The sequence below is a fragment of the Crocodylus siamensis genome, unplaced genomic scaffold, assembly GCF_052110815.1.
Source record: "Crocodylus siamensis isolate JL-2025a unplaced genomic scaffold, ASM5211081v1 HiC_scaffold_177, whole genome shotgun sequence".
Classification (NCBI taxonomy): Eukaryota; Metazoa; Chordata; order Crocodylia; family Crocodylidae; genus Crocodylus; species Crocodylus siamensis.
This window is the reverse complement of record NW_028324587.1, coordinates 21082-90931: the sequence shown is the minus strand read 5'-3', so window position 1 is coordinate 90931 and position 69850 is coordinate 21082. Positions and strand designations below refer to the sequence as shown.

The window sequence follows — 69850 nt, the reverse complement described above, 5'->3', positions numbered from 1 at the left end:
GCACATCAGGCCCTTTTTTAACCATGTGAGTGAGCAGCACTCTTCATTCAGGGCCATTTCAGAGGTGGGAGATGCACTCACTGCCCCTTGTTCCAGCCCAAACGGGAAGATGTTAAGTTCTGTGGAAGAGATGAGTTTTCAGGAGGAGAAGCAAGTGAAGAGAACGGGATGGCAGATGGGCCCTTGTAGACAAGGAGGGACGCTTGGGAGACTGGGCAAGGCTGTGGCTGGGGTCCTGGGGCTCTGTAGGGCTCTGGGGCTGTTCTCTGCTGTGTTGATTCTCCTGAGTCGGAGGCAGAGCTGGGCAGAGACAAGCGACCGCAGGGGCCGGGGGATGTGGTTTTGCTGGGATTCAGAATGAGGCCCCTAGTGCCCGCATGCTCAGGGAACGAGGCTCGCTGCTGCTCCCCGAGCTCTGCTGAGTGCCCTGGCTCCCAGGCAGCCCACCTGGAGCAGGAGCTGCCAGAGCCCACCTCCCTGGCACACCACCTGGCAGGCTGGAGGCCAAAGGCTCCTGGGAGGAGCTGTGCCAGGCCCATGAGAGAAAGGCTTGGTTGTGACCACACTGGGGTTTCTCGGCCACAGGACAATGACAGTCTTCGTGCTGTGGCTTTTGCCCTCTTCGGCGCCCTGGCAGGCTGCATGAAGAGGAGGCAAGCCTTTTATAAAAGCCAGGTGAGGCAGAGCCTGGGAGCACTCCTGATTCACCTGGAGGACCCCAACCCGCAGGTGGCCAAGGTAAGAATCGGTGACACTGGTTTCCTCAGCCCCACCAGGTCTCCTCAGTCCAGCCCCAGGGGCACTCTGCCCTTCCTGCGTCCGGTGCTGCCCATCCCCTTCCCACTGAGGCGGCTTCATCCAGGCACCTCCTTGAGCTCAGGGCTGCCTCCCAGGTCCAGGGCAGGTTGCACACCTGACCCCCCTGTGCATGCCGGAAATCTCCCTGCCTGGCTTTACTGAGGGGGAGACGGGTGCTGGCTGCAGGTGCCATTTGAAAGGCAGAAGTCCTCCCTTTGCTCACAGCCACTCCTTTGTGCCTAGTGCCAGTCACCTCCTGGCCAGGCCGTCCTGTTCCTCGCCTGGGTGCAGTCCTGGGTCAAGAGGCAACCCTTGGGCTCAGCTCAGCAGTCAGCAGGGAATACAGACCTGGTGTGACTGTGTTTTTCAGGAGTGCAGAACAACACTGGGCCTGTGCTGCCCTTACCTGGCTTTAAGGAGGGTCCAGGCAGCCCTGGCCTACCACATCCAGGCATCAGAGCAGGGGAAACAGGACCAGCTGCTGCGGGACGTCTGCAGGCATTTGGTGAGTGAGTTTGTGAGTGGCAGGAGGTGAGTGAGGGCAGGGCTCGTAGGACGGAGGGAGGGAACTGGGACACAGTGGAAATAACTGCCAGGGTCGGGTCTAGGACCAGGAGGCACGGGACAGGCCATGATTGCTCTTTCTAGTCCCTTGGAGCTCCCGTTTCCTCCTGATCAGTACCAGCATGTGGTGTGAGAGCACTTCTCATCAGAGGAGGCTCACGTGTCCTTGGTTCCCTCCAGGCCAAAGAAAAACCGGCTCTTTTGGAGGGTCTCTGCCAGGCAGCCCAGGGACACTACATGAGCCCGTGGCCAGAAGTCCGGATGGCAGCCATCCAATTTACAGGTGAGAGAGGATGCCTGGTCCCTTTTCATTCTCCCCTCTGCCCCCAAGAGGAGTGGTAAAGCTGTTGCTGAGCAGGATCAGGCCGTTAATCATCCCGTGCCTCAGGTTCCCCTAAAAGGATTTGGAAAGGATGATGCGCCAGTGTTGCAAGGCTGGTGTTGAGGGATTCAACCAGACAGAAAGGCTGGGGGTTGTGGCAGACAAGCCCTGTGCCATGATTCAGTAGTCCTGAGCAGTGGAGACATGTCTGGGACATGGTCACCCAGCTTGGCTCACAGTTGCTTAGCACCACTTCATGGGGAAGGCAGATAGGAAGGGGCATGGGCCTCCTGGGCCACTGAGTGCAGGGACCTGGTCCTGGGAGCAGCCCTGTCAGAGAGATGCTTGCATGACCTTATTAAGCCCATCTTGAAACTCCTTGGGCTTCTCTTCCTCCTGGGAAGGAGGCTGCGTCCCCCGCCATGTCCACTCCAGCTTGCCGGGGAAGGCTGGGTCCCTTCTTGGCCTGCCCTTGTGCTTAGGGTGCAGGGAGGCTCCTGGTGCCCTTTCCACCCCGAGTCCAGCCCAGGGAAAGAGGCAGGTTTCTGTGGATTACCAAAGATGTTGGGAGCAGCTCGTGTGTAGACTGCCCTTCTCTTCCTGGCTCCCAGCCCTTTACTCAGATAATGAGACCCAGCAGTGAATGTGTTGGCCACAACCCACCTGTGATGGCAAACACAGCACAGGGGAGCCAAAGACCTGCCTCTGGGCTGAGTTTTCCTTGTGCCCTGACTATGGGAAGCTGATCTGTTCTCCCTGTTGTGTGTTTAGGCATCCTTATGGAGTATGCTGCCCCCAGGAGTGCCACACAGATAAAGGTTGCGCACCTGCTGAGCTGTAAGTCAGAAATCCAGCCCCTGCACTTCCCTCCTGGAGCCCAGAAAGAGCTGAGAAGCTGCAGGGACCGACCCCTCCCTGTGCTTTGGAGCCCAGTTCATCCGCTCTGCCCTGAGGATAGCCTAAGAGAGCCTCGCCCTGAGCAGGCAGCTCACATTCCCCTGGAGCAGCAGGGTGCAGCAGGGAGGAGCTGAATCCGTGCATCTCCTGCCTGTCCTGCCCAGGCCCCTCCCCAGCCACACCTGCCCAGGCTCTGGCCTCCCTTGGCTTCCTGGGGTCCCTGAGGTTGGGGAAAGTTGTAGCCAGTGCCACTGGGTGCCACTGCCAATCCTCCCCTGGCAGCCTGTCTGTCAGGTCCCTTCATCAGGTGCAGACTAACATGAACCAGGCCTGTTCGACACCAGGTCTGAGTGCCCAGTCACGTCCCCTTGGCAATGGCAGCTCTTGGGAAGGTTTCTGGTGAGAAAGGCAGGAGAATCTTGTCCGTGGGAGCTGCTGAGAATCTCAACCTTCCTCCATGGGCAGCAAAGCTGCTCAGTGCCCAGCAGAATCGGCATCTCCCCTCAGCTGGGAATGCAGGAAGCTCCCAATGGAGCAGCCACAGCCACCTCTGTGTGGGAGTTTCTGTAGCTTGGGACCCAGAGAGACCACAAGTCTGGGGCTGTTTGAGATGCTGGTGATGAGATGATGGGAGCAACACTGCATCCATTGTGCACTGCCCACCTGCACATCACGCCAGAGCCCCGTTCCCCAGGGATGACCTTGCTCTGGCTCTGCCAGCATGTGTGGCCAGTGTTCCCCAGAGGTGCAAGTGCTTATTCACTAATGTCTCCCTCTCTCCTTCCAGCTCTGCACACTCTGAGACAGGACGCGTCACAGGAGGTCCAAGATGTGGCCACTCAGGTCTTTGAGACCATTTCTAAAAGTCCCTGGGGCAGCACGCTGCAAGAGGAGGGAGACGTGGGCGTACCCTGCCCCATATCGCTTCTTTACTTTGTTTTGGGTGCCTAAGGCCCCGCTCCATTTAAAAGCGAGCGCCTGTACTTGTAGGCATTTGATAATAAATTGTGTTCTGCGTTCTTCTGGCTCTTGTTGCTTCTCTCCTGAACACAGCAGAGAGAGAGAAGGTGAAGCCTTGTAGCTTCAGGAGTGTATCTGCTTGGTTTGGGCTTTATGGTTAGGTTTGGGTACTTTGCCTTTTGGTGGGGTTGTGTGGGCAGTGAGCTGGGCATAGGTGTTACCACATGTCAACCAGGAGGTGGGGCTCTGCCAGGCAGACAGGCTAGGAACAGATGTTTGGGGAGGTTAGGGAGAGGATAGATTGGGTTAAAAATGGCCGCCTGATCTAACTGAACTTCTGTACAGTTCCGAGTGCAGCCCTGGGGTTTGGAAAGCCCAGCCACTGGCCCCAGCCCTGGGGCTGCTCTTTTCCTAGCCCCCACCCCCCGACACCAGGTTAGTTTTAGCCCCCTAACCCATGCCCCCTACACCACTGCTCGTGGACCATCCAGCCACCCTAGACTACCAAACCCTAGATAGTGGCAGTGGGGCAGAGAGCCCAGCCCACAGTAACAGCCCACCTCTGCCCTGCAGACAAAGCTATGGTGCATGTGCCCCCTGGGCCTCTCCCAAGGTTTGCGAAGTGGTGGGAGTCCCCCTGGCCCCCTGGACAAGCCTCCCGGGCTCTGAGCATCCCACAGCTCTATTCATCACTTTGGGTCCTGCACTTCAAGAAAGATGTGGATAAATTAGAAAGAGTTCAGCAAAGAGCAACTAAAATGATTAGAAGTCTGAGAAATATGACTAACTCGGAAAGGCTGAAAGAACTAGGATAGTTTAGTGTGGAGAAGAGAAGACTGAGGTAGGATTTGACAATGGTCCTTTAATACCTGAAGGATGGTTATGAAGATAATGGATTTAGACTATTCTCTGTGGCTGCAGGAGAAAGGACTAGGAGCAATCATCCCCTTAAAATTCATGTGCAGTGATGGGGAAGCTCCCACACAGATGATGCCTGTCAACTTTCCCAGGGTTAGAGTCTTTCAGGTTAGATAGAGACTATGCAGCAATGACAACTCTGGTGATTTCATTGCAAGTCTTGTGATATTTGGTGATTTTTTAAAGCCCCAGTTGCCGGCATCATATGATTAGGTGAATATCTCAGGGAGCAGGCTGCTGGCTCTAGTTCAGAAACCTGAGGATCTACTAGCCCGCCCGCTCCTGCACCTTTGCACACTGAGGTGTGTGTACACAGGCGGTGAAAGGCATTCGGGAGCTCAATTGCTTCCTTTCAGCCACATATGTGTATGCGTGCACGCACACACATACTTGCATACACACACACTGAGATGTACAAATGCACGCTTGGCATGGCGAGCTCAAATGTGAATGCAGGCAGGCTGGTAGCTCTGCAGCCTGGTACGGGGCAGCCAGCACAGACCAGAGTCGAAGCAGCAAGAAGTTTGCGTCCTTCAGAAGTGCTTCACCTGGGCTGGGAAACCAGTGCCCGAGCTCGCGCTCCAGCTTGCAGAGTTAGTCATGATGAAGGCTCTGATCTTTTGGACCATTTGTTCCCTGTTGGGAAAGTTCTGGCTTTTGCTTCCTTTCAGCCAGAGGCTTTGCTGACCTTGATTGTTCTGCTGTAGCAGGATTAGCCTAGCAAACCTGGGCCCCACAGAATGGGTGGCAGGCACTTGACTTGCTTGGATGGACACCCAGATAGTTAGCTCCTCTCCAGGCTGGTTTTTAAGCTCTCTGCAGACAGGGCTATTTGCTAGCTGGTTATTTCCATGCGGCCCCTGGAGTGCCCTGCACTCTACGGATTCATAAAGAGATGCCTTGATCCCTGCCTTCTGGAGCTCCCGTGGGCTTCATCCCAAGCCGGTCAAAGTCAATGAAAGAAAGCAACTGATTTCATTAGGCTTTAGATCTGAGCCCAGGAAAGCAGGGAAATGCAAGGAAAGGGGCAAGAGAGCACACTAGGAGTGGGAGAGGCTTTCAGACTGGGGAACATTTGGGACTGCACCCTGCTCACATGGGCTCCTCCAATACCCATGTTACCACGACTTGGTGATGCAGCAGTGCCCGAGGCAGGATCGCTGTGCTAACCCTGCTGACACGCTTGGCAGGGGGCTGAATGGCAGCGTCAGTCAGGGCAGAATTTGCTTGGTCTGAGACCCAGCTCCACTTCCTTATCACACATTGTGAGTATGTTTCTTTGTTGCTTTGGCTGCATCTTAGAGACACATTTGCAAGCCACCTCCTTCTCATGCCCTTGGTGATACGACAGCAATGTGCTCAACTCAAATAACCTGGTGATCAGGACGGAGAGCTGGATCCAGACCTTGTACCTGGATTCCCTTCACACATGTAGCGGTCTTGACCCTGGCACGACCCTACTGACACAGAGGCAGCTGGGGGTTAGGCATGAGATAGGAGGCAGGAACTGTTGTGTGGTAGTCCTGACTCTGCCAGAAACTCTCTGTGATGTTAAGCTAGTCAAAAACCTCCTCTCAGCCCCAGTTTCCGTGTCTGTAAAATGGGTTTACTGCTAAGTGGCCACCATACAGGGGTTGATTTAGGCCAAATTGTTCCAAAGCACTCACCGATTCTGAGGGCCAGACTATTTAAAGGCCTAATTTTTTCACACATGCAAAGAGTCTCCAATGCAGCTGAACTTGAGCGGGGAGGGGGTTGGGGAGAAGCTCTGGCTGATCAACCTGTCTGAAAACTGTGGGCACGTTGAATGTCTAGAACCGAGACACCTGGGATTACTGGCTGCTTTTGAACATGTTGCCTTGCTAAGACTGGCTTTCAGCTCAATGCCAGCTCTAGAAACAACCCCCCATATTTAGCAATGCTCCAGCGTATGTCCTGGCTACTTCTGTATAGATGGAAGGCAAAGGAATTCAAATGGTATTGGGGATACAAAAGAAAAAAACAGCGACCTGCTCCAGATTTCAGGGAAACCTTCTCCATCCCAAATGCTCTTGTTTCTTTTAGGAGATGCCTGTAACAGACCAATTAAAAAAAAGTACATGACTAAGTTTTCAAAAACAAGTAGGGATTATTGGGTGCCCAGCTTGAGAGGTTGAAAACAAGCTGATTTTCAGCATGTGCTCAGTAAGTGCCCTCTGAAAAGTAGGCCTCTCTAAAATGGCTCAGGTGTTGGGACCCAAAATCACCAACTACTTTTCAAAATACAGGCCACTGCACCTAGAGGACCAGTGGAGGCATACTGTGTCAGTAATGCGTCTCTGAAGAAGACAGACAAACACCAGGGCCAAGATCGGCAACGCTGACTGCAATCCAGAATCTCAGGTGGAACAAATAAGCCGAGGGAAAACTTTGCATTGTGTGTTTGCATGAGGGTAACCACAAGACGGGAGCCAAAAGGCATGGAAACTTTTGTCTCTGAGCACTGTTCAGAGCCTAGAGGCTCCTGCCAGCATTATTCTCGGTTGATGTGTGGAGGCAGAGCCGACTTTTCTGCGCACCTTCACAAGGGACAACTGACTTCTGTGGCTGCGAAGCCGAGGCTGGAGAAATCTCTGAGCCCAGGGAAGTCACCAGAATACACCTGGGCAGCGAATTAGCTGCCTTCATGCAGACACTCCCAGGCCAGAGTCCATTTTCAGCCTGTCCGGTGAGTCCTCTGAGTAACTCTCTCTATCATCACCCTGTATTCAGCATTAGAGACATGCTCCTCTCAGCAAGAGAAGCTCATTGGTCTCAGCCCTGGCCTAATGCCAATCCAGAGCCAAACCCTGATCCTCAGCTCATCTCCAGTTAGCCGCCTGTAAAGTAAGAAAATCTCTAGTCCTTGCTCATGAGCCCACTGCTACATACTGCAGCCATGCTTGGGGCAGCCTGTGACACCTGTGTCGAAGCTGGAAGCCCTGGGTTGTGGCATGGAGCCTGCATTTTAGTAACAGCTCCTGTGTTCCCCTAGGCTGTCTGCCTGCAGAGAGAGCGCCACTTCTGCTTCTCAGAAACGCAGAGGTTTTTCTACAAACTTGGAGAACATCCTCAAGTGGGAAACTGAAGATGAGATCCCACCGGGCACACTGTCCAATGTCCACTATAAACAGTACGTAGGGTTTGTGTCTTCCTTGGTGACTTGCTTGACTAGGTTGTGAGACCAATGCTTCCTGAGAAAAAAGGGCTGAGCTAGAAAAGCAGACTTGGCTGGTAATTGCTGCTTGCTCTGCTGGCACCAAAAAGGCTGTTTGGAACAGGGCCCAAGCAAAGAGCAAGGTCTTGGAGTTCATCTCAGCTGGAAGGTGACCTTAGGTGAAGAAGGGTCACTAAGCTGCTCTGGAGACAAAAGGACTGACATGGGCAATGGGCTGGGAGCTAGCAGCCTGGGGTTTCAGTCCCAGTCCCTGTCTGCCACTCACCTGTGTCCCTTCTCTCTGTATCTCAGTTACCTTATTGGTAAAATGCAAATAATACTAGTGACCTGCCTTCAACAAGTGATTTGAGCTACAGAGATGGGGAATGGATTGTAACAAGTAAAACTTTGTTTCAGGAGGGGAGACAGTTGGCAAACCTGGGCAAAAGCATGATTTCAGCAATATCCAGAAACTTGGCTTTGTGACACTGCAGTCCTTTTTCAGCCAGTCCTAATGGGCACATATCGTCTGCCCAGAAGGGTTTAACGATGCACTCAGGAGGGATGTTTGAGAGCCAGATTTGAAACAGGGCAGATAATTCTACGCCAGCTGCGCACACGGGGACTTTGCATTATTGTCAGAGTTTTCCTGCAAGCCTGCTTTCTGCTCCCAGAGGAGAGCTCACGTTTCTGCCCCCTGGAACTGGATATGCCATGCCTTCTCCAGCCCAGCAAGGGAGACTCCCTTGGCCTAACACAGCTAGCAGAGAACGCCGGGGGGAGTGGTTCTTTGGCAGAAGACTCCTTCAAGGGGCATCTGTTGCTTCCCATAAGCCTTGAGAGTCCCAAGGATTCACAGGACCCAAGTATGTGCTCTTTCCTTTGCTTGAGATGCATTTCCTCAAGTTAGCTGCATGGGGGCTTTCCTTGGTGCTGCTGAACAGCTGGGGTTGCAGAATCAGGCCCAGGATGGATCCTGCCATTGGCTGAGAGACTCTGCTCATTGCTTTATGTCCTGGGTAGACGGATTTGATCAGAAGCCCAGTAGGAATCTTCTCCAATGGCTTCTGTGCATTTGCACAAGTGGCAACAACAAATTTCAACACGACAACTTGGGGCAAAATTAGAAACAGGGCCCAGGAGTCCTGGCTCCTTAGGAAACCTTAGGATCTTGACCTGGTGGGATTATGGAGAGACCCCAGGAGGGTGTTGGTTCCTGCTATACAGCCGTCCTTTCCTGGAAGCGCTCCAAAACAATCTCCCGCCTGCCCATGTTCTGGGATGAGAACCACGCGCTGCTCCTTCGCTAATGTCATTGCCCTGTACGCAAAAAAAACAGCAACCCCTGGGCTCTGAGAACTACAGCTACTTTACTTGGGTTATATTTCAGGTTCTGCCATCCCAAAAGCAGAGGCAGACAGAGCTATGAGGGACCTAAAAGCTAGGGACAGACATTCAAAAAGCCTGTACCGGAATTGATTCAATCTTTGCAGGTTAACCTAACCTGGCTAGGCTAGGCTGAATCAGGATGCAACTGCATAGACATCCCCTCCGGACTGAGAAAGTGCAAGCCCATGCCTGCAGTGGCTCAGGCTAGAAGCTGGAGGGTGTTCGAGCAGCCTCCCGTTACTCCCACAGGGCTGAGCTGAGGCGGGGGTGGCCAGGCCAAGGCAGGACGCTCTGACTAGGGAGGAGTCCCACACACGCCTCTCTTTGGACCAGCCCAGCAGGGAATTGATAACATAGTGTTCCCCCCTCCGCCCCCGCCCCCGCCCCCGCCACTCAGTGTTTATCAGCCCATTCAGAAAACAACAGAGGAACATTACCAGCCACCTGTTGGCTCTGCCTTTGTCCCGTCTGCCACAACGTGGACCGTAGCCAGCATGTGGTCTGCTAGCTAGTGCTGAGAAGTGTCTGTGTAAGGCAGAGGGGACGGGGGATCGCTGCTTAGCAGAGAGTGGTGGGGCGAGCAGGGGGAAGCTGCAAACAAGGAGAAGAGGGGAGGGGCCAGCCCTGCTGTGGGGCAGAGAGCCCTGTCCAGCCCAGACAGCATGCCGGGATGCTGGGAGAGTCCGGTTTGACTTAAACCAGCAAAGGGTCTGGGACCTGTTTCTGATCACTTGCACTGGTTTATGTGTAATGTCTGTCCCTAGCCTTAATGCAGACTGGGGCCAGTCCATGGGCTCTGTTGAGAAGCTCCTCAACCTGGCAATCTACAGGGGATGCTCCCTACTCTGGGACCAGTTTTTGCTGACACTTCCTGTAAGGGGGTGCAAAACAGTCTGTCGAGTGTCACTTCCAGCTGGGATCAGGACTCCCCAGCTCCCATCAGCTCGCCCAGCTTCTGCATGGATTACCAGAACCCAGCAAACCTGCTGCTTATGCTTGTGGGCATAGATTTGGGTCCCAGCTGTGTCCTGGGCAGGTGCAAACATCCAGGGAGACCTCTACAGTGCTCATAGTCCTTGTACAGCTAAGGGGACAATGAAGGTTTTCTGTTTTCTTTTGTTTTGGAAACATAGACAGTTCAAAAAAAGAAATTTACTTGCAGATCAGTCTGAAGCATTTTTTTCTGGCTTGTCTCACTGAAGTGAAAACCAAGAAAATATTGTTTTGGTGCACATGAAAGAATCTCTTTTCCAGGCATTTTTAGCTTTCTTTTTAAAAATAAAAATCAGCAAATATTGTAAATGAAATGCCAAATTGTTTTGTTTAAAAAATGTGGAAGCAACCTGTTTCTAAAAAGCACTTTACTTGCTGCAAACATTTAGTTTCCTTTTTTTTAACTCTTGGCCCAAGTCAGCACCAATAGCAAAGCCTTTCAGTGTGATGCAACTGCAATTTCTGGTGAATGAAGTATTCAGTTGGAAAAACACTGCTCAGTTCAATACCTTTGCCTCAACAGAGTATGTGAGCTACCTGTATTTACTGTTGCCTTTGTGCTACTGATGATTTGTAAAAGCAAAAGGCTCCACTGTAGGTAGAAGATATAAGCAAAGTTACTGGCCCTCATCAGAATCTGCAAAAAGGACTTTTAAAAGACCCAGGAGTTATGTCCCAAAGCTGCATACTGATTCATTCATAGATGGTTAAAAACCACTTTCAGTCTGGAATCTATGTCCTCCTCGTCCTGGATTGGCTACTGACTTTGCGGGGAGTCATTTCCTTCCTGGGCCTCAGCTTCTCCATCTGTATAACGGCAGAGCTAGAAATGACACTTCACAGGCAGAGTACACGCATGCTTATAAAACTCGGTTCTTAAATATTTAGGAACTATATACGGTGGATTGAAGTATGTGGCAGATTGAAAGCATTCACTGTGTCTTCTCTAAGGTATGTGGAGAAAAAATGGCTTCCCAAAACCGAGTGCCAGAACATCTCCCAGCCCTTTAGTAACTTCACACGTGAAACAGAAAACTTCACTGAGCACTACTACGGCAGAGTGCGGGCCATGGCGCTGAATGGCTACTCCTTGGACTGGGTCTGCTCCCTGAGAGTTAAACCCAAACAGCATAGTAAGTAGCTCTGTGGATCCATTGATGCTTGCAGGCTCCGTCCTGCCACCATTTGCACTGACATCCGTGTCGCAAGCCCAGATTTGTCTACAGGAACGAGGCTGCCAGCTTTTCAACCCTGAAGGGGACTCTGCTGCTGGGGATGGGGGGAAGGAGGGCACTGGGAGCGTGAGAAGGTGCTGGGGCCTGCCCTGAAACTTCTGGCCAGAGTGATGCTGGAGAAAGGACATTTGTGGCCTGCTCTGAAGGAATAAAGCAGTGGTTCCCAAACTAGAGATCACAATCCCAAATGAGTCCTGAAATGCTATTGGAAAAATCAGGCTATACCACATGACGTGGTTGTAAACCTAGGATTGGGGTCGCATACCCAGAAAGTTTGGGAAGAGTTGGGAGAGGGGAACTATGAGGGACAACAAAGAAGGGCTTGATGGGGAGCCAGCAGCAGCCAGTGATCTGTCCGTGGGGGCTGAGAGATATCAGAGCTCTTGGTGGTTAGCATCAGCAGCCAGACTTATGCTACACGCTTCACGTGCCAAACCCCAGAGTGCACCTCTGTCACCGATGTGCAGCTTAACCTTGGGCAAGTGCCTCAATGTCTCCATGCCTCAGTTCTCCTTTTCGTAACATTGGGAGAATAATGACTGTCTGGTTCATGGAGCCATTTCAACACAATGCTTGTGAAGAAGACTGAGAGCCTTCCACAAACATTATAAAAGAGCCCGTGATAGCCTTCATTATTAAAATGTTCCTTTCACTGAAGCACAGCACAGATGAATTTACACTATATCTCAAGGCCATTCACTTGACTTTTTAAGGCTTGGGGTATCAAAGAGCTAATGGAGGCTGCTTTCAAAGTATATGGTCAGGGGCTGAATTCAACCTGACTGTCACTGCTGGGTGTAACAGCTGCACTTCATTAACCAGAAACATAAAATGCAGTCAAGCTCCTTTGTGGGACAGACCACAGGCAAGGCTGGTTTAGGAGTTAGCTACATGGACCAAAGTGTGCAAGCCATACAGGGGTCTCAAGTCCATCTGGGATATCTAGATGGTACAACATTTTAGCCCAAAATAGTGATACTCACAAAATACATGTGCCAGTAACTCATCACCTTCAGTCTCATTAAATTATTTTTCCTGCTTTATCATTTCTAGGTAATACTGGGGCACCAGAAATGAAGTCTATTCCTAATGTTCGAGCCATAAAGTTTCTCATTCAGCCTCCCTACACATCACTCAGAGATGAAGATGACCACCAGCTAACTGCTGAGGACACCTGTAGCCTTGTAAATTCAAACAAGCACTGAACGTAGCTAACCTCATCACCAGAAGCCAACAACCTACAACCCAAAACACACTGAATGGATCCAGGCCATGCCATTGATGTAAAAATCTCGGCTCGTTTCTTTGGAGGCTCATGAATATTAATGATCCTTCAGGCATACATTGTTGGTGATACAAAAGGTATATATTTGCAAATAGGGTCAGAGAGAGAAGACAAAAGACCAAACTCTCTCTGCCCGCGGGGAACATTCCTCAGCAGGCTTTTATCCCCTCTCTCCTGAGCACGTGTACAGAAGCAGGAACTCTTACAACTCATTTCCGGTTCATACAAACATATATGAAATGACGTCACGTCATACATCGCATGTGTATTATAATTAACTACTTAAGTATGCGGGGCGGATAGGCTTATATGTATTAGTTAATTGCGCTTGCTCAGAAAGTACTTTAGGTTACAAGAAGTTCAAATTCAAGGACAAGATAGCAATTATTCTTATCTACCCTGAGAAATGTAGGGGGCATGAAAGGAAGTGTGACTTAGTGTAACAAAGAGATAGTAAATTTGCAGAACAAAGAGAGAGTGATACCTTAATACAAAGAGCCCTTAGTAGCTTTTTTTTTTTCCTTCAATCTCCAACCCCCCTTCTTCCACCAAGGAGACAGGGAGAGCTAGCAGCTGTGCTGTTCTAACAACACTATTGATAATGCATTTTTAATAATATTTCTAACACCATGACCTGACGATCTCCACCCCAGTGTTGCACAAAGGCGGTTCGTTTCCCTGGAGGCAACGCAGAGATCACAGACACACAGACATCAGTCGGCACAAAAGGATGTATTTGTTTGCAAACAAAGGTCAGAGAGTGGAGCTTTGAAGCTCAGATCACCTCTGGCAAACTATTTGGGTTTGCAAGAGGAATTTATCTTCTCTCTCCTGGGCACGTGTGCAGACACAGGAATTCTTGCAGCTTACTTCCGTTTCATACAAACATACATGTAACTACATCATCACATACATCGCATGTCTAGTATAATTAGCTATTTGAGTATACGGAGCAGAGAGGTAAATATGCAACAGCTCATTAAGCATGCTCAATGCTACAAGAGTTCAAAAGTTTATACCCCAAGGCCATGCAGTTGAATTTTAGCCTAAACTGGTTTTTGTAATCAGCATGTGAAAGTCTAAGGAGGATGGGGGAGAGGAGCCTTGGACAGTATTTCTTTCTTATCAGGAGTAAGATGCAAGCTGTGCATTTCTAACACCAGAGCGCTGAGGAAATTAGCTGAGGTCATTGCGGGACCCCTGGCATGGCTTTACGAGCACTTGTCGTGCTCTGGCGTGGTGCCAGAGGACTGGAAAAGGGCCAAAGTGGTTCCCATTTTCAAAAAAGGGAGGGAGGAGGACACATGAAACCATAGCCCTTTTAGTCTTACCTTGGTTCTGGGTAAGCTTTTGAAAAGAGTTATCCTGGTGCATGTCCGCGAGGGACCAGCAGGGGAGATTATGCTTAGGGGCAACCAACACAGGTTCATTAGAGGCAGGTCCTGTCGGACCAACCTGGTGGCCTTCTACAGCCAGGTCACCAAATCCTTAGACGCAGGTGCATTAGTGGACTTTGGGAAGGCCTTTGACACTGTCTCTCACCCTATTCTCATTAAAAAACAAGAGGCCTGTGGTGTCGACACCCACACAGTCAATTGGGTTGCCAACTGGCTGGAGGACTGCACCCAGAAAGTGGTGGTGGATGGGTCATTTTCGACCTGGAGGGATGTGGGCAGTGGGGTCCCCCAGCACTTGGTCCTCGGGCCCGCACTGTTCAACATCTTCATCAGTGACTTGGACGAGGGGGTAAAAAGCACCCTGTTCAAATTTGCTGATGACACTAAGATGTGGGGGGATGTGGGCACACTGGAAGGGAGGAATAGGCTACTATCAGACCTAGACAGGTTACAAGGGTGGGCGGACAAGAATAGGATGGGATTCAACACTGACAAGTGCAAGGTGATGCACCTGGGGAGGAAGGACCAGCACGATACCTACAGGCTGGGGAACTCCCTCCTCGTCAGTGCAGAGCCAGAAAGGGATCTTGGAGTCATCATTGATGCCAAGATGAACATGGGTCGGCAGTGTGGGCATGCAGTTAGGAGGGCCAACCGCACCTTGTCAGGCATCCACAGATAAATCTCAAGCCGGTCCAAGGAGGTGACCCTCCCCCTCTAGGCGGCACTGGTCAGGCCGCAGCTGGAGAACTGCATCCAGTTCTGGGTGCCGCACTTCAGGAGGGATGTGGACAACATGGAGAGGGTCCAGAGGAGGCCACTCGCATGATCGGGGGCAGCAGGGCAGGCCCTACGAGGAGAGGCTCTGGGACCTAAACCTGTTCAGCCTCCACAAGAGAAGACTGAGGGGGGATCTAGTGGCCTGTTACAAAGTAGAGGGGACCAGCAGGCACTGGGGGAGTCCCAGTTCCCCCAAGCACTCCCAGGAGGGACTAGAAATAACGGTCACAAGCTGGCAGAGGGTCGATTCAGACTAGATATCAGGAAGTGCTACTTCACGGTCAGAGCGGCTAGGAACTGGAACCAGCTTCCAAGAGAAGTGGTGCTGGCTCCTACCCTGGGGGGTTTTAAGACAAGGCTAGATGAACACCTTGCTGGGGTCGTTTGACCCCAGTACTTTTTCCAGCCATGGCAGGGGATAGGACTTGATGATCTGCTCAGGTCCCTTCCAACCCTACCAACTGTGAAACTATGACAAGACACACAAAACCTGCCAACATTACCTCCAGTATGCAGATATCTTCACAATACAATACGTATCTTGTGCCCTGGTGGAAAACACGTGGAGACACCAAGCAACAACTGCACACCAGAATGAGCGCACTCCAAAAATCTATCCAAGACAACAGCAGAATACCACCTGTCTCCAACCTCTCAGGCCTCATCTTCAAAGGGAATTTACAAGCCACTTTTCACAGATGAGCCTATGAACTGCACTTCGTCAACCTCCCAGGTACAGACACTCATGGACCCGATACAGACAGTGGAATTCTGACACTACAACCTGCCGGACATCTGACTCCCCAGGTACCTCTCCACTTTTACCTGCGCTGCTACATCCCTCTTCCCCCCCATCCCAACCTGTCCCTCACCCTCTGACACCTCCATTTCCATTTTCACTGACTGGCTTTCTTGCCTGTATTGCATGCCAGCCTCTGGCTTCTTCACTACTCCTTCAATCCAGGAACAAAACACACATCGACTGCAGGTGCTTCCTCAGCTTGACAAAGGGTTTTTCAACCTGAAAGCTGGCATCCCAAGCAGCTAAGCTGAGCTCACCTGGAGCCTCACAATTCCACTGCAACCAGCAAGCCTCAGGCCTGTCAAAGACATGCCAGGTCTGGGCTTTCCCCACCCAGGACTCTGTGTGTGCATGTAGTAGCTGGAGGTTATGGCACCTCCTACCCACCTTTCACCAGGGGCATCCTCAGTCCTGGCATTTCCTGGGTCTGCTGTGCCGCCGGCAGTCCCACCACGCCTCCCGACCCTGGCAGAGTGCAGTTTTAGTGGTCATGCCTAGGACCTGGGGCCTCCTTCTTCCCCATAGCCCCAGTCCATACCTCCAAGTTGATCCTGGCGCGGCAGCTCAGCAGGGACATGTTCTTCCCCTGCTCACTGGTGATGCACTGAGTGCCCACTCCAACTCTGAAAGTGGGCCATTAACTGTTTTTTGAAAAATGAAAAAAGAAAATAGGTGTGGACGGAGTGAGTGCACTCCATCTGCACCTGAAGCTTGGGGAGTCTCAGCAGTGAGAGGTTCACCTTCAGAGACACCATTTGCTCCACCAAACCAGGATCCAAGCAAGTGCAGTGTGGTGGCACTACATCCCTATGCTGAACACCCTCTTGCTTGGAACACTGGTCAGTAGACAGGACAGGTGTTCCTGAGCAACCGTGGCCAGATTTGGCCGCATCTGGCTGCAGCTTGCCCAGTAGGCCAAGGGGTTGCACAGCAGTGGCTCCACATCCTTGGTGAGATAGGCAGCCACCAAGGTCTGAGTGCTACCTCAATGAGAGTGGGGTCTGGTGCCTCTGGACCCTACCATGGACACCAGGTCATTGGCCCATATTGGCAGTGCCTGTGGTGGAGGAAGAGACTGGCTCTTGGATGGTGTGCTAGTATGGGACAGTGGATCCCCCTCTTCCACGTCCCCCTGCCTCCACCGTTCTGCCTCCCTGACCCCTTCACCAGCACCTCCGTCCACTGATTCAGGCTTTGGCTGCTACATATGCTGTCCTTCACCCTCAGGTCACACATGGCAGCCAGCATGTGGACCATACTGGTGCGCAAGGGTTCAAGCCATTTCCTGATGCCCTCCTTCAGCCGCCTCACCAGTGCCTGGACATCTGGTGACAGTGGCTTGCCCCGGCCAGGAACATTGATACCCTGGAAGCTCTCCATTTGGCTCCTTACTATGGGGATCACCTGGCTAAGGAGGACATCGGTAGCACTGAGGGTCTCAGCGGCCTTGATGAAGGGCTTGAGGACCACCAAGATCTGGGAGATGGTATCCCACTCAGCTCTGTTAAGAGGGCTGCTGATCCCAATCTCCCCAAGCAGGGCCATCTCATGGATGGCCTTCTGTTACTCCACCAGCCTCTCAAGCATCAGGTCTGTGGAGTTCCACCAAGTCTCCACAATCCGCATGATTTTCAGCTGCTGGATGTTCAGCTCTGCTTGTTTGTCCTGCAGCATTTTGTCCCCCTTGATTTTCCAGTGGAAGTAGCCTGCCACCTTCCTACATTTGGAAATGAGCTTCCCGGTGGTGCTGGCAGCTCTGTCTCCCTTCAAGGCATCCCTGACAATGAGGTGGAACATGTGATACACAGCGGATGCCAACAAAGTTGGCGTCATGGACTGCCTTGACCATCTTGGTCCCGTTGTCAGTGACCATGAACCCATGGGTGAGCTTTCCCTGCCCAACGAGCCACTCCTGCACCAAGTGGCCCCATGATCTCTGTTGCCGTGTGGGACTGATCCATCACCTTGGCTTGAAGGAGAGCCCACTGATGGCTTGACTGGTCGCACCAGTGCCCTGTGAGGGAGAGGTAGGCGTGATCTCCATCTTGGCTGTTCCAGATGTTTGAGGTGAAGTGTAAGGCCACCTGCAGACCTGCCTTGTGCAGCTCCTCCCTCAAGTACTCCCTGCATGCTTCATACAGGGAGGGTACCACCATCCTGATAAAGGTGATGTATGTGGCCACTTGGTATGACAGGGGTACAAGCACCATGAGCTGCCTGATCTCTGGCTGCTCAACTAAGGAGAAGGACTGGCCAGCCAGAGCAAGCATCTCCCCAGAGCTCTGGGTAATCTTGCTTGCCCTTGCAATGTGCCCTGCTTTCTGTCCACCTTTCCCCCACTGTTCCAGGGTGACCTGCCTCTGCTATGTATTACAGAATAATTTTTAAATCTGTATTAAAACAAACCCTTGATAGCAAACACCTGTCTGCATAACTGATTTGTCCTTCTTTTGTTGAGTCAGAATATTTTAAAAGATCTATCAGATAAACAATCCAAATAATTTAAGATGATCTGTGGAGTTACTCTTTATATGCTGTTGACTTAAAAGGTCTTCTGTGTCATCAATCACTACAGCAGAGTACCAAGCAGCTGAAGGTGGAGAAGTATGACTCCCATTTTCTGCGCGGGCAGTTGAGATACTCAGATTAAAGAGAGCCCTGGGGAAGCAGCTTCTTCTTGTAGGGCTGCGGCAGCTCCGTGCTGAGAACAGGACTTAAGCCTGACAGACCCGCTCTCAGTGTGGAGCTGCTGTGTCAGATTCAGCAAGACCAGAAAGCACCAGGAAAGCTGATTCCCTGGGTCTCTCTGGCCTCACTGCAGCTGACATGATGGAGGACCTGGTCTCTGCCCAGCTACATGTTCCTGTCCCTGGCTCCTAGTCCTCCCCTGCTTACCCAGGCTCTAGTGGCAAGTCACAGCTGTGCAGGTGAAGGACAGTCAGAGAAGGGTTTTTGCCTTAAGGTTTGACTGCTTCATTAAGCTGAACAACAGTAAGCTGATTAGCATTTGTTTGGCTTTCAGTGTAAGGAGTAACAAGGCCCTGCCTAGGGACAGCAGTTACACTTTCACTGGTTTAAGGGATCAGAAACTGGTTCAAACCTGCAACACAGCGAAAGTTCAGTGCACAGAAACCAGTTTCAAAATGGCTCAAAGTGGTTTAAGATAAACCTGGTTGAATGTAGTATTAGACTTAACTGATTGAGGGCAAACCAATTGATGAAACCTCTGTCCTAGACCCCTGAGTCCCAGGCAATCAGGCTTAGCCCTAAAACCTTTAATCTTCTATAATGAATCCAAAACTGTTGTGGATATTTCATTTTCAGTTTATACCCAAGATTTTTTTTCAAATAAGGGCAAATAAATCCAAGTGCAATTCAGATCATCTAGGTACTTGATTGCAGGGATAATTGTCTATTTAGATAGCTACACTGTGTTTGCAAGGAAATATGCATCCAAAAATAGATTTCATTATTATTTTGTAGTACCTCCCCATAGAGAGCAACTGGTGCCAATTTGTCTCAGAAGACAGTTAATTAGAAAGACCACAAGTAGTACAGTTTGAATTTTCCAGAACACCTGGGTTAGTAGCCTTAACTCTAAATAAGAATTAGAGGATCATAGATTCATGGGGCTTTAAATTAACTTAGCCTACAGCTCATTTGAATAGCTACATATCGATGTAAAATAAGGTTTTTAAAAAGCTCCTTGTCTTATATTTGCATACAAGGAAACCTCATTAAATACACTGCTGCCAAAAACAGCATGTGCTCAGTAAGGGAAACCAACTATGAAGCTGCTTTAAATTCAGCCAATGCTCAGCATGACTATAAAACACATGACCCATATTGGGCAAACATACTGATGGGGACCTGCCACAAGGAAAGGTTAGCGCAGCCAATATGAATAAGATATACAGTAGTGTCCATTGAGCTCAGTCCCCCTCAGCACTGACCCTTTTTTTTTTAAAGTCATGATGAGCCACTACCTTGAGTACATTTTGACTTCCTCGTCACTCTCATGGCTGAGCTGTGCCTTTCTTTCCTATTTCCGATGATTCCTGTTTCTTCACCAGCCTTAAATATGTGGCAAACATTACCAGGGCCCCAAACAGTTCACCTGGGATCCCTCTGTCACCCCCACTCTCAGCCTGTCATGTGATTAGTGTGGCCTTCCCTTCTACGGCCACGTCCAGACAAGCACGGCCCTGTGGTATGTGGCACCGCAGACATGCCCGTGGCACCACATGCCACCCATTCAGCTGTTCTCTGTGCTGCAAGGTAGCAGTGCGGGGGGGTATAGGTGATGCATAGGGAGGGCATGGGGGGCATGTGTCAGCAATCAGCTGCTGGGCCCCCCCGATCAGCAATTGGCTGCTGCCCCCCCCCCCCCCCCCCCCCCCCCCCAGTACCAAGAGTTACCAGTTGCCCATGGCAGGGAGTGTGGGGGGTGAGGTTGACCCCAGGAGATCCCAGCGTCAAAAACAAACCCACAAAAAAAAGTAGAGTGGTGCACATAGGGGTAGCACACACCACCCAAAACCAGAGCCTGGCTGGCTGGAGCCACACCTTGCCTGCCAACCAGTCTCCGAGCAGCAGGATCACCATTGCTGCAACCCCAGGAGGCCCCCAGGTAAGGCTGCTGGAGCCACACCTGGGGTAACCTGCTGTCCACCAGAGGACAAATGTCCATGCTTGTGTGGATGTGGCATATCAGGTAAAGCTGGGCCAGGTTGCCTTGTGCATCATCTGCCTATACATTTTTAGAGGATCCCGGGACACATGACAAGAATACCTGGCTCCAGTTGGTGGTGGGAGCAGGGAAGAATTAGCACATACCGGATCCTTTGTTGGGGGTATGTGGAGTACACACATATACTGCACAGTGCTGAATTGTGGGGTCATCATGGCCTGACACACTGTTGACTCTGCTGGGGCCCAACCCAATGAACTATATAGTAAATCATGAGCCTTTTGGCTTTGGACTAATATCATGCATAGTTTGTATTATGCATAAGTAGTGCTTAAAAGTGTGTTTGTACAGTTCTGTGCTAAAACCTGCGCAGTGTCAAAAAAAGTCAAATGCAACACTTCTGGATGGACCAAGTCTATAAGTACCCATAGTAATTTGCCTTTATACAAATTGTTAGAGGTATGGTTATTTCTAAGTCAGCATTTTTCAAATTTGCCCTCATTTCCATGTGCTCAGGGAGAGCAGGGTCTGACAGTAAGGGAGTGGGGCGGGGAGTGTGGGGGAAACTTCATAGGAAAGGAGTTGTGGGGGGCAAAGAGCAAGGAGGCCACCTGACACCCTCAGATTTATTTTCCCTATTGTAGCAGTGAGAGGGGGATAAATTCAAGGCAAATCTCCAATAATTAAATTCTGTACGTGGACAATTATAACAATTTTATCAATGTTCCATATATAGACTCTAATTGCAAGTAAATATGGTAGCAGAGTGGCTAGGGTGTTTGTTCAAGCAGGGCAGAAAGCTATCTTCTGAATCAATACTACCACTTCCTGTGCAGGCTAAGATGGAGTTTCCCAGGCTGTGGCAGGGGGTGGGATTATAAGAGTTCCCAGCCTGCCCAGAGAAGAAACAAAGACAGGAAGACAGAATTATTTTATCTTTGCCACTCCTAAATTAGGCCTGCTCTTGAATCTGCAAATAAAATGGCAGGCAGGTCCAAAAGGACCACACTCTTCCTTTCCAAATTTGTACAGTAGCCTACAGTATCACTGGAACTGGTCATATACACAAACTATTCAGACTGGCGCATCAGCTTGGCTTGGGGATTATTTTTTTTCTCCCATCACTTAGCCATGAGAGTACATTCTGGTCAGACTCCCAGAGCATCAGCGGAGTACAGATACACTTCAATAAAGGATGCAGTAAACAAATAACCTATAAGCATTTTTGGTGTGGTACTTTGACAACTCCTCATCAAAACCAGGAAGCAACAGAGTATAAGAAAAACAAAACAACAGGAAACTGTTATTTTTACTGTTATTTTTGTAAACATCCTCAACTCATTCTACTCCATGCATATTGAACTCATCCATAGTGACAGTAAGGCTGAAGTTGTCTGACAAATTTAATCACTCTGTCCATGAATCTTTAGGAGCAGTTTGCATCTTCTTACATTTACTTGAACATTCTTCACCGAACACTTTTTTTTCTGTTTGTGAATAGTTCTTTGCTGATAGATTATTCATGAGCACTTCACTACTTGCATGAAATATTTAAGCTATACTCAATTTGATTGGAAATGTAGGCCACATGGGGTGTGTTTACACATGCTTTTATATACACCCAAATTTAATGCACATTTGCCTAAAGCTCAGTAAGGCAATTTGGGAACATATCTACACATGCACACACTAAGGTGCATTAACGTGGTGTGCAGACCGACTTGGGACTCAAGTTAGTCCCAAGTCAGTTGACAGACACAGCATTAATGCGCCTTAGTGCATCTACATGTGTATTAAAGCACTTTAGATATTTGTGACTAAATTTCATACCTGCTTGTGCTATCACCATTTTAAAGGTGTATTCAGGGTGTGCGCATGTAGACCCATGCCCTTAACGCACCTTAAAATGGCTAATGTGCCTTCAATCAACAGGTGTAGATGCGCCCATAGTGTATATTTCCTTAATTAACTTGGCATATACTTTAGTACCTTTACTGAGGATGCAAAAAGGACCAGGCTTTGAGCCTTCTCAGTGGTACAACACAACTGTAAAGTCACAGGCTCCAGCCCAGAAAAATCCTCTGTAAGGTGGCTTTTTGAGTGATATACTGCTGGGACCTCCATCTCAGCCCCTGGTTTAGGAGGTTTCCCCCGAGAAAGGCAAGAGGTATGGAATCTTTGTCCCAATGCTTAGCAATCCAGTTTCAGAAGAGGAACTGAGGACTGCAAGGTATGTGAAGGGAGAACACAAAGACAGCTCAAAACTACACTTGATCCTCTCTCCTCTGCCGTACTGCACTGCGCTCTGCTGGACAAAAATTCAAGCTCACAGCCTTTGATTTTTCCTTTGCATTGGTAATTCCCATGAAGGGTTTTGACATTCCTTCATCAGAATATTGAAACAAGGGACTATGTGTGAAGCTCCGATGAAGTTGGCGGGGGGGGAAAGAGGAGGGGAAAACAGTGTATTCAAAGTGAACAGAAGCAAGAATTCTTTTTGAGGTATTTACCATTCAGCCTCTATCCGAGTATGCAGTCGTATCAATCATTTCTCTCAACTAGTATAGATTGCATACTCTCTCTTAGGGGAGAATCTCTGTTTCCATCAAAACTGACTATGCTGAAAAGCTAGGCTGTGGATCAAGGAATAGGAGGGAACTAGTAGCACATCAGGAAAGGACATTATACACTTCCATTTAACCACAGGCTTCTCTTTTGATGTTCCAGTGCAGCCATGAAGCAAGGTTATATGGAGGAAAAATGGATCCACACACTAATAATAGCAATCAACCAGTGTGCATATTGGTGTGTAATTTCCAGCTCCAGAGACGAAGGAAGCAAGAGGAAACTGAAGGTTTCAGTAGACAGGTCAGAAACAGAGACAGAGAAGTTGCAGCCTTGTTGCACAAAGCGGTTCGTTTCTCTGGAGGCCCGCAAAAATCACAGACACACAAACATTAGTCGGTACAAAAGGATGTAGTTGTTTGCAGACAAGGTCAGAGTGGGGCATTGATGCCCAAATCAGCTTCTGACAAACTAATTGTGTTTGCAAGAGGAATTTATCTTCTCTCTCCTGAGCACGTGTGCAGACACCGGAACTCTTGCAGCTACTTCCGTTTCATACAAGCACACATGTAGTTACATCATTACATACATCACATGTATAGTATAATTAGCTACTTAAGTGTGCGGGGCGGAGGGGTAAATATGTAACAGCTTATTAACCATGCCCAGAAACTACAACAGTTCGCCGAAAGTTCATACCCCAAGGCCACAGTCTATTGAATTCCAGCTTCTGTAATCAGCATGAGAAAGGCTAAGGGGGAACCGGGGTAGAAAGGAGTCTTGGGCAGTATTTCTTTCTTATCAGGTGCAAGATGCAAGCTGCACATTTCTAACAGCCTCAAGGTAAATGCAGGATGTTTAACTGAAAAGGCAAGCATCTCAGTTATGCAGGAGTTGTTCCCCCATGGAAACAGCATTCACGTGCCCCTGTGAACCACTGGCTCCTAGTTATAGCTTAGTGCCATCCCTCCTCATTGATAATACCTGCTTTGTTGTTGCTAGTTACCGTACAGGTCTGCACCAGGCTCTTTTTGGGGGTGCAGCAGCAGCACTGGGCTCTTCCTAGTTCCTGGAGTGGGCGGCAGCCTGCTTTGGTCTGGTGTGCAGATACTGGGATGAGTAGCAACAAGCCGAGCCCCCAAGGGCCTGGGGTGCAGCACAGCTTGTCCCTCCTCACCCCAGCCCCTGCTACGGTGCCCCCGGAGTGGCCGATGCCAGCTGCCTGCAGCTGCTGGGCTGTGCTGTGTCCCAACCCCCCCAGGGCTCTGCTTGTTTGCACTCCCCCGCTGCAGCGGCCCTGAGAGCCGCCGCCGCCGCCTGCACCAGCCCGGCGCAGCCCGGGGCCGGGGGAGCGGTGCACTGCCGGCCGCCGAGCCGGGAACAAACCCGAGCCCGAGCCGGCATCGCCGCCGGCACCTCTCGCCCCACCCGGGCTCGGAGCCGGGAGGCCGCACCCCAGGCGGCGGCTCCAGCCCGCAGGCCCGCGCGGAGCAGCTGGGTGCAGCAGCCGCCACAGGGAGTGGGGCTAGGCTCTCCCACCGGCCCCCATGGCAGGGCTCGCAGCTGCCGGTGCCCGGGGCGGGGGGCAGCCGGAGCCTCCGGGGCGCAGCGGGGGCCCGCCTGCCCGGGAGCGAGTCTCGTGGCCCCTCCTGCCCTGCCCGGGCAGACCGGGAGCCGCGTGCCCAGGAAGCAGCTCCGCCGCCTCCTCTGGCGCCTGCGCAGCCGCCGCCCGCTCCCCGCCCCCCGCATCCGGCCGCAACCTGCGCCTCAGGTAACCGGCACCCGCAGCCGTCCCCCACCTGTGCTGGTGAACGAGGATTTTACTGTACCTGGTAAAATTGAGTGACATGAAAATCCAGTGTAAATCAGTAAAAACCAAATAACTTCAATCCAAAAAATCAGGGACTTTAGCAGTGCAAATCAGTCAAAACTGAAAACACAGAACACTAGGAATAATGCGCTGTAAATACTCTTTTCCTTAGAGTTCTTCAATCAGCTTTTCTTCAAAAACAGAGAAGTAAGTAAATGAAATTGGATTTAATTGGATAGTTTTAATTGTTTGTAATGAAAACCATAGAAGCTTTAAAATAAAATAATTAAAAACAGGGTCTTACAAACCAGGCTCTTGGCTATTCGGCTATAACTAGACTATCTCTTTGGGAAAGCAATGCTTCGCTTATATTGCTGTTCTGGGTCTTATGCAAGCAGCGAAAAGCAGAGAGATTGAGCTGTAATCCAGCCAAATAATTCCGGATACGTGATGAGCATTGTAAAACTAAGAAGAGCATGCACCATAAAAGAGAAAAGTAATAAGTTAAACACAAGCCCTAACAATAAATAAAAAATACATATGGCACAGCCTAGCATACCAGCTCTATGGCTTTTTGCAGGTGAGCCTCAATAATCAAGACCAAAGTTGGCAACACAGCTTCCAAAGGACTGCTAAATACAAAATCAGTCACTCAGCTGATAGGCTTGTCAGCAGATACACAGTACAGTCCACATTCAAATGCAGATGCAAGGTCTATGGAATCTAAATTCTGAGATCAAAAGATGAAAAGAAGATTTCTAGATCACAGTACTAAACACTGAGAAATTATTGAATTCGACTCCAAACTGGAAATAACTTCTCGGCTAGTTAGGTAACAGGTGGCATAATGTAGTGCGCAGAGGGAGTTGGAAGTCCTAAATAAAACCGTAGGAAAATCATTTGTAATGTATTTAATTTTCAGGAGAGTGTGCTTCCATCTAAAAATCCATAGTCTATGCAACCTTTTATATCGGGAGTTCTATGGTAATAGTAACCGTAGTTAATGTACACTAAATTTTTGTTAAAAAGGAAGTAATCCCATAATTGAACTTGTGTAGAAACTATGCCAGGTAACTGCAGTTTGGGAATCTTTTATCCCTAGAATGATAAACTTGATATAGCATCATTACAACAGGAAGGCTGCTTCTCTTTCAGTCTGTGAATGGTCAGGCATCAGGAGTGAGAATGAAACCAGTCAGCAACAGAATGTCGTTTGGCTAAGGTTGATGCATGCTGTTGGGCTTTGGGACACATATTTACTGGGTGTGAGAGCTTAACATCTAATTCACTGACAGTGGGTAATATGACTCATGCTGTATGACTGACTTGGATACTGCCTAGTGGAAAGCCTGTTGCAGAATTTAAATGGCTCCACTCCTCAGATGGCATACAAGATAGCAAGAGTGACTGCAGTTCCATTTTACTTCAGATAACAGTAGACAGATGGCCTGGTGGGTCATATAGAGAGAAGTTGCATTAGACATGGCATTAGTATCTGGTGGGTTTGCAATACTGGAAAACAGTAAATCTGCTGTGTCTGCTAATTAACTTTTGTAGCGACTGTTGTTTGGAATATTGTGAAACACCCGTGAGAGAACCTGCTGGGCAATCTAGAAGGAAATAAATGCTAGAGGGGCAAAATAGCTACATTTAGCTCACGCATTCTTAAAATCTAGTCTAAATAATGTTTGCTGGGAGTCTACAGAGAGCGGATAAGATAAATAATACTATTGATTTCTTATTTCCATCTGCTTAATTTAAGAAGCTACAAATGCATCAAATACCTTGCTAATGCTTTCCAGATAATGGAGTGATATAGTTAATATCATAATACCGTGTAATCGTGATGGGAGGAGAGGTGACTAAGAAACGTGTCCATGTAGGAAGACTTGATCTATACTATATCTGAGAACCTCTCCTTCATCCTAAGTACACTACCTAGTTCATCACTGCTTGTTAAAAGAATATAGTGCATATGTGCGTGTGCAGTCTATACATGGGTTACTAAGACTTGAGCTACAGTCAGGTTACTGAAATAAAACCTAGGCTTGTATGGAATTTCATTCTTGTAGGAGCTGACTGCCCATGCAGTGTTACTGAATAGCAATAGAATTTTATTTATAAGAAAATAATTGCATTGCTTGTAGGTTTATGCCTAACCTTCATCAGGTTTCTTTTCAAGCAGTTTCTCTTGAACTTTCTGATTCTCAAGCCTTCAGGAGATGAGACTGAATTTTAAAATCTTCAGCCCCTCCTTCGTGTATTACAAATCTTTCTGACATTCTGTAAAGGGAAATGTAGGTCTGGGAAGGTACAAATTGTAAAATTCCTTCATTGCACTCTGTATTATAGTAGTTACACAAATCCCTTGTTGTTACCAATGTAGTTTAGTAATCAACTAATTGATTTACTTGCTTGACAAGCCAGACAGTTGTTGTCATCAGTTTTAGAAAGGAAGTTTTGTTTGCTTTAAGATCTCTGTCAAGGAAGGTACAGTTTGCTCAGCAGGGAGCTTCACAGTGTGTTTGGTTTTTATTTCCTGAGTCCCCTTGTCATTTTATTCTCTGTTCCTGATTTCAGTAGCAGATTGCTATAATGCATGATTCTACCGTTACGTGTTCTTTCTGTTATTTTGGTCTTATGTGCAACTTCTCTCTTTTGCACTTTTAATAAAATCTTTTACTGTATTTAGTAAATATCTGGAAGACTCTATAGGTTGCAGAAAAGTGAACATTCTTAAAAACAAATATTTATGTCTGTGTGGGAGCACGCCTACAGAAATGGTAAAGATTTTGGTTTAATGTCATTAACGGGCTGCTCTGAACTTTGAAATCAGTCTTTCTAGCTTTACATGATCCTGGCTTTTCTGGGCCATTTACTATAGGTTAGAAGTACTAGCAATAATGTACATACTCCTAATTGTGGATTCAAATCAAGAATCCGTGGGTCTGAGGTTGATGACGGCAAAAAAGAGAAGTTGATTTTGCTCATGGCACTTCTCCTGGATTTGACATGCTGTCAAGATCATATCCACAATTCCTTGAGATGGTCTAAAGCTGCTTTGAGATTCTGGAAGTATTTCTTCCTCAGTTGGGAGAAGGCGGCTAGCAAAGATACAGGCGATGACTTTCCCATCAGTGGCCACCAAAGAGATGCCTCAGTGGTTTCTGCAATCAGCTCTGTCCCCCTTCTTGAAGATGCAACAATCAAGCCATCCCTTAGGTTGGCTGGGATTTCTTCCTTGTTCCAAATTTTAAGGATGAGGACACGAAGCTGACACATAAGTTGTTCTCCTCCTCCTCTGAAAATCTCCGCAGGTCTTCCATCAGCACTGGCTGCCTGGTTATTCTTCATTTTTCCAATGGCAATCCTGACCCCTGCCAGGGTAGGCAGCAAACCGAGGTCTTCTCTGATTGCTTTTTGCAGAAAGTTATTTATCTTATCGTCATCAACAGTTGAGTCATGATTCAGAAGGTGCTGGAAATGTTCTTTCCAGCGAGGATTGATAGATTCTCTGTCTTTCAGGAGTGTTGTTCCATCCTTTGATCTTAGAGGATTAAGGCCTTGAGTGCTAGGGCCGTAGACAGCTTTGGTAGCACTGAAGAAGCCAAGAGTGTCACGGATGTCAGCAAAATGTTGGATTGCTTTTGATTTCTGAATCCACCACTCACTCTTCAGCTCTCATGTTCTCCTCTGCGCCTTTGATTTTGCTAATGCTCCTTAAGCAGTTTTTGGCCGGTGTCTAGAATTGCAGAAACTTGGTACTAAAGTTAGTCAAGTCCCATCAGCCCTGCCATGTGTCCCTGTGTTCACCAGGGGGAGCTCGAGCCTCCAGCCACATGGCTGCCAGCACTTGGCAGCCATGCTGAAGCCAGAGCCAGCTGCTAGCTCTGCAGTGGGGTGGTGGTGGTGAGCAGGGGGTGCTCTGCCAAGCGCAGGGGGTGCACGTACACCTGCATGCACCCCCATGTGTCGCCAATGCCCGTGGGGTTCCTGTACAACTGGGGCAAGGGGCTGCCTGTGCTCCTGCCTCCCCCACAGCGGGCGTCTCTGGGGAGGCTCCCCAGGGCTGGAACCTGCTTGCCGCTGCTGCGCTCTGAGCGTGCCCCGACTGCAGGTGTCCTGGGCAGCGCGCCAGGAACTGTTTGTGCAGGCTGAGGGGCCACTACACCCTGCTTCTGCTCATCCTCCTTTAGCCCCAGGCACACCTGTGCTCCTGGTTCAGGACCTTGAAATATGAGGGTGGGGGGGCAAGCTCAGGCTGTCCCACAACCTCCACCGCTGCCTGAAGGGCTACCTGTCACAGTGCTACATGTTCCTGCCTCTCTGCTGAGGAGTACATTGCTGCTGGCATTGACGAATTCCTCTGCATGTGAGAGGCCCGTGCCCACCCAGCTGTGGGGACATGGGATGCTGAATAAAGTTCTGAACTGTGTCCCACCTGTCTGCATGCTGTGGGGTGGGGGGGCAAACGCCAAAGCCAGGGGACTGCAGGCAGGTCAGGTGGGAAGCAGGGGCTGGGACCAGAGGCAGGGCAGGGGCAGGGACTGAGAAGGCCTTTTTCCGTGTGTGGGACTTACCACGTGTCCAGGGCTGGCAGGGCTGGTGGCTTGGTGCAGGCCTCCTTATCAAAGACAGTGTCCAGCTATACCCACTGTCCAGAGTCCACAGTTTGTGGCAGGATGGTGGTGGCCAGGGGCCAGGGAGGAGCTAGCCCTGCTGGCAGCCGGTGTTGGTATGCCTGGCCACTCCTCATGCTAGGGTCTGGGGCTGCACCAAGGCTGAGGCAGCCATTGGGCAGGGAATCCCAAGCTGCCAGTGGATGCAGCAGCCAGGGAGGAGGACGGGGTGGGATGCTGAAGGCCCAGGGTCCCCTCCTCCTATGACGTGTCACTGGGGGTATCAGGGTGGCGTGGGGGCTTGGCCAGACTGCCTCTGCTGGTGGCACTTGCGGTGGTGCAGCCTGTCAACTGGGGTCCCAAACTGTGGGTCAGCTGCCATATAAAGGGCATGGCCTTTTGGGCATGACCAGACCAATAATTGAAGTCAATCATGGCCATCCACTCTGTCCACAAGATCTTTACCTTTCTATGGCATTATTGCACCGACTGAGAGTGCCCTCACTCCCACATCCCACCCAACAGGGCCTTGTGAATGTGGGTGTTCGAGTGTCTGCCCCACACGAACTTCTTCTGCACATCTGCCTGGCCCCAGAGCACCACAAGGTCATGCACCTCCTCCTGGGCACAGTTGGGGGCCCTGGGGGTTGGCATGGGCATGCGCATGTGGGCGGAGCCAGGGCTTGATGGAGAGGAGGACAAGTACATGTCCCTGTGTGGTCAGCCCTGGACAGGTGCCAACAGCACCCAGCACAGGGACATGGCCAGGGACTGGGAGCTGCACAGCAGAGGCACTTCGCCACAGGATCTGCAAGCACAGGAAACAGCTGGAGGTGAGCAGCAGCAGGGAGCAAGTGCTGGCCCTACTGGCAGAGACAGCCAGGCAGCAGCCCTAGGGAGATGTCAGGGCTGGGCAATGGGTGCAGCAAACACCACTCATCCATGGCCAAGCAGCAGCTCTGGAGTGGGGCAGGCCAGGCAGAGGCAAGCTGTGTCCTGTCCAAGGGGACACACGGGGCCTGCTGAGCTCCTGCACAGGCTCCTGGTGTGTGTGGCCCAGGGCACAAAACGGCTGCTTGCTTTGATAGCCTGCAGCTAGGGGCTACCAGAGAGCAGCCCAGCCCTGGGGGAGGAGAGGCACCAGCCAGGAGCCCCGGGACTGGGATCAGGTTGGCCTCCGACGGCCGGGCAGACCCAGCACTAAAGTTAGTGCCCAGTTGCATCTACACGTGCATTAATGCGCTTTCATTAATTGTGCCTAAATTTGATACCTGCAAGTGCATATCAAATTTAGGTGCAATTAGCTTAAATTTGTCATTTTTAATGTGCATTAAAAGCATACATGTGCAGACGCATACCCTTAATGTACATTAAATTCGGCTAATACGCATTCATTCATCTCATGTAGATGCACCCTCTATCTATGATGAGTACAGTTGGTTCAGGACTAAATGATTGATCAAGGAGGAAAGCTGAGTTGGCATTTCTTTTAGTTTCTATGGATCTGTTTCCCTATAAGCTTTTTGCAAAAAGTTGTAGTAATGAGGATGTCTACTTTTTATTTTTATTTTTTTAGAGAAGATACCAAATACCTTTTAGACAGTAAGAATCCATACTTGTTTGCTACAGAGCCTTGTGCGCTAGTATGTATGCCAAGGATGAGGTCTGGTTTGTTTTGGAAGCTTAATTACATGTTGTGTGACAGATTCTGACCTCAAATACACCTTTACACATCTAGAATCACTTGTCAGAAGTCAGTTAAGTTGCTTGGCACTTACACTGCTGTAACTGAGATCAGAATCTCTTTTTCTTGAGGGGGTCTAGGACATCTCTCCTGAAGTCTTAATGAATCTTCTTGCCTGTCCCATAATAATGAAGGTCCTGTATGCAAACACTTTGTAGCTGGAAGGTAGGTATGTGGAATTTAATCTGGCCAGTCTTGCTTTTGTAGGTTAAGAAGAAAGGGAGGGCACTGAAAGCAATGGCTTGGTTTTTCATAGATTTCATAGACATTAGGGCTGGAAGGGACCTCGGGAGATCATCGAGTCCAGCCCCCTACCCAAAGGGCAGGAAGTCAACTGGGGTCGTAGGATCCCAGCAAGATAAGCATCCAATTTACTCTTGAAGGTGTTCAATGTAGGTGCTTGAACCACCTCCGCTGGCAGACTGTTCCAGACCTTGGGGGCTCGGACAGTAAAGAAATTCTTCCTTATGTCCAGCCTGAAACGGTCTTGCAGGAGTTTGTGACCGTTCGACCTCGTCATCCCTTGGGGCGCTCTGGTGAACAGATGTTCCCCCAGATCCTGGTGGTCACCCCTGATAAACTTATAGGTGGCCATCAGATCACCCCTGAGCCTGCGCTTTTCCAGGCTAAAGAGTCCCGTGGCTCTCAGCCTGTCATCCTAAGATCTGTTTTCCTGACCTCTGATCATGCGCGTGGCTCTCCTCTGGACTCTCTCAAGCTTCTCCACATCTTTTTTGAATTGTGGAGCCCAAAACTGGACGCAGTACTCCATCTGCGGCCTCACCAAGGCCGAGTACAAGGGGAGAATGACGTCCCAGGATTTGCTCGAGAAGCATCTATGGATGCACGCCAGCATTTTGGTCGCTTTACTAGCCGCAGCATCGCATTGCAGGCTCATGTTCATCTTGTAGTCAATGATGACCGCCAAGTCTCTTTCTTCTGTAGTGCTAACCAACGTAGCACTGCCGAGCCTAGAAGGGTGCTGCAGGTTTTTCCTCCCAAGGTGGAGAACCTTGCATTTATCGGTGTTAAACACCATGAGGTTCTCGTCTGCCCTTTTGCTGAGCTTGTCCAGGTCAGCCTGGATCACCCGCCTATCTTCTGGCGTGGATGCTTTGCCCCATAGTTTGGTGTCATCGGCGAACTTGGCCAGTCCACTCCTGACTCCAATGTCCACATCGTTAATGAAGATGTTGAACAGTATGGGCCCCAGGACAGAGCCTTGAGGGACCCCACTGGTCACAGGGCACCATGATGAGTGACTGCCATCAATCACAACCCTCTGGGTCCGACCACGAAGCCAATTTCCCAGGCAGCGGATCGTGGTGGAGCCAAGGCCACAACTGGGCAGTTTGGCCAAGAGGTGATCATGGGATACCAGATCAAAAGCTTTTTGTTTTGCTTTTGAAAAGGCTTTTAACATTTCAATGAACATTTTAACATGCTCTATGCATTATTGATGCAGATGAGAGAGTTTGCACTTTTTATTAAAGTCAGACTGCATCCCCAGCCCAATGAAAGAAATAGAAGTTGTTTACTTTTTAGTTGCCCCAATTATTCTTGGCACGTAGCATTAATGATGCTGATTTCCCACAAGAGATAGTAAAACTCACCTTCTAAAATATCTTGGTTCTAATTTTTCAGTGTTATACTATCTTCCATGCTTTCAATTTCTTCTTTGAATCTACTTGAAAGAAAACTTCTACTATATGTATTGAACAAGAAGCATCTTCATGTAGCAAGATGTTAAAAAATAATTATACTGTCTCTTACGTACCAGCTACATCAAAGGGAACTCAGTTTTTCTCAGCTAAAGACTATTGTGGGAATTGTATTCATACTATTCAGTTAGGAAGCTAGAAGTGAAGTAAAAAAACCCTACATTTAAAATATGCGTATAGAAAGAATGTGTTCTTGATATTCCAAATCCTACATTTTATACCTGCCAAACAGAAGAATGAGCAATTTGGCAGTGCTGAGGTAATATTACATGTAACTGTTACATCATCCTTCCTTTGTCTCAGCTTGGATCTATACTGAAATAGATGCCAGATTTCTGTTTTTCCAGGATTCATAAGGGAGTATTACCCAGGTAAATCTTTGGGTTACAGTATATAAAGCCTGATAAGCAGGCGTTAATGATTCCTAGACAACTTTTGAAGCCAGGGTGCCATAGAACCTCTTAGTAAAATGAAGATGTAATACACAAAAAACATTGTTAATAACACAAAATATGGCAAATAGGATTTGAAATAGTCTGGATAATTTTACTTTTATTATTAAACAATAACTAATGATATTCTTCAGGCACACTTTCCCACTTGGGGGTTTTTCTTTTCAATATACATTCAAATATAAAGTTTCTCAATCACATCTATACCTTTGTATTTTAGTATACACACAAGAAATGCATGTTCCTCTATGATCTTCACTCTCAGTCTTGATGGTGTAGCTATTGTGTGTACTGTGTATCACCTGGATTCTTCAAGTTGAAAATACGGGCAGTGTTTTACTTCTTTTTCAAATACTTCAGAACTCTGTTGGCAAATTAATAGCTCAGGAAGTCTCCAGAACTAATAGGATTCCAGCAGTAGGGTTAATAGTTGACTAAGCCTCAGTCATTGATGAAGTGACAATCTGTAGTCTGTATCCAAAGCAGCATAGGTATGAGAGCAGTATAGAAAATATCTATTTGCTGACTTTCTGAAAAGTGCCACTTCTCCCCCTAAGTCCAGCCAAGTCTAGGAATGAACAAACCCTAGCCGTATCAGTCCTGCTTATTCTTTCTGAAACAGTATCCCAGGTGAAAGCAATTAGATAACAGCATATGGTAAACTCCATAGACTGTATAATACAGCTGTGCAAAATTTTGCCAGCTGTTTTGACTCATTTCAAGCTCGAAACAGCAAAATTGAAATGAAATGAAGGGCTTTGAAACAGCCTCAAAATAAAACAAGGGCAGTCAGAACATTTAGAAAGTTTTGAAATGTTTCAAGTTTCAAAGCTGAAGCTGGGCTTGCCTGCCTGGAAACAGAAAGTAAGGAGAGGGAGGGGGAAGGACTGCTCTGACATTGACTGTGTAGCTGGCCAGTGACTGTGATCCTTCCCTGCGGTCCCTTCGGATCCCAGTGCTCTGGGGGAAGGATGGAAAAACAGCATAAAAGTCAGCATTGTTTGAACTGGTCTGCTTTCTGCCTGGGTTCAGTTGCTGAGCTATCTTCCAGAAGCTCAGGAGCGTTAGACAACAAAGGCTACTACTACCATTGCTTTGATTTCCTACTTGCTACCCTAGCAAGTGGGATTCTGCAATACCTTTTGCTTTCTTTCTAGACCCTTTTATTTTATTGTTATAGTCACTGATTTATTCTTTTTAATTTCATAATTATATTGGATATTATACTGTAGAATTTATATAAGAAGGCATTTATATCTTTTTATTTTTATACATTTCTGTCTTGGATATTATAATATAGAATGTGTATAGGAATGCACATACAGGTATATATTTTATACATTTATATCTTGCAGCATAATATAATATAGAATTTATATTGGAAAACACATATACATTTACATATTTTTATAAAGACAAGACACAATGAAACACACCATGAAGCATGCTGGAAAGGCAGCTGGCGAGCCTTCAGGGAGGGGCGGAAGAAGGGGTAGAGCGAGAGGTGTAAGTTCCCCCCGCAAACTGAGACACAGCCTCTTTGCTACAACTAGCAGGGATGAAGCTTCCAGTTCTACAGGCAGCAAGGAGAGGGGAGCAGTGCCAGTGCCACTGCCTGTGCCTGAGTCTGCATCCCCTCCAAGAGCACCAGCCATAACCACCCCGCCTACAACCACCATGACAACAAGCAGCAGCACCAGCACCAGCACCAGCATGACAGTCACCTCGACCCCCATTTCACTTCCCATGCTGAGGCTTCCAGTGCCAGAGAAAGAGCTGGAGCTGGATTTGAGTGCCCTAGCAAGGGAAATTTTGGAGAAGGAGGGAGAATCATCCGAGTTTGTGGTCCACACCCCTCAAGATTCCCCTAGAGCCAGGTCTTCTTCCCCAGAAGGCACTTCAGAGGAGGCTGACGTAAAGGTTGTGGAGGCAAGCAGCTCACCTGAGTCTGCTCCTCCTCTTGCTGTGCCTCTGCCTGCTGTTGAGGGGGAAATTGCAGCATCCACACATGTACCCACATCCCAGAAGCGAGCAGGTAGTGTGGTCTGGGATCATTTTGAGCTGGCAGATGACCCCACATACACTATCTCCCTGCACTGCCAAACTAAAACCAGCAGGGACAAGGGAACAAAACATATGAGCACCACGGGGATGCTGATGCATCTCTGCAGGCACCACTCCCTTGCCCTTGCTCCTCCTCAGCCTGCACCAGCGAGAGCATGCCCAAAGGAAAGTTCCCCTCTCGCTTCAAAACCCCCACCCCTCCAAAGCAGAGACAGGCCACCCTGGAACAGTGGGGGAAAGGCGAACAGAAAGTGGGGCATGTTGCAAGGGCAAGTGAGATCACCCAGAGCACTGGGGAGATGCTTGCTGTTGATGGCCAGCCCTTCTCCTTAGTTGAGCGACAAGAGTTCAGGAGGCTCATGGCACTCATGACCCCATCATACCAAGTATCCATACACACCACCTTCAGCAGGATGGTGGTGCTCTCCCTCTATGAGGCATGCTGGGAGTTCTTGAGAGAGGAGCTGTGCAAGGCAGGTCTGCAGGTGAGCTTATACTCCACCGTCCGAGCAAGACAGGTGACAGATGCAAGGAGTGCCCAGGTAAGAAACAGGGGTCCAGACAGTCTCCCAAATTGGGGGGTGGCACACGCAGCTAAGCAAGGCCTTAAATGCCTATATACCAATGCTTGTAGTATGGGGAACAAACAGGAGGAACCCGCCCTCAAAATAGCCCGTTCAAACCAAGACATAATAGGGCTTACAGAAACATGGTGGGATTCATCCCACAACTGGGCAGTTAGCATTAGGGACTATAGGCTTTACAGGCGGGATACAGAAGGAAGGAAAGGTGGAGGTCTAGCGCTCTATGTCAAGGAGCGATACACATCCTCTGCCAGCAAGATGGGGTCAGAGGAGGGGCAAGCTGAAGTGCTCTGGGTCAAGATACAAGGGGGCCATGGGGAGAGGGATTTAATGGTGGGGGTCTACTACAGACCCCCCAACCAAGGGGAAGAGCTGGACTGGGAATTTTCAGGCCAGCTTGCAGAGGCACTTAAGGCAAGGGATGTAGTTGTCATGGGTGATTTAAATTACCTGGACATCTGCTGGGAGGAACAGTCAGCCAGTTGAACCGTTCCAGGAGGTTCCTGGCCAAGATCCAGGACCTCCATCTAATTCAGGAGGTACACAGTCTCAGCAGAGGAAATGCCCTGTTGGACCTGGTCCTGGCCACAGGCAATGACCTGGTAAGGGGCCTCCAGGTTCTTGACCACCTGGGGGATAGCGATCATCGCTTGCTAGAATTCACCATCCAGCGCAGGGTGTCAGGGGTCTGCAGCAAGGCAGTAGCCCTAGACTTGAAGAGGGCCAACTTCAACGAGTTGAGGGGATTAGTGGGAGAGGCGCTGGGGTTCTTGAGGGCAGGGGAACTCAGTGCCCAAGATGAGTGGTCGTTCCTTAAGGAGACGATACTCAGGGCCCAAGGGGTGACCATCCCAACAAGAAGCGAGGGGGGCAGGAGTGCCTGAAAGCCCCTCGGCTCACCAAGGGCATCCAGGAATGCCTGACTGCCAAAAAGGCAGCGTACAACTGGTGGAAGGGGGGTGCTATCTCCAAAGAGGAGTATACCTCCTCTGCTCGGGCCTGTAGCGGGGCTGTCAGGAAAGCTAAGGCAGACACAGAGCTAGGACTAGCATCCAAGATCAAAAATAATAAAAAGTCCTTTTTCAAATATATCGGGAGGATGAAGAAGGCACCGGGAAACATGGGGCCCCTGCAAGATATGCTGGGCAATGTGGTGGTTGCGCCGGAGGAGAAAGCAGACCTCTTTAACCAATTCTTCACCTGCATTTTCTTGGGCAGGGCCCGGGACTTCCCCACCGTGATGTAAGATGGACTTGAGGGGAACGCCTCCAGACCTCAGGTTGGGGAGGACCGGGTTAGAGAGCTTCTGGAGGGGCTGGATGTGTTCAAATGAGTGGGTCCAGATGCTCTCCACCCCAGGGTGTTGAGGGAGCTAGCAGGGGTTATTGCAGGGCCTTTGGCATGGCTTTACGAGTGCTCATGGTGCTCAGGCCAGGTGCCAGATGATTGAAAGCTAGCCATTGTGGTCCCTATCTTGAAAAAAGGGAGGAGGGAGGACCCGGGCAACTATAGGCCCGTCAGTATTACCTCAATCCTAGGGAAGCTCTTTGAGAATATCATCAGGGAGCACATCTGTGATGGGCCAGCTTCAGGGATGATGCTCAAGAGCAACCAGCACAGTTTCATTAGGGGCATGTCATGTCAGACCAACCTGATTGCCTTTTATGATCAGGTCACAAAAGCAGTGGATGCAGGTGTTGCCGTGGACATAGTCTTTCTGGACTTCAGCATGGCCTCTGACACCATCTCCCACCCCATCCTCATTAAAAAATTGGCCGACTGTGGCATTGATGCCTACACAGTAGTGGGCAGTGGAGTACCCGAGGGCTCGGTCCTTGGGCCTGCGCTCTTCAATTTCTTTATCAGCGATTTGGACGATGGGGTGAAAAGCAAGCTGTTTAAATTTGCTGATGATACCAAAATTTGGGGTGAGGTGAGCACGCTAGTAGGGAAGGAAAGACTGCTGCAAGACCTGGATAGGTTACATGGGTGGGCTAACAAAAACAGGATGCATTTCAATAATGACAAGTGCAGAGTGCTGCACTTGGGCAGTAGTAACCAGCAGCACACTTATAAGATGGGGAAACTCCCTTCTTGACAGCACAGAGGCAGAAAGGGATCCTGGAGTTATTATTGACTCCAAGATGAACATGGGCCGCCAATGAGAGGTCACGGTTGGTAGGGCCAACCGGACCTTGTTGTGCATCCACAGGTGCGTCTCAAGTAGGACCAAGGAAGTGATCCTCCCCCTCTGCATGACACTGGTCAGGCAACAGCTGGAGTACTGTGTCTAGTTCTGTGCGTCCCACTTCAGGAGGGATGTGGGCAACATTGAGAGGGTCCAGAGGAGGGCCACCCGCCCGATCCGGGGCCAACAGGGCAGACCCTACTATGAGAGCCTGTGGGACCTGACCCTGTTCAGCCTTCACAAGAGAAGGCTGAGGGGGGACCTGGTGACCATCTATAAACTCACTAGGGGGGACCAGAAGGGTTTGAGAGAGACCTTTTTCCCTTGGCATAACAAGGAATAACGGCCATAAGTTGTTGGAGAGTAGGTTTAGATTAGACATCCGTAAGAACTGCTTCACAGTTAGGGTGGCTAGGAGCTGGAACCAACTTCCAAGGGAAGTGGTGCTGGCTCCTACCCTGGGGGTCTTTAAGAAGAGGCTTGATGCTTACCTGGTTGGAATCATTTGAGCCCAGTTTTTCTCCTGCCCAGGCAGGGGTTTGGACTTGAAGATCTACAAGGTCCCCTCCGACCCGACTTCTATGATTCACCTCAGACATCTAGAGCAGTGGGGGTAGCGATCATGCCTACATCTTCCTCACAGGGCACTGGTGCAACCAGTCATGTCATTGGTGGGCTCTCCTTCAAGCCAAGGTGATGGATCAGTCCCACATAGCAACAAAGATCATGGGGGCCTTGAACCGATTGGTGTAGGGGTGGCTTGTTGGGAAGGGCGAGTTCACCTATGGGTTCATGGTCACTGACAATGGGACCAATATGGTCAAGGCAGTCCTTAATGCCAACTTGGTTGGTATCCGCTGTATGGCACATGTTCCACCTCATTGTCAGGATGACTTGGAGGGGGACGGGGCTGCCAGTGATGGTACCAGCACCACTAGGAAGCTCATTTCAAAATGCAGGAAGGTGGCAGGCTACTTTCACTGGAGCATCAAGCAGGACAAAATGCTGCAGGACAAACAAGCAGAGCTGAAAGTCCGGCAGCTCAAAATCATGCAGGATATGGAGACTTGGTGGAACTCCACATACTTGATGCTCAAGAGGCTGGTGGAGCAACAGAAGGCCATCCATAAGATGGCCTTGCTTGGGGAGATTGGGATCAGCGGCCCCCTTAACAACGCTGAGTGGGATACCATCTCCCAGATCTTGGTGGTCCTCAGCCCCTTCCTTGAGGCCACTGAGACCCTCAGCTCTGGCAATGTCCTCCTTAGCCAGGTGATCCCTGTAGTGAAGGAACTTGAGAACCAAAAGGAGAGCTTCCAGGGGATCAGTGTTCCTGGCTGGGGCAAGCCATTGTCATCAGATGTCCAAGCACTGGTGAGGTGGCTGAAGGAGGGCATCAGGAAATGGTTTGATCCCTTGGGGTCTAGTACGGTCTATGTGCTGGCCTCCATGTGTGACCTGAGGGTGAAGGACAGCATATGCAGCAGCCAAAGTCTGAATCAGTGGATGGAGGTGCTGGTGAAGAGAGTCAGGGAGGCAAAATTGTGGAGGTGGGAGGACATGAAAGAGGGGGATCCACTGTCCTGTGCCAGCACACTATCCACCAGTCAATCTCCTCCTCCACCACAAGTGCTGCCTATGTGGGCCAAGGGCATAGCTTCTATGGTGGGGTCCAGGGGCACCAGACCCTACCATCAGTCAGGTAGTGCTCAGGCCTTAGTGGCTGTCTATCTCCACGGTGGCCAAGGATGTGGAGCGACTGCTGTGCGACCCCTTGGCTGCCTGGGAATGCTGCAGCCAGATGTGGCCGGATCTGGCCAGGGTTGCTCGGGAACACCTGTCCTGTGTATCGGCCGGTGTTCTGAGTGAGAGGACATTCAGCATTGCTGAAGAGGAAGTGACACCCCACCACACCTGCTTGGATCCTGGTTTGGTGGTGTAGCTGGTGTTCCTCAAAATGAACCTCCTGCTGCTGGGACTCCCCAAGCTCCAGGTGCAGATGGAGTGAGTGTCACCCTCCTCACTCCATCCGCACTGTGGCAGGGCACTGGTGGTGCCTGCCACTTTAAGGGCTGAGCCAAACAGCCAGCAGATGCCTGATTACAGCGGCAGTTTGGAACTGTGCCTGCCGATATAAACAGAGCAGTTTGCTGCTGGCAGGCCCTGCGGAAACGTTGCCTGGCCGCAAGGCTGTATGCAACATCTTGGAGGTAAAGGTAGGAGCTTAAGGGGATGGTTTGGAGGCTCCTGGTCCTGGACATGACCTAAAACTGCACCCTGCTGGGGATGGGTGGCCTGGTGGGGCTCCTAGTAGCATGGGAGCCTCCAGGAAATGCCAGGCCAGTTACCACCCCAGGGAAAGGCGGGTTGGGGCACCTCAACCCCTAGCCGCCACAACACTGTAGGTACAAGGGGGCCAGGCATAGCTATGGCCACCTGAGCCCAAGGAGGGTGTAAGACCCAGATGGGGCCAGGCATGGCTATGGCCACCTGAGCCCCTACTGGGGAGGGAAGCTCCGTGGCCCCAGTGAGGGGGCAGAGATGAGGAGCCCCAGTGAGGGGGAAGCCAGAGGGCTGGGAGCCCAGTATGGGTGTGTGAGTGTATAGAGTTGGCACAGGAGGGCCAGGGCAAACTTGGACCTGGTCGGGTAACTGGCTGGCCACTACCCTGGTGGGAGTCGTGGCAGAGGCCCAAAAGATGGTACGTCTGCCACCCAAGGTATGAGCTAAATACAGCCTATGGCTGAAGGGCCCGCTCCAGGAGGGAGCAAGGCGGTACAAGTTGTCGATGCATGAAAGAGACCCTGTGAGAGGGAGTGGAGTGCGAGAGGCCCTAGTGAGAGGAGGGCGGTATGAATGTGTGTGCATCTGAGGCCTGACAATGAGAGCTAAGCTTAGTCTGGCTGTAGGCTGGGAGCATTGTCATCTGAATGCAATCTGCGAGGCTTGGACTGTGATGTAGGGGTGGAACGGAGCCGCAGATAGCGCCCCTGGCATCGGGGCAAGAACGGGCAGCCTCCCGCCATAGATTTCATAGGCATTTGGGCTGGAAGGGACCCCGGAGGATCATCGAGTCCAGCCTCCTGCCCAGGGGCAGGAAGTCAGCAGGAATAATAGGATCCCAGCAAGATAAACTTCCAAAGGTGTCTTGAAGGCATTCAAAGTGGGTGCTTGAACCACCTCTAGCAGCAGTCTATTCCAAACCTTGGGGGCTCAGAGAGTGAAGAAGTTCTTCCTTATGTCCAGCCTGAAACAGTCACAGAGCAGTTTGTGACCATTAGATCTTGTCATCCCTTGGGGCGCTCTGGTGAACAGACGTTCCCCCAGATCCTGGTGAACACCCCTAATAAACGTATAGGTGGCCACCAGATCACCCCTGAGCCTGCGCTTTTCCAGGCTGAAGAGTCCCATAGCTCTCAGCCTCTTGTCATAAGGTCAGTTAACCTGACCTCTGATCATGCACGTGGCTCTCCTCTGCACTGTCTCCACTTTTACCTCTGTAGCAACACAGGGAAAAGTGGAGAAGGTGCCTGGGAGTCAGAATTCCACTGTCTATATTGGGTCCGTGAGTGTCTGTACCTAGGAGGTTGACGAAGTGCAGTTCATAGGCTCATCTGTGAAAAGTGGCTTGTAAATTCCCTTTGAAGGTGAGGCCTGAGAGGTTGGAGACAGGTGGTATTCTGTTGTTGTCTGTGATAGATTTTTGTGCGCTCATTCTGGTGCGCAGTTGTTGCTTGGTGTCTCCACGTCTTTTCCACCAGGGCACAAGATCTGTATTGCATTGTGAAGATATCGCCATACTGGAGGTAATGTTGGCAGGTTTTGCGTGTCTTGTCATGGCATGGCCTGGATCCATTCAGTGTGTTTTGGGCTGTAGGAAGTTGGCTTCTGGTGATGAAGTTAGCGAGGTTCAGTGCTTGTTTGAATTTACAAGGCTAGAGCTGTCCTCAACAATTAGCTGGTGGTCATCTTCATCTTGGAGTGATATGCAGGGAGGCTGAATGAGAAACTTTATGGATCGAACATTAGGAATAGACTTTACCTCTGGTGCCCCACTATTAGCTGGAAATGATAAAGCATGAAAAGTAATTTAATGAGACTGAAGGTGATGAGTTACTGGCACATCTATTTTGTGAGTATTACTATTTTGGGCTAAAATGTTGTACCATCTAGATATCCCAGATGGACTTGAGACCCCTGTATGGCTTTCATACTTTGGTCCATGTAGCTAACTCCTAAACCAGCCTTGCCTGTGGTCTGTCCCACAAAGGAGCTTGACTGCATTTTATGTTTCTGGTTAACGAAGTGCAGCTGTTATACCCAGCAGTTAGGTTGAATTCAGCCCATGACCATATAATTTGGAAGAAGCCTCCATTAGCTCTTTGATACCACAAGCCTTAAAAAGTCAAGTGAATGACCTTGAGATATAGTGTAAATTCATCTGTGCTGTGCTTCAGTGAAAGGAACATTTTAATAATGAAGGCTATCATGGGCTCTTTTATCATGTTTGTGGAAGGCTCTCAGGCTTCTTTACAAGCATTGTGTTCATACGTCTCCATGAACCAGACATAGTCATTCTTCTCCCAATTTTACAAAAAGGACAATTGAAGCATGGAGACACTGAGGCACTTGCCCAAGATTAAACTGCACATTGGTGACACAGGTGCACTCTGGGGTTTGGCACGTGAAGCGTGTAGCATAAGTCTGGCTGCGGATGCTAACCACCAAGAGCTCTGATATCTCACAGCCTCCAGGGACAGATCACTGGACCAATGAATGGCAATACAGTGGAGTCGCATCTTAGCTGCGGGGGGGATGAGGTTCTAAAGTCAGCGCATAAGGCGAAAATTGTGTATAGTCAAAATTACGGAGAGTGAGTCGTAGACAAAGTGGTTGGCTCTGGTTCAGCTCGAGACGTTCATTGCCCAGGCTCATCTGCTTCTGGTTGTTTTTTCTTGAAAACATGGTGATCAGCAACTGGCGCTGTTGTCTCTTGAGCTGCTCAAACATTTCTTGGTACAGTCTCAAATCGTCCGTAATACTACATGTGATTTTGAGGCTTCGTTCCATAGAGGGATTGTATCTTTAAACACTAGAATCACACTCAGCGTGGTGAGATACTCACACTATGAGACGCACGCGGGAACTGAGACCAACAGAGGAAACAGCAGATTCAAGTCTCCCATCTCACGCTGACTCTGAGGCCTACACTCATTGAGCGGAACGGCGGGTGGAATCGCCCACACTATTTAAATTATTATTTTTCAGGTCTTTTTTTTTGCTGAGCGCGTATAGTTGAATTAGCGTAAGTTAAATGCTTGTATGATGCGACTCCAGTGTATTAATCAACACTGGGCTCAGGACAGGCCCCTGGGGAATCCCAGTTGATACCTCCTCCCAACTGGACCTTTGAGCCATTGCTGACTACTAGCTGAGCACGATGACCCAACCAGTTGTGTAGTCAGCTTACAGTACCTCTATCTAGTCTGTATTCCTTAGCTTACTAATGATGAACCCATGCCGGCTGTTCCTGATCACCTTGTTCTCCTCCACGTGCTTAGAAATAGAAATAGAGTTTTTGAGGACCTACTATATGATCTTTCCCGGCATCAAGGTCCAACTGACTGGTCAGTAATTCCCCAGGTCTTCCTTCTTCCCTTTCTTAAACATGAGCACTGCACTTGCCCTGTTCCTGTCATCTGTGGCCTCACATGACAACCATGAGTTTTCATGGGCAAGATGCAAGCTGTGGCCTATGGCCAGGCAGTGCCCCTGTTGCACTGAAAATCTTCTGCATCTCTCTTGTGTCACTGTGTCATCAGGTTCATTAAACAAGACAGCACAGTGTGTGTCTCATCAGACAGGGCCTTTGTTAAGGTGTTCCCTGGATGAAGCCTGCAAAATTGTTTCCATCTTTCTTCCCCTCAGAATTCCAGTTACCGTCCTGTGTTGACAGCTGCTTGTCACTGGTCCTGACCCTTATTAGTACATGGATGAAGGGGACTGCACTAGTTCTCAGTACTTGTCATCATCTGAAAGGCTTTGAGAATACCACCTAAGACTTTGCTTCTTTCTACCCCTGATCCTGCCCTCTCACGAGAGGTGTCTCTTCAAGTAGACAAAGCCAGATCTATTTAAAAGTATTTAGGTGTCTAACGGTGCTGAGATGTGAGTAGTGGGGTTCTCTAAAAATGTGCCTAATTGGCAGTCAGGTATCCAGGTTGTAGCTGTATTGGTCTAGATGAGATAGCAATCAGGACTCCTGATAGAGGTGATATCTTTTATTAGACCCACTAGATTTTGGCACAAAAAGGTCTTTATTTGCAAGCTTTCAGGCACAAACAGCCTTCTTCTGGCATCGGAGAAAAGATTGTAAAAGTTCTCCTGGGTAGAAATGAAAGTTCATATTTCATAGAAGAGTTGAAGGTGTGGTAATATCTCCTGTTTGGACCAGATTGTTTTAGATGCAGATTAGACTCTGAGAAAAGTTGGAACAGTCAGTTTACCTCGAAGTTGTTTGGTGGTAAGCAGGTTGTAGTCATATTTCCTTCTGGTTATGGTGTTTCCTGTTTCACAGAGGAGTCAATAGATGGGGTGCTCTCCTGGGCAGGTATTTCTTACGTGTGAGGTGTCCCTGAGCTCTGTGGTGAGGCTCTGTGGTGATGCAAATTACCTCGAACAAAGGCAGGAGCAGGATCTCTGGTTTCAGGTGGTCAAACTTGCTTCCTCCTTGTAAAAAGATGAAGATTTCCTTTTAAAAATTGGCTAAAATTCTATCTCTTCAATAAAGCTTGCAATTAAAGATCTTTTTTGCAAAAGTCTGGTTGGTATAATAAAAAATATCACCTCTGCCATGAGTCCTGATTGTTTTTTCCTCTACACCAATACGACTAGAATCTGGATACCTGACACAGGAAAGACATCAAATTTTATCTGATTTTTTAAATGAAATCTTCATAATGGAAGAAGCGACATTTAAAGCACAGCTTTCATGTGGAATACTGCTTCGCATGTGGCACCAAAGGGGGAAAAGGCAAGAAATCTTGTGTTCTGCAGATTTCCCCATTAATAGATTTTAAGGCTAGAAGGCTTGATTGCAATTAGCTGCTCTGGCTCCCTGCCTAGCACAAGCCAGAAAAGGTCACCCAGTATGCAGGAATTAACTGTACTGAGCCCAATAAGTTGTGAACCAAGAAGACCCAGGAGTTGGGGCCCGGTGCTGTCTACAAGGCTAGCCTCCCTTCTGCAGGATGGGCAAAACGCCCAATGGAAAACAAAAGCTTTTCAGAGCAAAGGCTGTCTTCTAATGCAGAACTGCATAGCATCCCCACCAGAGTCTGTCTCTGAGTCTGGCACAGGGTCAGGGAACCTGTCTAGAGAGGCACCAGCTTTAGAGAATATAGTCAAGCCAGGGCAAGCTGTGGCTGGGGTGGAACTGGATCCAGGATCTCCCAGCCTGCAATGACAGGACTACTGCACTACAGGTTCCTCAGGTCAGTTTTATCCTGAAGCAGAAGAGGAAGCATTTTTAGATCTCAGTTTGTTATTTGTAAGACCCATTTCCTGCCCAACCAAGCTCATGCCTGCTCTACCCATGTTTTGAAACCCCTCAGAGAGAACACAGATGCCGATGCTTATTCTCTGGGGACACTGGCAGGGGTAGGGGCAGGGGTGAATGGGGCCCCAGGGTAGGTTGTGGGATGCTGGGAGCCCGTGAGGCACATCCAGGGATGCAGGGGGGCTCCTGCCACTGCAAACCTTGGGAGAGGCCTGGGGGGCATATTCCCCCCAGATTTGTGTGCAGGGCACAGGCGGGTTGCTGCTGCAGGCTGGGCTCTATGCCCCACTGCTGTTTTCTAGGGTTTGGTAGTCTAGGGTGGCTGGATGGTCCACGAGTGGTGGTGTGGGGGGTAGGGGTTAGGGGGCTAAAAATAACCTTGTGACAGGGGATGGGGGTTAGGAAAAGAGCAGCCCTGGGGCTGGGGCCAGTGGCTGGGTTTTCTAAAGCCCAGGGCTGCGCTGGGAACTGTAGAGAAGTTCAGTTAGATCAGGTGGCCATTTTTAACCCAATCTGTCCTCCCCCTAACCTCCCCAAACATCTGGTCCTAGCCTGTCTGCCTGGCAGAGCCCCACCTCCTGGTTGACATGTGGTAACACCTATGCCCAGCTCACTGCCCACACAACCCCACCAAAAGGCAAAGTACCCAAAGCTGACCATAAAGCCCAAACCAAGCAGATACACTCCTGAAGCTACAAGGCTTCACCTTCTCTCTCTCTGCTGTGTTCAGGAGACAAGCAACAAGAGCCAGAAGAACGCAGAACACAATTTATTATCAAATGCCTACAAATACAGGCGCTCGCTTTTAAATGGAGCGGGGCCTTAGGCACCCAAAACAAAGTAAAGAAGCGATATGGGGCAGGGTACGCCCACGGTCTCCCTCCTCTTGCAGCGTGCTGCCCCAGGGACTTTTAGAAATGGTCTCAAAGACCTGAGTGGCCACATCTTGGACCTCCTGTGACGCGTCCTGTCTCAGAGCGTGCAGAGCTGGAAGGAGAGAGGGAGACATTAGTGAATAAACACTTGCACCTCTGGGGAACACTGGTCACACATGCTGGCAGAGCCAGAGCAAGGTCATCCCTGGGGAACGGGGCTCTGGCGTGATGTGCAGGTGGGCAGTGCACAATGGATGCAGTGTTGCTCCCATCATCTCATCACCAGCATCTCAAACAGCCCCAGACTTGTGGTCTCTCTGGGTCCCAAGCTACAGAAACTCCCACACAGAGGTGGCTGTGGCTGCTCCATTGGGAGCTTCCTGCATTCCCAGCTGAGGGGAGATGCCGATTCTGCTGGGCACTGAGCAGCTTTGCTGCCCATGAAGGAAGGTTGAGATTCTCAGCAGCTCCCACGGACAAGATTCTCCCGCCTTTCTCACCAGAAACCTTCCCAAGAGCTGCCATTGCCAAGGGGAAGTGACTGGGCACTCAGACCTAGTGTCAAACAGGCCTGGTTTATGTTAGTCTCCACCTGAAGAAGGGACCTAACAGGCTGCCAGGGGAGGATTGGCAGTAGCACCCAGTGGCACTGGCTACAACTTTCCCCAACCTCAGGGACCCCAGGAAGCCAAGGGAAGCCAGAGCCCGGGCAGGTGTGGCTGGGGAGGGGCCTGGGCAGGACAGGCAGGAAATGCACGGATTCAGCTCCTCCATGCTGCACCCTGCTGCTCCAGGGGAATGTGAGCTGCCTGCTCAGGGCGAGGCTCTCTTCGGCTATCCTCAGGGCAGAGCCAATGAACTGGGCTCCAAAGCACAGGGAGGGGTTGGTCCCTGCAGCTTCTCAGCTCTTTCTGGGCTCCAGGAGGGAAGTGCAGGGACTGGATTTGTGACTTACAGCTCAGCAGGTGCGCAACCTTTATCTGTGTGGCACTCCTGGGGGCAGCGTACTCCATAAGGATGCCTAAACACACAACAGGGAGAACAGATCAGCTTCCCATAGTCAGGGCACAAGGAAAACTCAGCACAGAGGCAGGTCTTTGGCTCCCCTGTGCTGTGTTTGCCATCACAGGTGGGTTGTGGCCAACACATTCACTGCTGGGTCTCATTATCTGAGTAAGGGCTGGGAGCCAGGAAGAGAAGGGCAGTCTACACACGAGCTACTCCCAACATCTTTGGTAATGTACAGAAACCTGCCTCTTTCCCTGGGCTGGACTGGGGGTGTAAAGGACACCAGGAGCCTCCCTGCACCCTAAGCACAAGGGCAGGCCAAGAAGGGACCCAGCCTTCCCCGGCAAGCTGGAGTGGACATGGCGGGGGACGCAGCCTCCTTCCCAGGAGGAAGAGAAGCCCAAGGAGTTTCAAGATGGGCTTAATAAGGTCATGCAAGCATCTCTCTGACAGGACTGCTCCCAGGACCAGGTCCCTACACTCAGTGACCCAGGAGGCACATGCCCCTTCCCATCTGCCTTCCCCATGAAGTGGTGCTAAGCAATTGTGAGCCAAGCTGGGTGACCATGTCCCAGACATGTCTCCACTGCTCAGGATTACTGAATCATGGCACAGGGCTTGTCTGCCACAACCCCCAGCCTTTCTGTCTGGTTGAATCCCTCAACACCAGCCTTGCAACACTGGCGCATCATCCTTTCCAAATCCTTTTAGGGGAACCTGAGGCACGGGATGATTAACGGCCTGATCCTGCTCAGCAACAGCTTTACCACTCCTCTTGGGGGCAGAGGGGAGAATGAAAAGGGACCAGGCATCCTCTCTCACCTGTAAATTGGATGGCTGCCATCCGGACTTCTGGCCACGGGCTCATGTAGTGTCCCTGGGCTGCCTGGCAGAGACCCTCCAAAAGAGCCGGTTTTTCTTTGGCCTGGAGGGAACCAAGGACACGTGAGCCTCCTCTGATGAGAAGTGCTCTCACACCACATGCTGGTACTGATCAGGAGGAAACGGGAGCTCCAAGGGACTAGAAAGAGCAATCATGGCCTATCCCGTGCCTCCTGGTCCTAGACCCGACCCTGGCAGTTATTTTCACTGTGTCCCAGTTCCCTCCCTCCGTCCTACGAGCCCTGCCCTCACTCACCTCCTAAAAAGATTAGCTGCTGAAAGCAGAAGTGTTAAAATTGGCTCCTTTTACTTATTAAAAAAAGTGCTAATTTAAAAGCTCTATTCTAATCATTGTTTACATGAATCCTTTTACTGAAGACTCCAGCTTGTTTCACATCTAAGCTAGTTTTCTATAGAAAATAGAGTGGCTGCTCCTGCATTTCCATAGGTTCCTTGACCTTTACTGGCCTAAGGGTCTAATATACACCAAGGTCATTAAGGGACCTGGTGACTGTCTATGGGACCTGGTGACTGCCTATAAACTCACTAGCAGGGACCAGAGGGGTTTGGGGGAGACACAGTTTCCCCTAGTGCCCCCTGGCATGACAAGGAACAATGGACACAAATTATTGGAGAGGAGGTTTAGATTAGACATCTGCAAGAACTACTTCAGTCAGGGTAGCTAGGAGCTGGAACCAACTTCTTAGGGAAGTGGTGCTGGCTCCTACCCCGGGGATCTTTAAGAAGAGGCTTGATGCCTAGCCACTCACAAACTCACTCACCAAATGCCTGCAGACGTCCCCCGCAGCAGCTGGTCCTGTTTCCCCTGCTGTGACGCCTGGGTGTGGTAGGCCAGGGCTGCCTGGACCCTCCTTAAGGCCAGGTAAGGGCAGCACAGGCCCAGTGTTGTTCTGCACTCCTGAAAAACACAGTCACACCAGGTCTGTATTCCCTGCTGACTGCTGAGCTGAGCCCAAGGGTTGCCTCTTGACCCAGGACTGCACCCAGGCGAGGAACAGGACGGCCTGGCCAGGAGGTGACTGGCACTAGGCACAAAGGAGTGGCTGTGAGCAAAGGGAGGACTTCTGCCTTTCAAATGGCACCGCAGCCAGCACCCATCTCCCCCTCAGTAAAGCCAGGCAGGGAGATTTCCGGCAAGCACAGCGGGGTCAGGTGTGCAACCTGCGCTGGACCTGGGAGGCAGCCCCCAGCTCAAGGAGGTGCCTGGACGAAGCCGCCTCAGTGGGAAGGGGACGGGCAGCACTGGACGCAGGAAGGGCAGAGTGCCCCTGGGGCTGGACTGAGGAGACCTGGTGGGGCTGAGGAAACCAGTGTCACCGATTCTTACCTTGGCCACCTGCGGGTTGGGGTCCTCCAGGTGAATCAGGAGTGCTCCCAGGCTCTGCCTCACCTGGCTTTTATAAAAGGCTTGCCTCCTCTTCATGCAGCCTGCCAGGGCGCCGAAGAGGGCAAAAGCCACAGCACGAAGACTGTCGTTGTCCTGTGGTCGAGAAACCCCAGTGTGGTCACAACCAAGCCTTTCTCTCATGGGCCTGGCACAGCTCCTCCCAGGAGCCTTTGGCCTCCAGCCTGCCAGCTGGTGTGTCAGGGAGGTGGGCTCTGGCAGCTCCTGCTCCAGGTGGGCTGCCTGGGAGCCAGGGCACTCAGCAGAGCTCGGGGAGCAGCAGCGAGCCTCGTTCCCTGAGCGTGCGGGCACTAGGGGCCTCATTCTGAATCCCAGCAAAACCACATCCCCCGGCCCCTGCGGTCGCTTGTCTCTGCCCAGCTCTGCCTCCGACTCAGGAGAATCAACACGGCAGAGAACAGCCCCAGAGCCCTACAGAGCCCCATGACCCCAGCCACAGCCTCACACGGTCTCCCGAGTGTCCCTCCTTGTCTAGAAGGGCCCATCTGCCATCCCGTTTGGGCTGGAAGAAGGGGCAGTGAGTGCATCTCCCACGTCTGAAATGGCCCTGAATGAAGAGAACTGGAATGGGGGTGGGGAGCACTGTTCACTCACATGGTTAAAAAAGGGCCTGATGTGCACAGCTGCATCCTGAGCCAGGGGCCCCGCATCTGTCCCTAGATGTTTAAAGATGTTGGAGAGTGCCTGCATGCCCTCCTGCATGATCTCAGCCCTAGTGGGCACAAATGATGCCTGGAACAGGGTCTCCAGGACGGCCTTCTGGTGTTTTCTCAGCTGTCAAAACAGAAGACACAACACACCGATCAGTGCTTATGCTCCTCACCTCTGGGCTTTCGCATTCACAGAGCGCTCGGGACTTCATCTGACTTCATCTTCCCCATGACTGCAGTCCCGTATGCCTGAGAGACACAAGGCACTGGCTTCTGCACCAAAATTTCACTTGTCACACCCAACTGTCTCCAGAGACACCACAAGGGGTGAGACAGCAAAACTGGACACACTTCCAGGCCTTGCGCACCCTTTCGGCCTTGCCCCGTTGTTTGCTCTCTACAGTTGAGCTGCGTTCTGGGGAGCGCAGAGGGATTTCAACCTCACCTGCTCAGGGGCACCGTAAATGATGTTGCCTAGTCCTCTGGCTGCCATTTGTTGGACAAGGTTATTTGAGTCCCTGGCTCGCTGATGTAGTAAACAGAGGACAGGCTTAAGGAGCTTCTGCTCTTCAATGATTGGGTCACACATAAGCTAAAAGAAATCAATGTGTCCATGAGATCCAGCACAGTCATTCCCAACAGCCCAGCCCTGCAGCAGAAAAGCAAGCCGTGCCAGAGCACAATCCCACAGACCACCGCGAGGAAGAGCCTCAGCACGCGGTGCTCTCCTGTTGGACATCGGGAGGTTTGTCTGCTTAGAGCCAGGCAAATCATGAAGACAGGGGCTTAGTCTAAGCGGGAGAGGTGACGCCAATGCAAATAGATTGGGACATTGCTTGCTTTAGAGCAGTGTCTTCCTGGGATGCTGGCCAGGTATAGAAGATGCAGTAGCTAGGAGCAATCTCAGAGCTGCTGGCTAGGACGAGGGCTCAGTCAGGGCAGGGCAGTAAGGCAATCCTTGTCTGCCTCTCCTTCTCATACAGCAGAAGTGGCGATGCAGGGGCCAGGACAGAAGAGAAACCTCTCCACTGCCTCCAGTGATCCTCCCTCCTAGGAAGGGGACCAGAGGACTCCCCAGGGAAAGAGCACAGCAAACAGCCGCCTTTCCATCAAACTGCTCATTCTCTATGGGCCCTTACCTGGCTGATGAAGGCTGTACCAGTCACACGAAGATTTTCCAGTGTGGAACTGGTCCACTGTAGGACCTGCCCTATGAAGTGGGGCGTTATTACTCCCAGTGGGAGCAGAGCCCTGCAAGACAAAACCGCAAGTTCTGGGACCGGCTGGGCACTGCCAACACCCATTTGCTCTGAGGCAGCAGCTCTCATTGCTTGGAGCACAAGCTCCAGGTCTCCAGCCCCACACAACCCTGCATGTCCAGCACAGAAAGTTCCCCCTCCACCACTCGTCCCACTGCCTAGAGCACAGATGCAGTCCAGCCTGCCTCTCTCACCTGGCCAGCTGGCACACCCCCTCGGGGTGTGTCTGGGGGCTCTCAAGTAGCGGCCAGGTTCCTGCTTTGCAGAGGTCTGCAGCCACTTTCTCCCCAAGGCCCTTTGCTATAGCGCAGGCCAGGGTCTCCATAGAAAGCCTGGGGAGACAGAAGATTTACAGATTTACAGACCGTAACGAGATGCTGCGGCCAGAGCAGAACCAAAACGCCCTGTCACTCGGGGGTCCATTACTCAGACACTTGCTGCGCAAGGCAGGCAGCTCAGATCAGACCGATGCTGCCATTCTTTCTCACGCCTTGCAATCCCCTGGCAGGTTCGGGGAGGGCAGGGCCTTGCACAAATCAGTGCTGGAAGCCAGGCGGGATGCATGGAGGCTCTCCCAAGCCAAATGCACTACAGAAAACACTAGGCAGCCATTTTTCTTTCCCTTCAAGGATAAAGGCCATGTGTAGAGCATGGGAACATGCAGAAGTCACATGCCCAGGTCCCGAGCACTGTGAGCCCAGCATGTGCTGGTCACTAATGGAGATTGTGACATCTTGGGGCTAAAACTACCTGTCCTGTCCCAGAGGAGCTCAGACTGCAGGGACTAATAGGCTCTCCCAGCCTTAACATTTCACACTCTGCGCTTCTTAGACAACCCCCGCTTCTTTCAGCTGCCAGGACCAAGACAGCTCAGCACAGCCCTTGGCAAGGACAAGAACACCCTGCAGGCAGCTAGCCTGAAGTGAGGCCAAACCTGTGAAACCAGGCGCAGCCTACTCCTTACCTGCAAGGGTTGCCCACTTTCCACACCTGCCCCTTTCGCAGTTGCCTCCGCCGGATGCTTGCTGTGGGCATCGGCATGTCCTGCCCCACAGTAATGCCAACTTGTTCTACAAGAGCACACAGGAGCTCGGGGAGTAGCTCCCTCAGGACTGAGCTGGAGTGCATGGTGGTCAGCATCTCCAGGGATGCACATGTTGCCTGAAGGGATAGAGAAGACTCGAGTCAGCCCGGGGAAGACACCTGGAAATCCATAACTCCGAGTCTAAAGGTCTCTTTCTCACATCCAGGAGAGCTCAGAACAGCTCTGGTAGCAGCTCCCTTAGCACTTGGCTCCCTTCCCGGGCACATCCCTGCACTCCCAGTCACATCCCTTCCCAGTCACTCCCTTCCCAGTCACATCCCTGCACTTCTGCCTGGGAAGTGCAGGGGCACCAGCAGCCTGAATGCAGAGCTGCAAAGCTGCTGAATGCAGAGCTGCTCGGTTACACGAGTTTCCAGTTCCAAAGTCTCATGGAGTCAGTCAGCCACACAGCATGAAGCTGCTGTGTTTCTACTGCTGATGGAAGAGCGGGGATGACCCAGGAGACAGGACAGCAGGGGAGAAAAGCTTGCTGCATGACCTAGCATCCTACCTCAAGCTCTAGGGCTCCAGCCCTAAAGGGGGAACCCACACAGCTGGGCCTGGGCTGTCACTTACTGCGAGAGGTCCTAGGGCCGCGGTGCCCTCCTCTGAGCTCCCTTCTGTGCTGGCTGGATGCTGGATCTTCTCCATAAGTGAATGGAGTATATGGAGGGTGGAGAAATCATCCCCCCCCAAGGCCCTCCACAGCTCAGAGGTGTCACTGCAATTTAACACAAATTACATATGAGCTGCAGATGCTCCTGTGATGTCATGAAGCAATAGGACACTGAAGCAAGGGCCAAGGGCTCTCCTGGTCTAGGATGGGGTTGGGGCACAGTGATGTCATCTGCCAATGTCATTAAGCACAAGCCTGGCATTTCCTACCCAAAGGCACTAGGACAGTGACTCTTACCAATTCATCCCAAAGGATCTGCAGCTGACTTGAAACTCTGTAGGCTTTGCCAGGCTGTGGGATGTGTGTGTGCCACCAGGCACAAGAGGTAGGGAGTGGCAAGTACCTGTCCATTGGCAGAGGCTTGGCAAGGAGGCTGGTGGTCACTGCCTCTAGGTGAAAGCCAGCAAGAATGCCTACGCCTTCCAGCAGGAAGCCTCTCAGGGACCTCTCCTGCACTGTTGGCATCCGAATAAAGATGGTGCCCAGGATGTCCGGCACCTGGAGGGAAAATAGCAAGAACAAGGGTCCCTTTCTCATTCAGCCAGCACAATCCAAACTAATCCCTCCCACAGTTTGGCAATTTGCTGCCATCTTAGAAATTCCTTGCTTTAAGGGACCAATGTCCAGACACTGCTGCCTCTGGCTCATCCTAAGAAGTCAGTACGTCCCTATGCCCCTACTTGGGGTAAAAGTGGACAACATGACATGTGGGCAGACACCAACCAGCCTGCACACCTTCAGCCTTTCCCCCACCCATGTGCACACACCTACAGTCTAACTGCAGGTGCTGCCCAGGAACTATTTCTGCCTGACATTAACCCGTGTGCTCACACAAACACCCAACAAATATCAATATCTGGGGGTGGTTTTAAGAAGCTCATTTGGGCCTTTTGCCTGTGTGGATGCTCAGCTCAGGACCAACAAGCACCACCAACGTCAGACCCCTGTGAGAATCCCTGGGACCTTGAGCAAGATGATTGTAACTAATTTGTCCAGGTGAGACCAGCTCTGCTGGAACTGCACACTGGAGGTCACACCCCTCATTTCTAACTGCACTTCCCTATTCTCCCATCCAGAACAAGGAGAGGGCAGAGGCTGCAGTATCTCTGGCATCCATGCTTTCCTGCGCCCTGTTCCCAAACCTGTGGAGATGAGCAGGATGGAAGGAGCATTTCACATAGCCTCTACCAAGGCTGGGAAATGTCTGAGGATACAGAACCATCTCTAGCTCCTGCCTTGCTGTGGACCCCCTGCATGGTGTGGCACTGAGGGAAGTGTGCATCCATTCCTCATGCCTAAGCATGGTGTTCCAGCCCAGCCACCGCCGGGTGCCTCAGACTCCTTGTTGCCCTCTCCTGCTGTATTTGCCCCAGAGCCTATGCTTCCAAACCTTCTAGGGCTGTAAGCTCTTATCAATAACTGAGGTCACTGAATCCCCATCTTGCCTTCCTGTGCTCTTTCTCGTGGATGCAGCTGATCTGCCCTTTCCCGTCTCTGGCTAGGAAGGGAAATGGAACTTGCTTCATGTCCAGGGATCAACAGTAAGATTGCTGTTCACTCCACATGAAAGCAGTGTTTGAAAAGCATAAAGCCAATGCAGAAAGCCTCCTCAGCTTCAGTTTTACCTCATTCAGGAGGGCATCTCCATTCTCCCTCAGGGTGGTACAGAACCAGTGGCCTGCTGCTGTGGCGCACATGGGGCTGGCAGACAGCATGCCATCCATTATTGTCCCCACAAAATCAAGGGCCTGGTTACAGGGCAAGTATTTGCCAATGACCTGGAGACAAATAGAAAGAAGGGAAACTGCACTGAACCCCAGAGTTCAAGCATGATGTTAAAGAGTTGTGCTGTGCATAAGCTTGTGTCCTACGGTGACTTGGTGCATGTGCAAGAGGGGAATCCTGTGTTTGAACGTTTCACCCCTCTTCAGTGGAGAGAGCATCATTTGACAACACAACATGAACACAGCCAAGCTGCACCCCAGGATAATTTAAAACAGGCACACAAGGAGACCAAGTCCTGGCTGAGGCGCTCACTTGGATGCTATACTGACAAAGATTTGTTCTTCTGTGCAAGGACAGAACTATCTACCTGACTTTCCAATCTTGCTCCGACTTATTCTTTCTACCATGGACAAGGACAAACAGCAGCAGACAGTGGGTGAACAATAAGTGTCCCAGATGCCTCCCCCACGCACTCCAAAGAAAGAAATAAACCATGTGTGAGCAAAGGAATGGATAATGAAGGATGCCCAGTTCCCAGAGTCTCCACACCAGCTTCTTGAGGCACTGACCTTTGCTATCTGGGAGGATGCTGTAAGCACAGCCTCAGGGCTGGCAGCTTTAAGCTCCTCCCGGAGATGTCTCAGCTCCTCCGCTGCATCCGTTGTCCTGGACTGGTCTGGAATGAAAATAAGAAGGAAAAAGTGCTGTAATGAAGTCTGAAACAGAACCTTGGCTCCATGGGGGAACCATGTGCAATGTCATGGGCAGTGTGGTCCAAGGGTGATGTTTGAGGTCTGAGTGACTTCAGTGGGGTCAGAGGTGCAGCGGGATCAGAGGTGCTACAAGCTTCTCCCCATTCTTGCTGGGGGAGCCTCTTTTCACACTTCCCAAAAGAGGGCCAGGCCCTTCACACCATGCAACTCTTCTCTCCTAGGAGATCTTCCAAGGGCCAGTCGTGGCCCTTTTGAGGTGTCATTAGATTAGCAGTGAATGGACAGAGCAGAGGAGTAGGCATTACCAGAGGGAGAAAAGGGGCAGAGTCACTTGCACCTACTCAGAGTGCCCTTACCTTGCAGGTGCAGAAGGCAGAGGATGCAGTCGGCAGCCCACAGGCGGGATGTGGCCAGAGAGGCACAGGTGTACGGTGCCAGCAGCCCCAGCAGGGACCCAAACTGCTCAAGAGGCTCTTGAAGCTGAGAAAAAAGGAAAAAGAAACAAATGACATGTTCCTGGGTCTGGCGAGAGTGATATTCAAGTTTATGATCCCGGGAAGGTGAAAACAGGAATGCATCCCTGTGGGACCCTGTCTGCTAGGGAAGCTTTCTGCATCTCAGGATGAGGCTGCCATGAGGACATCAAGGCAAGAGTTAGACCATACTTACTCTGCAATAGGCTGTCTCCCGAAAGGCGACAAGCAGCTGGGAGCTGGCCTGCAAGGCCCTATCTCGCTCCCACTCCTTGTCGGAGAAGATCCACGACTCAAGCAGCTGTTGGGAGAGCAAACTATTGTCAGAGGAACCTTTAAAACAGCTCAGAGGAACCATTTCAACAGCAGACAGCACCATTGCCACTGAAATCCCTCCAAGCAATCTGATTCTTTTATCATCTGGATACACCCGAGGCGGACTTTAATTCCCCTGAAGCCAGAGGAGCTGTTCAGTGACCCTGGCACAAGATGATGCAGCTACTAGGCATGTCAACGGGATGCAAGGGAATTACCATCCATTGCCTCAAGGACACCTTGGGAGACTCCCCTCTCATATGCCCTGCCAAGGGAAACCTTCCTCCCTGTTTCTTTGGCCCATTCCCCCTTCCCCAGACAAGAGGGCTCTGCCTGCTCTTGCTGGCTACTCACATGGAACATTTCCATGAACCAGTTCTCAGTGGGGTCTTCTTCAAGGAGACCCCTCATGAGCTCGCCCAAGGCCTTCATGGACAACTCGTGCAGTGCCTGCAAGCAGGAGATAGAAGAGGGAAGCTCAGGGCCAGCGGGAGCCTGTGTCACAAAACCCAGAACCATTCTAGGGAGGCCAGGGGTGACTGCCAGGGCCCAGAGCAGGCTGGGGAGCAGGTCCCAGCAGGTGATGCTGTTTAGGTGTACCTGTATTTGCACAGAGTCCTCAGAGGTCTCACCCTCTTCCCTCAGCTGCTGAACAGCTGGAAGAGGCAGCAGGCACTTCAAGCAGTCCTCCAGGATGTTTCTGTTCTCATCCAGATTCAGTGAGGGTTTCACCTTGCTGGCAGAAGAAAGAGAGGAAGAAAAGCTCTGTCACACTGACTGCCAGCCCCAAGGGAATGTGGGCCTAGTGCTAAGATATGGTCTGAACCTAGAACCCCAAATCCAAGCCCTGCTGGACTTGGCAGCCGAGAAGCTCCTGGCACTCCCCCCACCACTCCTAGTTGTCCTACCACCACCACCACCACCACCACCAAGTCTTTCAAGTCCAAATCTGCAAGTGGACCAAACACATTCAAACCCTCTGACTCCAGCTACAGTGAGAGCAGCCTGTGACCTGAGCCCTGCAGCTGTCTCTCAGCTCCAGGTCTGACAGGAAGAACAACAGAGAGTTAAGGAAGGAGCTCATCTCTGACCAGGGCATCCCAGTGCCAAGGGCCAGGGCAGAAATCGCCTACCTCAGGTGCTTAATGGCAAGCATGGCCCTGAGGCGAACAGGAGAGGCCAAGGAATCCATTGGTTCCTCTTTCATGAAGTCCTAGAAGGCAGAAATGGAGACATGACACAGGGGAAATGGATGTGGGAAGCACAGAGCTCCCCCCACAAACCCACCAGGATGCCCTCCTCGGTGAGCCATAAACAGAGTCAGGGCTGTGCTGGTCACTGCCCCAGGATCCTGCTCAGGTCAGTGGCATCAGTGCAGAGGGCACAGAGCTGTACCCCAGTCACTCACCAGACATAGCCGGGCCCTCCAAGAGCAGCCCACAATGCAGCGTTGCCTACAAAGCTTTGAGGGACACCAGCTTGCTGGGCCTCAAGCAGACCCCTCATAAGGCTCCAATAATCCCATCGCAGCCAGGGGATGAAACAGCCGCTCCCAGGGAAACCAGTCCCATTAGGTTCCCACCAGGTCCTCCCACTCACCAGCATGTACCCCAGGAGCTCCTCTTTGTAAGTGAACTGGAAGATCTCGGAGTCATCCGCGTCCTGGATGGCACGGCTGATCTCAGTGACCGACTGGATCAGGGTCAGCTTTAAGTCTGGATCCTGAATTTCATGGGGGAACAACAAGGAGATGGGGATGAGGAATGGACAAGAACCAGGGTCCACAAGGTAAAGATCAGGGATGAAATGCAGCCTCATTTGCATCCCTGAGAGATGTCTACAGGCCCCAGAAAGTCCCGGGCCCACACCGGTCTCAGAGGAGGAGCGTGGCGGCAGCAGGGACTCCCGCCTGGGGAAGGTCATTGTGCCTCCTGCAGTTAGGGTCTGGGAAGAGCACAGGCAGGGTTGGGGTCATTGAACATTTACCTTATTGACAATGTTGATGCCAAGCACCTGGGAAATGAAATGCAAAAGAATCGTCAGTGCCTGGAATGGCTCCAGAGTACAGCCCACTGCCAGGTCCAAAAAAAGGCCGGGCCGGGAAGTGTGGAGTAGTGCAAGGGCATGAATGCACGCCCCCCTCCAGCGCAGGACAGGTTGCCAGAAGCGTCTATCGCAGCACTCTCCATACATGGGTTCCACCCACTGCACATCATCCCAGAAGGATTAACATGGATGCTCATCACAGCCATGAGTTTGGGGAGGTTCAGACAGTCAGAGCCTCTTTAGGCTCCCAAGTGCAAAGGAGACATCGGTCCCATGGCAGGCCTGTTCCCAACACGGTGCAGTCCCAGGCTCTTACCCGGCAGCTGGTCATGTAATACTGCAGGACCTTCTGGGTGATGTCACACTCCACGCGGGTAAGCAGCTGCGTTCGGGGGGCATGGACAGCAATTCGGCTGTAGGCCAGTATCAAAGCCCTGTGGGTCCTGGCTCTTTTCCCTTGGTGATAATCCTGCATGGGGTGACATGACACTCACACCAGGGCTTCCCATGCCTTCTGCCCCCCAAGTAGCAATCACTGCTGACCAGGGAGTTGCCCAGCAGCGATACCGGCTCTCCCCGCCAGTCACAGGAGACCCGCAGCTCTCAGCACCATCATCAGTGCTTTGTTTCAGACACTTCTTCATCTCTGTCCTGCAGCCTGGGTGACTCAGGCAGAGAGAGCTGCAGTGCCACTCTGAGCCATGGAAGTCGGGGCAGGGGCGAGGGAGACTTCGTGACCGAGAGGAACCGGGGCAGCAGGTGCATTGTGCCCAGGGCCTCCTCATGCATTTGGCAGTAAGGAGTCCCTGAGCACAATGCATCGGGAAGGCTGCTGCAGGTCTCTGTGTGTGAAGGAGGTGGCTCTGCCTGTTGTGCTTTGTGCAGAAGCTGAAGCTCTCAGCAGGTGTTTGGGGGACCATGAACACCCTGCTGGATGGGGGGGCCTGGACCCAAACACCTGTGAGCAGTGAGGTGCTCAGCTCAGCCGTGGTGGTGGCTCTGCTGGGCTGGGTGAGCCCAAGAGGAGAACCCTAGGGCTCATTTTGCAGCAAACATGTAGGTGCCTCTAGACCCTCCAGCACCTGCCTGGGGAGGTGGGTGGGCATGTGGATTATGCACTCAGAGCTGGTGCTTTCAGGCTGGGCAACAGGACTCAGGTCTGCTCTCCCACAGCTAACTGAAAGATGTCAGAAATACACAATCTCTTTCTCTGGGTGAACAGATGTAGTTGCCTCAGTGCCTGAAAGGGGCTGGTTGACTGTTGACCCAATAAGCTGGGACATGAAAAACATGAGTAGTAGAAACTGTGTTCCCCTCTGTATCACTGGAGACCTCATGTGGAGCACGTCCCCTGGGAGAGGGCGCTACCAGGGACAGTAGCCACTGCCAAGCTGTTCTTCTCAAGGGTTTCTAGGGGGAGGAAGTGTGAGAAACGCCCCAGCGCCATTACCTGCAAGCGGCCGACTATCCCCGACACCTGCACTTTACTCATCGCAGCACCAAAGTCCTCCAGTGTGGCCAGGGCAAGGTCCAGGTGGCCCTTGGCTGAGAATGCCAGGATGGTCACAACTTGCTGGAACCCAAGAAGCGCATTGGTGAGTGAGCAGGACCATCTGGCTGACAGACCCGAGAGTCCTCCCCGTCTCCCCTGATACTAGAACTGCCCGTCCGACCCGGAGCAAGCCAGGGGGCTGTCCGAGGGAAAGGACAAGGTACGGCCATGAAGCAAACGAGCCCCAGACACGGAGCAAGAGAGAAGTGAGGACACGGGAGGACCTGGCCATGTCTGGAGACAACAGGGTCCTCACCTCTCTCTCAGAAGCGTTCATGTAATCTGTGCCCTTCAGAGATTTCTGGAGCTGGGATTTCACATGGGCAACATCCTGGCAAGAAGCCAATGTGGTACCGAGTGCCTTATATAGGAAACTCTGAAAGAAGGAGACCAACATCACCAAAGAGCTGGGAACACAGCAGCCTGCTGGTCAGCACAAGGACAGCCCAGAAACACACCCGTCCCTAGGAAGGGCCAAGAGAGTCCAGCTCCAGCACCCACGCACCAAATAACTGGCCCCACTCTCTGCAGGGAAATGGCAGCTGAAGGCAGAGAAAGAGCCCCTGTAAGCAGCTCCCTCTGGGTCAGTGAAGAGAGCAGACAACCAAAGACAATGCCTTTGGTCAAGAAAATAGAACGGAGAAGCACAAACTCTGGAGAGAAACTCTCTGCAGCCTCCTGCCACAGCACCACAAAACAGCTGCAGAAACCCAGCCATCGCCAAGAGCACGCACCTTCTCCGGGGAGGAGCAGGCATAACTGGCTGTCTGGTGCTGCAGCTCCAGGCTCAGCTGAATGCTCCAGGCATCATCACCAATGGTCTTCAGTGTCATGTTCAGGAACTGCGGGCACAAGTGAAGGGAAGCAAAGAGTTGGGTGCACGGGCTGAGTCTCTGTCGCCCTCCTCCTGTGCCCTTCTAGCACCCAAGTCTCACAGGGAGAGGACTCCTTTGGGGAACTCTACAGGTGGGCACCCTAGGATCTTCCTGCTTCTTGCTCCCCACTCCTCATCTCTGCCCAATGCATCCTTCACAACCTTTGACACCAGTGGACAGAAATTTGGAGGCGATTGTGCCAAGAAACCTGTCCACTGGGGAGAGATTGTGTAGAGGGGGGAGGATGGATCAAGTCAGGAAGACGCCGTGGGCTCTACAACGGGCACCTCCAACTGCCAGGGACTTCAGTGCTATGTTGTGTTTGTTGTGCTTGCATTGTGATAGGACCTGGGAATTGCAGAAACCCCCTACCAAGGCCTCATCTCCTTCCATTTCTTGAGCTCAAAGACTGTACGGAAAGGCTGGAGGATCCCAAATGGACAACTCTGGATGTCAATCCAAACTCAAGGAGACTGGCAAACCTTCCAAGTTGGACTCTTGCAGGGTTATTGGCTTTCATCACCTCATTTCCCTGAAGCATGAGGGAACCCTCCCTTCCCAGACAGCCCTACCCAGTTCGGCTGGCTGCAACACCAGCTCTGAGAGCCACCCTGTACCTTCAGCAGCAGGTGCTCCCACTGCACATTGTCCTGGGAGGTCTCAGGATTTCCTGGAAGTGGGGGGCAAACAAGAAAAATGTCACTGTCGTAGGCACTGAAGAAGAGTCCTACTTGCCACCCTGGGCATCAAGTCTTTGGAAGCTCCTGCATCCACACCCGGTCACCTCCCCGGATCCCGAGATCACAGGCCTTGCGCTCTAGTGCATACCATGCTGGCATGTCTGGAAGTTGTGCACAACCAGTCCCTGCAGAACTGGCCATAAGGGGAATAGAGGGTGCTCAGCACCTCACGATTGTGCTTGGCACAGCACAGTACAGGACTGGGCTTCATAGAAGGGCAAAGTGCAGAGAGGTTTCCTCTGGCAACAGAAGCCTCCCACGTGTGCAGGGAACTGCAGGAGAGCGGTTGCTCTGGTGGAGCCCTTCACGGGCAAACCCTTCCCTGGGTCCCATCAACCTCAATGCTGTCAAGCCCCTGGATTCGCCCCGTGAACACGAGTAGAAGCTCTCAAGCATGGGATGCTGCAGAAGGGGAATGGTACCACGGGGGGCTCCAGGAGGCTGCAACCTCCCCTCTCCCTTTCCAATCTGCAGAGATCACTGTGCTCCTTCCTTGCTTTTTACCTTCAATGGTCGAGAGCAGGATGGGAACCTCGATCCTCCACTGCTCTCCAACAGCAGGGTGGATCGTGCGGTGCAGAGCCCACAGTCCCCGCAGGGCAGAATGTGCGCGGCTGCTGTCACCCAGGGCCGAGGCAACCACCTGACAGCGAGAGAGAAACAGGGGCTCAGCTCTGGAGCAGGGCTCCATGGCTTTCTTTAGGAGGGAAACTGCCCTCCACCATACATGGCCAGAGCATTCAGCAATCGGACATAGGCTGAGGTGCTGTGCTCGGCTGATCCTGCACGCCCCTCTGCAGGCTGTGAGGCAGGGGCAGAGCCTGGCTCTGCTCTGCGAGGAGAAGGGAGCTCTGCCAGCACAGGGCAGCTCCGAGTGTGGGAAGAGACAGAGCGTGCTGCTGCAACTAAGGCTGCAGGCACGTGTCCCCACACCACTGACCCTCCCCACACCTCTGGCAGGTACCTTTCCAGGGCTACTCACCAGGAGTCGCGCCAGCAGCCCCTGGCCCTTAGGAAGTTTGGCTGGAAAGAGAAAGAGAGCACGGCCATGTGGGACTACTTTGGAACAGGGCTCATGCTGCTATAAGCCTGTCCATTCCCAATGCGCCCACCCGTGGACCCTTGAGGAGCTGGGCACAAGTGGCACTTTCGTGGCACCTTCCGTGTCGGGATCTCAAGGACCTTTACCAAGGAGGCTTCCCTCCCAGCCCCTCTGTGAGGCAGGCACTGTTCAGTCATCACTGGATGAGTGGGGAAGCTGAGGCAAAAAGGCCTTGGGCTTCGCCTGTGGCACAGCATAAATCTGGGACAGCTCTGGGTTGCAGGAGCCCACATTGCCTGGCTCCTCCTCCCAGGTTGTATTGACCCAACTGTCCCTCCTGCCTTTGGGCATCCTCATAGTGCATGGAAGAGGCCGGAGATTTTCTACAAGGCAGGCGGAGTGGGTTGATCCCACAGGGATCTGGATTACAAACCTCCTTTGCTGGGGTCCACGCAAGCCGCTTCTTCTCCCTCCCACTGCGGTTGCTTGGCCAGGTCCCCGAGGCATCGGCACACGGGGGTCAGAGTGCAGCTGTACTGAGCTGGCACTATGTACTCTAGCAGCTGGGGCCATAAGACCTGGAGAGAAGAGCCAGACAGTTTGGACTCAGCTACTTGTACCCCTGCACCCAGCTCTCTTCATCCAGTGCTCAAGGACAGTCTCCTCTTCTTCACCAATGACCCACCTACTTAAGGGTCCTTCCCCCACCCGTGACCTCATGTCTGTCTCTCAGGAATAGCTGATCTCTGAAACCCTGCTCTAACCCTGGCCAAACAGGTCTCAATTTCAGAGGAGACTGAGCAGAGCAAGAAGAGGGAATGAGGCCATCTCAGCACAGGGATCCCTTCCAGCTGGGGTGTTGTATGTCATTCCTTAAATGGCAGCAGCTTGCTCCATAACTCACGGCCAGCACTGGCCATGAACTATCTCCATTACCCTGCCAATGCAGAGAATTGCCCAGTGGAGATGTACAGGGGATGAAGAGAAATGCATTGATAATGCAAGGGCAGAACTAACTGGTCACCTACCTGGCTCATGCCACTGGTTGAGACATCCAGATTTTCCAGGATCTCCACACAGGTGGCTCGGATGCTCTGTTCCTCCTCAGCATCCTGACTGGAGCGGTTTTTGGGTTTCTGCACAAGAGACCAAGAGAAAGATCATGAGCTAGTCAAGAGGCACTGACTGGACACTCAGTCTCCATCTCCTTCGCAGCCAGCTTGAATGCTGCACAGTTCCCAGTGATTTTAAGTTCTGCTCAAAGCACAACTCCCTGGACCTGACATAATATAAGAAAAACCAAGCTGATGGGGCAGGTTCCCAGTTCAGAAACACCTCCAACACTGTGAAACAACTCGCTTAACACAAAGTGCTTCTGGGCTCTGGGAGTGCATTATGTCTTGAAACCAGCCAAGTATTCACCTCCCTCGTCCTTCCAAGAGAACCCTTCAGATTCAGCCCAGCGGACACAAATGTGCAGGCATCACACACCCGCTCTGCTCCGTCTGCTCCGGGGGCCAGCCAGCTCAATCCTCTGCCTCTCGTCAATGTGATTCTATCAAGGGGCCAAGCTACGTCCTGGGCACCAGGACACATCTTTGGGAGTCTATTTCTACCAGAGAGCATTGGTGTTCTCAAGGAAGTTTCCCTGACACACTGTGCGGTCAGGGTTTTCACTCCTCAGTGCCTGACGGGGCAAATCTCAGCCTCATCAGAAGATGCACATAGTCCAGATCAGAGTCTGGTCTTGCCGACACCCTGGGGACAATGCAGAGTAGCTGCACTAACATCCCGAGAGCTCCCTTAGGTCTGCTGCACCAGTGGAAATGGTCTGACCCTGGGTCTAATGACTCAGCCTGGCAGCCCTAGGGCACCCCACGCTCCTGCTCAAGCCAATGGCAGGCTTCAGCCTGCTACAACAGCAGCACCAAGTCTCCAGCCTCGATTTCTCTTACCATTTGGCTGCTAGACAAGCTGAATTGCTTGAAAATATAGGCCACTAAGTCCCAGGCCCAGTCATCCAGGCCCTGCACACTGAGCAGTGTCCTGATGAAATGGAGGATGGCCTTCTTCACCTGGAGGGGAGGAGAGGACAGACTGGAGTCAGGACTGCCCTTATGCCCTAATGGTGGCAGGGACCGGCCATGGCACAAACCCTCCCTCAAACCTTGGAAAGGATGAGAGGGAGGGAGAAGGGTCCCCAGGCCTCCAATGTTATGTCTAGGGTTTATAAAGGGGCAAGAGAACAGTGTGTCCTTGCTACTCAATAGTCCCATATTGGCATCTGAGGGAAAGCAGATCCCCTCCCCGCTGGCAAACTGATAACACTTCCCCAGATCCTGACTCTCCCCAGCTCTGGAAGCAGAGGGGCAGACTCTCTGCACTGCCTTCCCTGAAGACGCTGATAGGGAAGAAAGGTTTTCTCTACAAGACAGCCAAGAATCTCGGGTGGGAATTTTGTGTCAGGTCCATGTGCCATCCCCAGCACAGCCACTACTCACAAAGCACCTCACCTCAGTGCTCTGATCACCAAGCGTGCACCTCATGGCCTGGACTACTGCACATTTTTTCTGGCTCATCTCCGGCACTGGAAGAAGAAGGAGGAGGGCACAATATTGCTGTGTTCTGGGAGCAGTCCACAGCAAGATACACCCAGATTGCAAGTGACCTGCTTGTGGCGACCTGCACACCCTCCTGTCTCTACTTTGGAACCTGGGAAAGTCTCTTGGGCCATAACAAAGGTCTCGTTAAACCTCTCGACTTGAGTGCTGCCAGGAAAGGTGTCTGAGCAGGATTTCACCCCAGCATTCCTGTGTCATCCAGCAGGACGCAGGGTGCTACTGGCCCTCTGGGACCGAGCAGCAGAGGACGGAGGTGTGGCTCTAGCTCTACACAGCCAGGGCTCTTGAGCGCAGCTAGAGCAGGACAGGAAATTCAGCCTGGACAGTCCTAACTCAGTTCCTGAAGGGTCAGCACACAAGATGCTTTACTGCGCAGCACAGTAAAACATCACTATGTAACTGTGTGCAGGAGCTACCGCACAGTAGATTAGTTTACTTCAGTTTTCTATGACCTGTAAGTACAGGTAGTATATTTACTATGCAGTATCTACTGTGCAGTAGGGCATGGTTACATAGCTGGCTGAGAAGAAATTGCTCCCAAGCAGCCCAAGCAGCAGGGGATGGAATAACTCTCTCCTCCCCCAGCTCGCCCATCTGTCTCCTGCCCTGGGAAGCTGCCTGCTGCCCAGAGAAGGGGGCAAAGTCCAAGCCCTAGCTCTGATCTCAGAGCCGGAGCTGGCAGCTGCCTGCTGTTGGGGCAAGGGGACATTGGCCATGCCCTAGCTCTGAGATTGGAACTGGCCTCAGCAACAGGCAGCTGCCCAGGGCAAGGGTATGGGGTAGGAGGCAGCTGCTGCAAAGGCGGGACACCTCCCCTCACTCCACCACAGCCCATCCCTGACTCCAGTGCTCCCTGCCAGCCCAGGGATGGCACCCAGGGGAGTTGAGAGCTCTCCCTTGTTGTCATATGGTAGGAGAGCAGAGCAGGAATATCCCTGCCCTGAACTGCTCCTGCTGGAAACAAACGTGCTCCTGATGGGCATGCATGTAGACATGCTCTCAGGGAAAGCTTACTACACAGAATTTTACTGTGCAACAAGCCTTCTGTGCATTAATTGCACATGTAGATGTGCCCAGTATCTACACATGTGGCCCTATCAGGTGCAGTAAATTAATTAACTCCACCATAGGTTAGTACTTGTAAATACAAGTACTATCCCATGGTAGTGTTATTTAGTGCAGTGGTTCCCAACTTTTTTCATACCAGGGCCCATTTGTAAACTTCAGTGGCCAGTCTCAAACCAGTTCCCCTCACATCAGCCTGCTGCCCCCAGGCCCCAGCCCCATAGTGTGCAGGGCAGGGAGTTAGTGTATGGGGCAGGGGGGCCCAAGCAGCCCCTTGCAGGCTGGAACAGGAGGCCATTGTCCTAGGGAATCATCTGGAGATTAAACATATTGGAAGGAAACTGGGAAATGTCTGTCATTCTTGAATGACTGCAGGCTCAGGTTCCCATCTTAAACTTTCATCCATTGCATGTTTCAGAACAATCTGTCCAGCTACACACAGGATACAAAAGAGGTAAAAGTATAGTGATAATGATGGCAAGACTGGTCTCAAGATGGCACCTTAAAAACTGTTGGAAAATTGCCACAAATTGATGACCAGGCTCTCTTACACCTTGTTTTCAGCTTTTGAAACTGCAGTCCTTTTGCTTGACTTAATGCTAATCAAATTTAAAAAACTGTCTTTTGTACATTAATCATTTTTTCCAAGTACATTTAAAAGACATGTCATTGTATAATAGCAAGCTTTTCTTTCTTTTTTTAAATTTAATTATACCTTTTATCAACAAACATTATACTCTAATATAGTATGCAGAATTCGGTCCTTATATAAGCAGATGCAATTTCATTGATTTCGAATCTGTTCCTTCAAACAGATTTAGACATTGGATTAACTTAATTCCTGTGAATTGTCTCGTAGGCTTCTGTTTCTAGCATCAAATTCTTAGACTTGATTATTGATCCAAAGAAGGTTTTGGAGTTTTTGTTTAGGGATTTGAGTTCAGTTCTAATCAAGTGTTTGTCATAATACAGAAATACATTAGCCATGTCATTAGGCTCATTGATATCAGAATCTAATTCAGTCGTGGAGGAGGCATTCCCCAGCAAAACCTCATATAAGCTGGTATGCAAATCAAATCTTGGGAGGGAAAGCTTTTCTAAAGGAGGAAGGTGATAACAATGGGTCCCAGAAATCACAAAAGGATCCTGTTAGAGTCAACAGAAGATTATCCTGTGTGGATGGAGCAGAAGAACTTCAAACAGTGCTGTGTACTCTTTTGGATCTCTACAGATCTAGGTTCTGGACTCAGCTTTAAAGCTGATGGTCACAAAGGAAAGTGAAATATATGTTCAGTTAGAAAGAGTGATTTGCCCCAACACCAAGGAGCTTCAGCTACTAAAATGGCACTTAACTAGCGTTGCAACAAGTATTTTAATAAAACTCTATAAAAAACCCTCTAGTGTGCGCCTTCTTTGTTCCATAGATTTCCTGGAGTTTATAGCTACCACATTAAGCCAAAATCTTAAGCAGTTTGAAAACAGTGAATAACATCATACCAGGACCAGGACACTTCATTTTTTCAGAGAGACGGCAATCCTACCATACCTGGTGAATAAGATAATTCATTTGGGGATTACAATGTGGAGGCAGCAGCTTTTTTTTGACTATGAGGAAAATTTATAGCCTGAGGAGGTATCTCGGGGTTGCCTAAGCCCAGAAAAACAGTACGTAAACACTTTCCTATATGTTGCACAGTCAATCATCTTGTCAAGGAAAGAGGTATTCAAGCTCTTGGCATGTTTAGTGAACTGTTGAGTCATTTTCAACTTTAAAATTCCTAACTGATTATTGTACAAGGTTGAAGTGAAAGGTTGAAGTTGCATGCTGCACTTGGACTGTGAAAACGTTAAGCGGTGTTAAAACTAAAACATGCTGTAAGAAGCCGCACGTTAAGAGTTAATACCATCTCTTACCTGCACAGCTCTGACTTGCCACAAGAGAGGGCTTGCAAGCATCTGCACGGCTAGAGGCCAGGACTCCTGGGCTCTATCCCTGCTGACGGCAGGGGGGAGAGGCTGGGAGAGATGCATTCTGGAATGCTGGAGGAGTGCAAATTGCTCCTTTAGGCCTGGGAAGCAGACTGACGTTACCTTAGCACAAGCTGGGCAGCACAGCTCAGTTAACCCTCGTCTGAAGCGGCATACCTTTGAAACTTTCAGAGGGCACTTAGCAGCAATTAACAAGATCTAATGTGCAGATGGTAACTTTTGAGTGCAACCAGTATGATCTAAGTGTAATGTGTAATTTCACCCTCGCAGACGTGTGGAGCATTAGGTGCTGTCCTGCAGCACAAGGGCAGGGATCAATGTAGCACGCTCCCTGCCTTAATCATAATCATGAGAATATTCAATTCTTGGGGAAGATGTGTTCCTTTGAAACCTGGTTTGGCATTTGGACTGACATCTGTGAAAGAAGGGACGGCTTTTGTGGTTAAAGTAGTCAAACAGAAGAAGGTAAGACTGCACCAGTATTTGGCTCTGAAAAAAACAATAGCCAAGGCAGCCTGGCTGATAATCCAAATGTAAACTGGAGCATTGTTTGCCATGTATGTCAGGTATTTTCACAAGCATACTTAGCACAGCAAATTTCTCTGGTATGAACAAGACCAAGACATAGCCATACCCTGTCTGAGCAGCCTAATAAAAGACAGCTTTTTGATCTATATTTTAGCAGGTACCTGCTATGTATTTTGGGTTACATTGTTTGGAATATCATGGACTATAATGATGGACTTCTCACGAATGTGGCTGAGTGATTCTGTTTCTGCACCTCAGATTGAAACAGATTTCCTGGTGTTTGGGAGACTGAGGTAAAAATCCAAAGGATGTGCTGCTCAGATAGTTCCCAGAGAGTTGCTGAGCTGTGTCAGTCTGAAGTTAGGCAGAGCAGTTCGGGTAGGGTGGCACATTAGAGACTAACTAGTGAAGAAAAGCGTAAATTTCATAGGCGACAACCTACTTCATCAGATGCTATCACCTTAGAGACTATGTGGCAAAATAGGTTTCTTATGAAAGTCATGCCTCTCCAAACTAGTTAGTCTCTACAAGGTCCCTTTTACACGTGCTTCGGCGGTATGGGGGTGGTGCTTTAGTTAGAGCCTCAGCATTCAACGAGCTTTAGTTCAAGCGCCCCTGCTGCTCTTTTGAAGCATGGGGATGCTGGTACACAAGACGTTCGGAGCCTGCTGGAGCACAGTAATTACCATACTCAAGCAGACTTGATTGAGTCTGCTCCAATGCGCTGTAATGACAGCACATTGGAGCAGGCTCCGTGTTCACGTACAGGCACCCTAAAGTGCTATTCAGCCCTACT

General features: G+C 50.8%; 2 protein-coding genes across 6 annotated transcripts in view; one reads left to right on the top strand and one right to left on the bottom strand.

Annotated features, from left to right (window-relative positions):
- Window positions 1-3594, top strand: part of LOC149851803 (maestro heat-like repeat-containing protein family member 2B) — a 13479-nt gene extending 9885 nt beyond the window's left edge. For both annotated transcript variants that reach the window (XM_090030370.1, XM_090030369.1), the window contains 6 exons: window positions 1-25; window positions 586-738; window positions 1169-1303; window positions 1543-1645; window positions 2456-2521; window positions 3369-3594. The exon at window positions 1-25 is cut by the window's left edge and continues 150 nt beyond it. In XM_090030370.1, coding sequence (XP_089886496.1) covers window positions 1-25; window positions 586-738; window positions 1169-1303; window positions 1543-1645; window positions 2456-2521; window positions 3369-3532 — 646 coding nt within the window. In that variant the 3' untranslated portion in view covers window positions 3533-3594. The remainder of the gene's footprint in view (window positions 26-585; window positions 739-1168; window positions 1304-1542; window positions 1646-2455; window positions 2522-3368) is intronic.
- A 42676-nt stretch (window positions 3595-46270) lies between these two features.
- Window positions 46271-65709, bottom strand: LOC149851802 (maestro heat-like repeat-containing protein family member 2B). 4 transcript variants are annotated; one of them, XR_016439539.1, is made up of 32 exons: window positions 65365-65706; window positions 64807-64926; window positions 63880-63987; window positions 63285-63429; window positions 62792-62832; window positions 62314-62452; window positions 61687-61739; window positions 60929-61036; window positions 60451-60570; window positions 60093-60215; window positions 58959-59111; window positions 58583-58609; window positions 58196-58318; window positions 57730-57809; window positions 57197-57332; window positions 56951-57046; window positions 56478-56582; window positions 56165-56288; window positions 55665-55771; window positions 54996-55148; window positions 53714-53868; window positions 53271-53415; window positions 52575-52771; window positions 51805-51942; window positions 51491-51602; window positions 50797-50943; window positions 50296-50475; window positions 49624-49776; window positions 49058-49194; window positions 48216-48318; window positions 47341-47406; window positions 46427-46497 (listed from the first exon to the last, which is right to left on the bottom strand). XR_016439539.1 is itself a non-coding variant. In XM_090030368.1 (31 exons), the coding sequence occupies exons 1-31, from the start codon at window positions 65428-65430 to the stop codon at window positions 46316-46318; spliced, it is 3705 nt and encodes a 1234-aa protein (XP_089886494.1). In that variant the 5' UTR covers window positions 65431-65709; the 3' UTR covers window positions 46271-46315. The 4 variants fall into 4 exon arrangements, 1 of the variants encoding a protein (XP_089886494.1); XM_090030368.1 differs by lacking the exon at window positions 49058-49194 and having other exon boundaries at window positions 46271-46497; window positions 65365-65709; XR_016439540.1 differs by lacking the exon at window positions 54996-55148 and having other exon boundaries at window positions 65365-65707.
- Between the last annotated feature and the right edge of the window lie 4141 nt (window positions 65710-69850).

Bases quoted from the DNA above. Each gene is read 5' to 3' on its own strand.
- LOC149851802 (XM_090030368.1), bottom strand. From the start codon at position 65,430: ATGAGCCAGAAAAAATGTGCAGTAGTCCAGGCCATGAGGTGCACGCTT. The intron at 63,430-63,879 runs GTAGGTGACCAG...TCTTCTCTCCAG, and splicing joins CAACCAGTGGCATGAGCCAG to GTCTTATGGCCCCAGCTGCT. The intron at 53,416-53,713 runs GTACTTGCCACT...GTTAAATTGCAG, and splicing joins AAGCCTCTGCCAATGGACAG to TGACACCTCTGAGCTGTGGA.